The sequence below is a fragment of the Enhydra lutris genome, unplaced genomic scaffold (genome assembly GCF_002288905.1).
Source record: "Enhydra lutris kenyoni isolate GAN:26980312 unplaced genomic scaffold, ASM228890v2 scaffoldscaffold50, whole genome shotgun sequence".
NCBI classification, from domain to species: Eukaryota; Metazoa; Chordata; class Mammalia; order Carnivora; family Mustelidae; genus Enhydra; species Enhydra lutris.
Window position 1 is genome coordinate 7,827,508 of NW_019154134.1, and position 72,089 is coordinate 7,899,596.

At 38.6% G+C, this 72,089-nt stretch overlaps 2 protein-coding genes across 3 annotated transcripts in view; one reads left to right on the forward strand and one right to left on the reverse strand.

The window, feature by feature from the left end:
- Positions 1 to 3,035, forward strand: part of LOC111156945 (SET domain containing 9) — a 7,056-nt gene extending 4,021 nt beyond the window's left edge. Inside the window, exons 5-6 of the mRNA XM_022518113.1 lie at positions 873 to 978; positions 2,697 to 3,035. Of these exons, the coding sequence (XP_022373821.1) occupies positions 873 to 978; positions 2,697 to 2,784 (194 nt within the window). The 3' untranslated portion in view covers positions 2,785 to 3,035. The remainder of the gene's footprint in view (positions 1 to 872; positions 979 to 2,696) is intronic.
- A 3,898-nt stretch (positions 3,036 to 6,933) lies between these two features.
- LOC111156964 (MIER family member 3) lies at positions 6,934 to 34,861 on the reverse strand. Of its 2 annotated transcripts, none has more exons than XM_022518146.1 (11): positions 34,716 to 34,861; positions 26,206 to 26,340; positions 24,427 to 24,547; positions 23,384 to 23,469; positions 23,115 to 23,187; positions 20,772 to 20,923; positions 18,372 to 18,453; positions 16,861 to 16,952; positions 11,259 to 11,386; positions 11,033 to 11,175; positions 6,934 to 10,928 (listed from the first exon to the last, which is right to left on the reverse strand). In XM_022518146.1, the coding sequence occupies exons 1-11, from the start codon at positions 34,812 to 34,814 to the stop codon at positions 10,471 to 10,473; spliced, it is 1,569 nt and encodes a 522-aa protein (XP_022373854.1). In that variant the 5' UTR covers positions 34,815 to 34,861; the 3' UTR covers positions 6,934 to 10,470. The 2 variants fall into 2 exon arrangements, with proteins under 2 accessions (XP_022373854.1, XP_022373853.1); XM_022518145.1 differs by having other exon boundaries at positions 16,861 to 16,955.
- Between the last annotated feature and the right edge of the window lie 37,228 nt (positions 34,862 to 72,089).

Here is a 72,089-nt window from a genome sequence, read left to right on the forward strand (position 1 = left end):
CCTATGACTGAGTGCCAGAGGCAGTTATATTTAACATCTCAGCTATTCAAAGCCCATCAGTAAACTATAACATTCTGGGGGCAGATATCAAAGAATCTGGGAAGTAATGATATACATTAATTGAATAATTTATTGTTTTTCTTCTGGTTTTGCAATAAATATAGGCAATTGGTAACAATTGCCTACTCTTTTGATCATCATTATTGTAGCATTTTTTTTAATAGTTCACTTAGAGATCATTCTTTCAGTGCCTCAGTAGAGCCTAGTAGGTTGAACTAGACTGGTATCCCTTTCTGTTGCTATGTACATGAGTCATTTACCTTCCCATAGGGCTTGACTTCCCCTAAAGTTTAAGTTTGATCTGGCTGTATTTAGCATAGGTTTTGGTGTTATGGAGATGTGAACCTGAAACCTGACTCTTCTACTTAAACTTTAACCTTTCTGAGCCTCTGTAAGTAATAGGGGTGCCTGGGTGGCTCAGTCCCTTGAATGTGTGACTCCTGATTTCAGCTCAGATCATGATCTCAGGGTTGTGATGCCAAGCCCCAAGTCAAGCCCCCAGTTGGTCTCTGAGCTAGGCAGGCAGTCTGCTTGAGATTCTCTCCCTCTCTCCCTCCCCCCATTCACACATGTGCACTCTCTCTCTAAAATAAAATAAATTCTTCAAAAAGTAAATAATAAATATGTATATATATGTACATGTATATATATGTATGTATATATAATCTAGTAATACCTGGAACATAATAGTGATTACTTATTTGAGCATGTTCTTATAATTTGGAAAACCACACATCAAGTGTCATAATTCAGTACTGTTTTTCACAACCTTATAAAATGGCTGTTGATAAAAATTATATACTTATTCCTAGACAGAGCAGCTAATGTCTGCTATCAAGAATTTGATGTGCCTGCAGTCTTCCCTATAGAGCTGAAGCAGTATCTTCCAAACATTGCCTATAGCTGTGACAAACAAAGGTTAGTTTTTTTTTTTTCCTCTCTCCTGTCTTATGCTATACTTAAAAAACATATGTTTTCTATGGCGCCTGGGTGGCTCAGTTGGTTACTGACTCTTGGTTTGGACTCAGGTCATGATCTCATCAGGGTCCTGGGATAAAGCCCTGCATGGGGCTCCACACTCGGCTGCTCAGTGAGGAGGCTCCTTGTCTTTCTCCCTCCCCCTCTGCTCTTCCCCCAGCTCACATGTAACCCCCCACCAAATAAATGAATAAATAAACCTCAAAAAAAATTTTTTTTTCTAAGAAAAAGCTATATAGAATTAGGGGAAAATTTTTTAGTGAAAAATTATGACTTAAATTTTGATTTTTCATCATACCTGAATGTGTTAATGTACACTTATTTGAAATTTAAAATTTTCCATTTACCTAGCTCATTCTGCTTCATATTATACCCATTTTTATTCTGTATGGTACTTTAAAAGTATCAACCTTAAAATTTTTTTCAAGTGATTCTGTTATTTTTCTTCTTACAAATTCTTCAAATACATTTTTTACTTTAATCATTTTAAGGATCATGTTCTTCATCTCACTTGAGAGTACCCAGTTAAAGAAAAAAGCCAAATTACACTATTCTTTTGCCCATTTCACTATTAGGTTTGGAAACTTAACAATGAAAAAAAGATAAATATTCAGAAGATACATATTTGTAATATAAGGTTTATTTTCTATTCATGAAGTGGAAAGTCTGCTGAAAGAATTCAAGTAACAATTTCTACATATAAGTAATTCTGTAGAGTTTTTTATCAGCGATGCTATAGGAAGATATAATCATTATATTATGACAGTGAGCTGCAGGCTACTAGCAAACTCTTGTATGGACCCCATTAAATTGTCCTTTTAAGATGAATGAGATTTAAACCTTAGACTATTTTCTTTACTTAAAACTCAATAACTTCTCTGTCTCTATTAATGTGTGTTTGTATAGCTAACAGTTTGAGTGTTTTAGCCATATACGGTGGAATACAATGTCATTACTGTTCAACAAGTACAGGAAACGTTAACTGAGTAGGAACATTGAAGGTTACGTATGTCTTGTGGTATCCATAAAAGCATTTTTTTTTTAAATTTTAATTTTTTTTTTTTTTTTTTTTTTTTTTTTTGAGAGGGAGAAAGATTGAGGAGGGAGAGAGGGAGAGAGAGAATCCTAAGCAAACTCCATGCTCAGCACAGAGCCCAACACAGGGCTCCAACTGACAATCCTGAGATTAACACCTGAGCAGAAATCAAGAGTCAGACATTTAACCACCTGAGCCACCCAGGTGCCTCAAAATTCGAATTAATTTTAAGTAATGTTTCCAGCTTTGCAGAATACAAAGATAAAAATTAATTTTAAAATGTTAAACTATAATAAATGTCATTTTAAAATGCTTTTTGTGATAACCAGTTTGGGGAGCCTGAACATAAAAACAACATATTTGTGGTCTTTTTAATGCTAAGGAATAGACATAGGTTCTTAAACTCCATCAGGGAAAATAAGTAAATAAATAAGTTTTTAAATAAGTAAATAAGATAATAATGCCATCCGGGATAAGAGCTATTTCCTCATGGAAGTCAAGTAACTAAGACAATAGTAAGAAATTTGAGTAAAATTATAAGATCTATAATGGTTATATTAAAAATATGAGCTTGGATCTGTTAATACTTACGACTTTTGTGTATTTTTCTTTTTGTTTTCAGCCCACTTCGATGTGTCATTCTTGTAGCACTAAGGGACATCAAACAAGGAGAAGAGCTTTTTTCAAACTACTATACAATTGTCAGCTAACTATGAGCTAGAAATTAGGTTTTCTACCCAGCTATTGAGTTCACTCTAAATGTTTTTTGTTCATCATATCTCTGACTTAACCTATAGAACAAATATTTTGAGGCCTAATTGGAGGGGGTATTTTTGTTTTTATGATAAAAGCTATGTGCTTCACTGCAATTTCAAATTTGGAATACAATTCCAATTTTAATTGGCTTTCCCTTAAATATACAGTAGCTTATTAAGTTAAAACCTACTGTCTGAACTTAAAATTCAAATTTTCTTTTATTTTGTATATCTCTGTGGTGCTTTATAAAATTCAAATTCCAGCCAAGCTGGAATTTTCATTTCTTACACTGTTGATGTGTACAAACTTGTGTAAAAAGTTATTTTTATGTAATAAACATAAAAATATAAAATAAATAAAAATAATAAATAATACAATAAATTTACATAAAATATTTATGTAAATATTTTGTGTAATAAACACAAAAAATGTATGTTGTGTTGTCATGAGTTTTGTGTGTGTGTGTATGTGTGTGTGTGATTTAAGGATTGTTTTAGCTAGGTAAGGGGGAATTGGAACTGGAATTTACTCTTATTTGCATGTTCACACACATATACAAAGTTTAAAAGAGTGAGAGAGATGGTTTTAGCATAGAAATACAGTTAAAAGAGAGTGGTGGTGGGAGGGACACCTATTCGCATTCTCTTATTTCAGTGGGGAGTGCTGACATTAGTGATGCTCCCGGCCTCTCTCTCCGTTGTAGGAAGAGTGATTTTATGAGATTCTCTTTGGAGAACTAGGCACCCACAGCCCAGACCCTCTAGTTCCTTCTCTTTGGGCTCTCTGCCCAGCCAGTGAGTCTCTCCAGAGGTAGAGTATTAGTGAGCTGACCTGCCCACAGCTCTGAAGCCACCTTCTCCAGTGAGTTTCACTCGTGATACTTACTTTGATCTGCATTGACCTGACTCCATCTAACTCTCAGTTCCAAACTTGGATGAAGAGGATATTTTTTATTGGACTCCTTGATTTCTAACATGGAACCTGTATAACCATATTCTAACCACCTAAACTGCTACATCAACAGCTTTTCTCACTTCATTTATTGTAATTTCAATAGTCTCCTAATTGCCTTCCCTGTTTCCACTCCTGCTGCCTTTACAGAATGGATCACCAAGAAACGTTCTTGTAAATATAACTCCCACCTTGACCAGCCTCTGCTCAGAACTCTTTGATTACTCCTCATATAGTGAAGAAATGCCCAAGTGCTTCACATATATGACATAGCCACTCAATACCTCTTACCTCATCTCCTGCTCATTCTACCCTAGGCGCATCTGTCTCCTCACCACTCCTGAAACCTGCTGGGCACACTTACACTTCAGACTTCTAGTTTTCTGTGCCTGCAAAGGTCTTCCCTCAGAGTCACCTTGCCCAACCAGCCTACTGAAATTTACAGTCCCCAGCTGCCAGCCCTGAAAATTCCCATTACGCTTTCCTTCTTTTTCTCTATTAGATTTATCTTGTGTAGATAGTAAATGTGTATTTGTGACAGCATCCAATTCCTTTTCTCAGCCTCATTTGTCCTTTATTTGTGTCACCAAGATGCTGGGAAAACAGGGAGACTAATTTTACTTAAAAAAAAAAAAAAAGCCAATCTACTTGACCACTTGACCAAAGAAGATCCTGTTACACAGACCTTTAAGTAAAATACAGAAATACTAACTCCTGGGGCTCCTGGGTGGCTCAGTCAGTTGAGAAGCTGCCTTTGGCTCAGGTCATGACCCCAGGGTCCTGGGATCAAACCCCACATTGGGCTCCCTGCTCCATGGGGAGCTTGCTTTGCCCTCTCCTTCTGCCTGCCACACTGTCTACTTGTACTCTCTGTCAAATAAATAAATAAAATCTTAAAAAAAGAAAAAGAAAGAAATACTAACTCCTGTGGAGGTATCTCGTGGGCTAAAGTATTTAGGAGCGAACTCTTGCAATGTAAATTTAAAACTACTTCAGGAGGAAAAGAAAGGTATGTTATATAGAAAAAGATCAAATATGATAAAATGTCAATTGCTCAATCTGGGTTTTTCTTTATTCTGTTCTTTTAGCTTTTGTCTTAAGTTTTTTTCTTTTAAAGCTAGGGTCAAAGTCACCATTAGCTGAAGGGTAGACGATGTCATCAAGCTTTTAGGAAATGTCTACTACATGAAGGGCTCTGGGGTAGTCAAAGAATAAAATATGGTTTCCGCTCATAAAGTGCTCATGGTAGAGTATAAAGCTTGCCTCATATAATAATTTGGTATGCACTGGAGTAAAGAAAAAAAATTTTTTAATGTAACATAGGCATTTTAAAACAAACATCTATTTTTCTTACTGAAGTAATTGTTTAGACTTATAAATGGCTGGTTTCATTTCTGACATAATTCTGAAATGCTTTTATGAGTTCTAACATTTCATGAGTTCCATGAAACAATTTCATGGAAATAGAGGCTTTACCTCTGTATAACTGCCTCATCAAAACCGAGTTACCCAACAGCTGTGTCTCTCTCTAAAGTGCATGTCAACTAGTGTATTAAACCTAGGAACACATGAGCACTCCTGGTCTACAATCACAAATTCAGTGCCCCTGTGCCCAGCTTTGTCAGAGAATCACCATAGACACAGAAAGAGAGAAAAAGGGTTAGAAAACACTTACTGGATGGGAAATGGTAAATAGTCCTGTCCTAGGGATGAAGACAAAGTGTATATAATGAAATATCCAACTTACAGATTCTTTGAAAAGGCAGAGAAGCAGCAAGCTCAGAGCCTATCATTGATGGAAATCATGGCCAACAAGGATAAGGTCTACAAGTCACGAGAAATTCTGCTCCAAGACTCTCCTCCCTCCCCTAAAAGCCTGAAGTACTCTGTAGCTCTCACATGGTATGCAGCTGCTCTGGGCAGGATTTGGAACACTGCTGTTCGGCCCCACCTGAAGGCACTTCTGTGTATGTGTTCCCCCCAGAGGCCTGCACATTTAAGTTTCTGTGGTGTCTGTGCTTGGAGGAATGCGGTTTTAGACAAGTAATCAAAGCAAAAAGAGTCAGAGTATGTGCTTTCATTTTATCCTCTTCGTGTCCTTGTACAAAATTTGAACCTTGTGTGCAATCTGATCACTGCATATTAAGAATGGACTAGATTCTCTCTCCCTTTTCTTCTGACCCCCCTCAACTCTCTAATAAATCTTTTTTTTTTTTTAGATTTATTTATTTATTTATTTATTTGACAGAGAGAGAGAGAGAGAGAGAGAGAGAGAGAGATCACAAGTAGGCAGAGAGGCAGGCAGAGAGAGAGGAAGGGAAGCAGGCTTCCTGCTGAGCAGATAGCCTGACGCGGGGCTCGATCCCAGGACTCCGGGACCATGACCCGAGCCGAAGGCAGAGGCCTTAACCCACTGAGCCACCCAGGCGCCCCTCTAATAAATCTTAAAAAAAAAGAATGGACTACATAAAGCTCCAGTCAGAGCAAATGAAATATGGGGACAAACTTGTGAAATTAGACTAAGACGAGATCATCGGCTTGAAAAGATGAAGGTTTAAAATATTTCTAGGGGCGCCTGGGTGGCTCAGTGGGTTAAGGCCTCTGCCTTCGGCTCGGGTCAGGATCCCGAGATCCTGGGATCGAGTCCCACATTGGGCTCTCTGCTCGACAGGGAGCCTGCTTTCCCCTCTCTCTCTGCCTGCCTCTCTGAATACTTGTGATCTCTGTCAAATAAATTTAAAAAAATCTTTAAAAAAAAAATTTCTAGAGTCTACTAAACTATAAGACGAGTTTACCATAAATATATTGTCAAGTAATAACATCCGATCAAATTTCAGATACCATGTCTTCCTAAAAGACAAAGTTACCTAGAAGAGTGTTTGAAACACAACAGACATTCAGTAAATATCTCCTGAATTAAACTAAAAGTGTAATAAGCCTCACTTTGGGACGGCTGGTTTAGTATAAATGAAAATCTGTTATAGAGGATTTAAAGAAAACTTATTTTATCTACTTTGTCACATACTTATTTACAACAGCAAAATCCCAGCTGAAAAGTGGTTAAGTTTCCACCCATGTGTTATAGCTTAAGATTTATTAAATAAGTATCTAATTGCAGCAAATACTCACACGAACCAAGAAAAAAAAAAGATTTCCAGATTTTTATTTCTGGAACTGTACACCAGGTATTAAAGTACAACAAATACAAAATAATGCTCAAAAAAATCAGTGTTTATGTACAAATATTAAAATCAATGCAACAATAGCAACTTCCTCTTGAACATCTGTTACTAAAACTTGTTGTGATTGTCACTAATTAATCTCATACTCACAGGGTACTTATTTCAAACTGGGACAATTGGAATCACTGGTCATCTAAGAGGAATTTTAATATCTACCTAACAATAAAACTAATAGTTTCCTCCTTTTAGTGAAAAAAATTAAGAACTTTTTAAAAAACATAGTAATGTCAATATTTTTATAAATTATTTCAATTTCCATTTGTAGACAATGTGCTTTGAAACTCTGGGCAAACAATCTCCTTGGTGGTCAGGTTTATTCATTAGTTTACATTCAAAGTTGAAATATTCACTAGAGACTTTGGTTAAATTAAATAGTATCACTATGCTCTATTAGATCTGAAGTTCTCAAATATTTATGACCCTCAATTTTAAAAATTAAAAAGGAAACAATTGCACAATTCTTTGACCTAATTGTACACACTTTAGTATTGTTTAAACAGTATTCTACATCCTTCAAGTAAATTCAGCAGTTGACCATGACAAGAGGAAAACTAAACATTTAAAAAGCTAGCATGGAAAAGATGAAGTACGACTAACAAAAGTAAAGTATTGCTATAATCACAGCACCAGTTACACTTCTAAATGAATCCAGGTCCTCTTCAAATTCCCTGTACATAAAAGATACATCAGCCAACAATGCAACAGCTCACCATGGATTTTTGGTTTGTTCATAAGAAAATAATGTGGCAAAAGGAAAAAAAGAATTTATCACAGTTTGTTATAAGAATTGTGCTTAACACTTGATAATAAAGGCATTATTGTTTCTTCATAAAATCGCAAATCAGTAATTTTCATGCTCTCAAACGCAATTCTTCTAATAAACAGTAACAAATTCTCTGTTAAAATGCTTAACTGGAGGGGGAAAAAAACCAGTAAACCCAGCGTTCAAAAGAAAATTCAATAAATAGCTATTTTACATGGATAAAGTCATAGTGGTACAATTTATGAATGTCACATCAAGCATGCACAAAAATGGTATTATACATGGCGGAAGCAGTCAGAAAATATTGAATTAGATCTAAAAAGATATGAAGAATTTACATATATATATACAAAAATCTTGCAAATTATTGCCTCATTTTAACAAGGAATTAAAAGTAAACGTTACCAGCTAGTTAGCGCTCTCTAAGAGGCTAAAATCAGATTGACATTTAAAAATCTATTAAACTAGCTGGAATTTATTTTTCTCTCATATCATTTACTGGATTTTGGTCAAAAATCTTTATTTAAATAACTAAAGTGTCCATTCAACTTGCTGATAATCAAAACTTTAGATAAGAAACACTGTTTCCATCTTATATCAAGATCCCAGCAATGCATAGATAAACTGAATATGTTACTGCATCAGCTACTGAGAATGGGCATGTTCATTTAAGTGCAACTGGTATTAGCATTCAGTCATCTTTGTGTAAATTACTTTATACAAACCAGCCACTGTAAACCCAGAGTAAAAATCAAAGTTAAAACAATGGAAGATTATGGCCAGTATCTTACTAAATTATAAAAGGTATACTGATTTTCAACAGAAGAAATAAGGTTCAAAGTTTAGCACAACACCACAGCAATAAGAAGCTGATAACTTGGATAAAAATATCTGAAAGCAACACAGAGCCCAGGCTACCCATTATTTACTGTGTGCATACAGGAATGCTAGACTTTAGATGTATAAATTAGAGACTGATTTTAAGTTATTAATTTAACTACTTTTGTCCACTGTGCTAAACTAAATTTTATAGTAAATATGCTACTGCGTAAACACTTCAAAGCAATCTTCATTAAAATGCTGCAAAGAAAAATAAGAATACACATCATCCAAAACTAAGGATGTCATTGCAGTTCACAGTTTGTATAATAAATACCCTCCCTTTACATCACTACTAAGGTCACTACAACCTATCTACTCCTCAGCACAACCTTGAAGCGACTTACTCTTACAAATATGAGCAATGCAGCCAAACATTTCAGGTTTTTGCAAAGCAAGACAACTAGTAGAATTTGGAAATTAAGACGGTGCGCAAAAAAAAAAAAAAAAAGCAAAATTCTGTCTTAAACTGAACTATAAAAGCAAAGCTTATTACACCCTAATACTGTATTACATACACATTGTTTGAATTCACCTTGTAACTTAGAGATGCATATCTATAGAGCAAAAATGGCCAAAGTTTAGGACAATGGCTTCTCATTCACAATGTCTGCAATAAAAATAAAACAGTCTGAGATGCATCTGAACATCTATCACTTTTGAAACTTAAAGTGGTAAAGTACCATGCTATTGCAGATAGAAACTCACATTTTTCTCACCAACTGTTCAAGCTAAACAAAAAAGTTTAAATATACTTCAAGGTTCTACTGCATTAAGTGTAAAATCTAGAAGTCCCTCCAAAATATTAACACTTTGAACTGCAGTGCTACAAACAACTTAAGAAGTGTCCCAAAACGTAAACCATTGAGTGGCAACATCCTAGACTTTGTAGACTATGTCCTGCAATTCAGTTGCCTCAGGATAAACTAATTATCAATGACCAGTAAGATTTTTACAATTATAATCTTGACAATGGTGGACAAAACCCCATCTGAATACCACATCTTTAAATGCCAAATTTTTAGCCAATAAATGAAGGTACACAGAACTCTTCCCACAGTAAAATGACTGATTCTGTGTAAGGTAGCCCTGGTCTAGAATTTTGAAACAGGATCCAAGCAAGCGTCTTCATAATTTGCACGCAGTTCCTCGTGCTGGCTTCCATAAAGATGGACTTGCTGTTTTGTAAACTGAAGTGCTCTAGTTGAATAACATGAGAGAAGTTTCCATTTTAAAAAAATCCTTGCATGTTTGTGCAGTTTAAAGAAACCTACCCCTGCTTTTATTTAATTAAGAAAATAAAACCAAAAAATGCTACATTGAGCAGGGATTGGGATCGGTACCTGTAAACATTGTTATTCCACTGCATCCATTATGGCAAAAGGAATTTACACGAAAAGAAGCCACTCCATTCAGTTCAGAACATCTGTGCTGGTTTTGAGCTGGTGGCCTCTGTCTACAGGTTTTAAAACTGGGAGTGAGGGCAGTGGGGAACTGAAAAGAATAGAAAAAGAAGGGAGTGGAGAAGAGGTACTGGGGGATGAGGAAGAGATAAGCAGAGCTTAAAGCTGCACCACAGAGTTCAATCTTAGTTCCCAACTCTGCTGATCATAGTTCATTTCCACATTTATGGATTGAAAAATGAAAATACTCTTGATAAATCAAGATATAGTTCTATACATACTGACATCACTGATGTCATACTGAAAAAGGTTCAAACTTCCAGTGAAAGACTAAGCAAACCTGATCCTTTCCTCAAGTTTACTGGTACTGCACACCCACTGTTTCTGGGCCCTTCACTCCTGTCACTCAGAGTGAAGGGCGGCATGCTGATGCAGAGCATGGGCACTGATGAAACCATTGGTCTCACTGGCAGACAGACTGCCAAAGTCAGCCACGGAGACGGCCATTTTGGCACTGGTGATGTGATGTGTGTGATTTTCAAAGTCCACACCCAAATTATTTACAGAAACCTCATTCATAAAGGATTCAGGAACAGCAATGCCCATTTTCAATCTCTTTGCTGGTCTTTCTGACTCTTCACTGCACATGTTCATGGGGTTTAGCTCCGAGTGATAAAATCCAGTCTCAAATAAATTAAAACAATCACTTTCCCCATTGCTCGGCAGGGTGAGTAACTCCTCCGTTACGACAGGCACATGATTGACTTGTCCACGGGGTGTGTTGCCCAGTGGAGGAAAGCTATCATCCAAACAATTCACATCCGTGGGGTTGCAGACCGTTGCCACACTGTTGGTCAGGGCTAAAAAAAAATGGAAAATGGTTTAAGTAAGTGGTCCCATGTCCTGAAACGAGGATGACCCAATTTTGCGCTAAGCTAACGAACACAAAAAGATGCCATTTTACCTGTCAAGTCACTGGCAGTGAAAGAGTTGAGAATGTTCAGTTGTTGATCAGGAGGAGGCTCAGGTCGATTAGAAGTTAAGGCTGAAGAATTTACTGTTGAACCTAGAGCTTCTGTTTCATCTACCAAACGATCCATATAGTCCCTGAAAAACATAACCCAGTAACTTCAAGACTGCCTATCACAGTTAAAAACAGAAGTCTCTAAAATCAACCGCATAGTACTTACGTAACTCCAGGGTGATGGTTATATCGCTTCTTTCCAAATCTTGTCTGTTGAGCGAAGTAATCATAACGTTCAGATTTCTTCCACATATAGTAGAATGCTACACATTCAGCAACTGTTCTAGTTCTCACCTAACAAAAAAAAAGTTAAAATTTTTAAATAGAAACCAATAGACCCAACCCATTTTTCAGTAACATCTTTTTTAAAGAGTTTATTTATTTATTTGACAGACAGAGCACGCAGCTGCACAAGCAGGGGGAGAACAGAGGTAGCCGGAGAAGAAGAGAGCAGAGAGCCATTGAGCAGAGAGCCCAACTTGGGCTTGATTCCAGGACCCTGGGATCATGACCCGAGTCACCCAGATGCCACACCATGCTGTGGATTTTTTTGTGGTTTTTTTTTTTTTTTTTTTTTTACAACACTATAACTTCAATCTATGGGTCTTATTTTCTATCCTCCCTATTATAAATTCTGAACATTTTACTAGTAAAATGTTGTTACATTTAAACTATTTAATAATAAGGATACCTTCAAAAGCTCAAAGTTTGTTATTTAAATCAGAATGTATTCATTTATAAAATAAATGTGTATCCAGGAATGATCTTACACGTTTCCTTAAAATCTTAAAACAATGGCAACCTTTACTTTTTCCGCACTGAACTCTCACTATGATTCTGACTGAAGCCAACAGTCCTTCCTAACCCTAAGGGGCCATGAATGATATTCACTGGCATCCATTAAATTCCAAAATAATATGCAGCTGTACTTTTCTAGGGAGAAGAGCTGCAGCATCATCAGATTATCAAAGGGTTCCATAATGCAAAAGAGACACAGAACCCTTAGGAAAGGGAGTAGCACTCAACTGCATCTGCAATTTAAGATGATCTGCTAGCTAACGGCAGGGTGTTTTCCTTCAACATGGGTTTGGTTCATAGCTCCAACAGAGTTTGGTAAAAACAACAACAACAACAATAAAAAAAAAAAAATGAGCCTTGCCAACTTGGCCCCACATCCAGACTGGGGCTGGTCAAACTATATACAGCTACAGGTATGAGTTCAGGCATACAGACAAAATTCTATATCCTTATCTAATAAGCACTTTCTCTATTACCTAATCAGCATCAAATGAAGAAGTTTCAGAGTCTCTATCCTGATTAGTGAGCATGATATAATAAGTTTATAACATAAGGAACAAGCTTTTTAAGCGAAGAAATAAAGTACATATTTCAATAAACATCATTCACTTTAAGTTTCTGTAGTGAACATAGGCTTTCTGGGGACAGAGACCTTTCCTGTCTTACTCACTGATGTATCTCTAGCAATTAAAATGCCTGGTAAATGGCAGAACTTAATTATTTATGGAATGAATGGACAGATTTCACTAGTCATTGAAAAACTTGTGTTTTATTTTGACTTAAACAACCAAGACTTCTTGAAAAAAAATTTTAAGATTTTATTTATTTATTTGACAGACAGAGATCACAAGTAGGCAGAGAGGCAGGCAGAGAGAGAGGAGGAAGCAGGCTCCCTGCTGAGCAGAGAGGCCGATGCAGGGCTCAATGCCAGGACCCTGGGATCATGACCTGAGCCGAAGGCAGCGGCTTAACCCACTGAGCCACCTAGGCGCCCCCTTGAAAAACGTTTTATCTACTCAGTAAATTAAGTACTTCATCTCATCTTAAAGAAAACATTAGGTTTTCATACATACAAAAAGGCTCTCAACTATTCAACATCTTACTAGAAGGTCTAGCAAATGCAGTAAGACAAGAAAAAAATAGAAGGTATATGAGCTGAGAAGGAAGAAATAAAACTATCTCTGTTCACAGATGACATAACTGTTCCCATAGAAAATTCCAAAGAATCAGCAAAACACTCATGGAACTAATAAATGATTGTAGCTAGGATGCAGAATACAAGGTTAAGATCCAAAAATCAACTGCTTGCCAATATACCAACAATAAACAACCAATATGTGAAATTTAAAAATACAATAGCATTTACATTAGCACCCCAAAAATGAAATAGCTTAGGTATACATCTAACAAACTGCATGCAAGATATTATGTGAGGAAAACTATAAAACCATGATTAAAGAAATCAGAGATCTAATTAAATGGAAAGATATTCCACATCCATGGGTAGGAAGACTCATGATTGTTAAGATGTCAGTTCTTCCCAACTTGACCTATAGATTCTGGACAATCCCAACCAAACCCCAGGAAGTTATGGAGTAAATACTGACAAACTAACTCTAAAGTTTATGTGGAAAGGCAAAAAAAAAAAAACAAAACAACAACAACAACAAAAAACAAACCAGAGTGGCCAACACAATATTGAAAGAGAAAAACAAAGTTGGGGAATGACAACTTCAAGACTTACTACTATAAAGTTACAGTAATCAAGACAGCGTGTTACCGGGGGGGGGAGGAGGGGGGGGAATACAAATTAACACAAGAGAATGGAGAGCCCAGAAATAGACCCAAAGAAATACAGTCAACTAACTTTAACAAAGAGTAAGGCAATGCAATGAAGGATAGTCTTCTAAGCAAACGGTGTTAGAACAACTGGACATCCACATGTCAAAACAAAACAAAACAACATGAAAGAAAGAAAGAAAGAAAAGATAAGAAAGAAACTAGACACAGATCTTAACAATTTTCACAAAAATAAACTAAAAATGGAATACAGACATAAATGTGAAACACTAAACTATAAAGCTCCTAGAAGATAACATAAAAGCTAGATGACCTTCGGGATAACAATGAGTTTTTAGATGTAATACTAAAAGCATGATCTGTAAAAGAAAATCTGATTAGTTGAAATTCACTAAAATTAAAACCTTCTATTTGCAAAAGACACTGTTAGAGGAGAATGAAAAAGACAGCCATATACAGGGAAAAAATAATTGCAAAACACATATGTGATAAAGGACTATTATCCAGGGGCACCTGGGTGGCTCAGTGGGTTAAAGCCTCTGCCGTCAGCTCAGGTCATGATCTCAGGGTCCTGGGATCGAGCCCCACATTGGGCTCTCTGCTTGGCAGAAGCCTGCTTCCCCCTCTCTCTGCCTGCCTCTCTGCCTACTTGTGATCCTCTCTCTGTGTGTCAAATAAATAAAGAAAATCTTAAAAAAAAAAAGGACTATTATCCAAAATATCCAAAAAGAGCACTTAAAACTTTACAATAAGGAAACAAACCACTCAATTAAAAAATGGGCTAAAGGCCTTAATAGACACTTCACAAAGAAGAGACACAGATGGCAAATAAGCAAATGAGAAGATACTCCACATCTTATGTCATCAAAGAAATGCAAATGAAAACAAGACACATTACACACCTATTATAATGGCCAATATCTAAAACCCTGACAACATCAAATGCTGGAAGGATGTGGAGCAAGAGGAACGCTCAGTGCTGGTGGGAATACAAAATGGTAAAGCCACTTTAGCAGACATTTTAAAGATTTTCTATGTTTCTAACCAAACATAATCTTACCATGGAATCCAGCAATCCCACTCACTAGCATTTAGCTAAAGCAGTTGAAAACTTAAGTAACATGCAAAAACCTTCACACCAGATGTTTATAGCAGCATATAACTATCAAAACTTGAATGGGACCATGATGCGCCTCAAGGTGAATGGATAAACTGGTATATCCATACAATGGAATAAAAAGAAATGTGATAAGAAGAAATGCACTATCAAGTCATGACAAGACATGAAGAAACCCTTAAATGCATATTACTAAGTCAAAGAAGCCAATCTGAAAAGGCTACATACTATATGATTCCAACCATATGACACTCTGAAATGGTATAGTATAGAGAGAGTAAAAAGCCAGATGCTGGGGTAGGAGTGGAGGAAGGAAGAGAGGAATAGATTGGAATTGGTTGTAGTACAAGGGATTTTAGGACAGTGAAACCATTCTGTATGATACATAATGGTGGATATCAATATATATGTAATGGCACAAGTCATTACATACCTATCAGAACCATATAACACAAAAAGTGAACCAGTATGTAAACCATGGACTTCAGTTAATAATAATACACCAATATTGGTTCATTAATTGTAACAAATGTATCACACTAATGTAAGATATTAATAATAGTGGAAGCTGTGTTTGTGGGGATAAAGGGACATATGGGAATCCTGTGTACTTTCTGATCAATTTTTCTATAAACCAAAAACTGCTCTAAAAAATAAAGTCTATTATAATGAAAAGAAAAAGGAATAAAATATTGACCTACCCACCCACTTCAAATCTTATGTTCCTTTAGGATGTAGAGTGATAATAACAAATAAACCATACTTTAATGAAACTTAATTATTCCAGACTACTGGGATATATACATGCACACACACTTTTTAAAAAAATGACTTTATTTTTTAGAGCAGTTTTAGGTTCACAGCTGACATGAGCAGAAAGTACAGAGTTACCATAACCATCTTCTACTCCCAAACACACAGAGCTTCCTCCACTATCAATTTCCCACCACAGTGGTACATGTTACAATTAATGACTCTACACCAGCACATCTTTATTACCCGAAGTCCATCATTTACATTAGGGTTCACTCAGGTACTAAACATTATATAGTTACTGACAAATATATGGTGACATATATCCACCATTAGAGTATCATACAAAATAGTTCCACTACCCTAAAAATCCTCTGTACTGTGTCTATTCATCACTCCCTCTATGATAAATCTTGTAACCACTGATTTACTGTCTCCCCAGTTTTGCCTTTTCCAGAATGTCATATAGTTGAAATCATACTGTAATATAGCCTTTACAGATTGGCTTCTTTGACTTAATAATATGCATTTAAAGGTTCCCCCAAGGTTTTTTTGGTGTCTTGATAGCTCATTTCTTTTAGAATTGAATAATATGCCATTGTCTGGATGTGTCACAATGTATTTATCCATCCACCTCAAAGGACATCTTACTTGTCTCCAAGTTCTAACCATTATGATTAAATGTGCTATTAACATTTTGTGTGGATATAAGTTTTCAACTCTTCTGTGTAAATGCTAATGAGTGTAACTGCTGGATCATATGGTAAGAGTATGGTTAGCTTTGTAAGAAACCGCCAAACTGTCTTTTTGAAAGGGGCCATACTATTTTGCATTCCCATCAGCAATGAATGAGAATTCCTGTTGCTCCACATCCTTGCCAGCATTTGACGTTATTAAAATATTTATAGTTGGTTTTAGTTAACCAATGTTTCTTCTTTCAGCAACTACAGTTCTGGCTGCTAAAGAGAAACATTTTTGAGGCCACAAACTTCTGAAGAGCTTAGAAAGAAATCAAAGTCAAGGCAAACAGAAGAAGAGTAAGACTATGTAGAAAATATAGTCAATCCATTCTCCTTGAGTAGAGTGTAACAACTACGTATGTCAAAAGATAGGTGAGTCCTCTATCAGCCACCCTGCGTGAAAGCCAATCCCAGTCATGTGTAGAGCAACATAAGAAATGCTAACGGCAGGAAAGCATTAACAAACTCTTCCTTTTTTTTTCCTACCCAAGTGACTTAAAACTTACATGCTTTTATTCATTGTCTATACTAACCGATCTATACTAATTTGCCTAACTTACCTTATTCTTCTGTATAAGATGAAAATCTTTTCCAAAAAGCATGAGTGCATGTTCAAAGCTCCGGCATTCTTCTTCTGTCCATGCGGTCATTCCTTCTAAAGGGATTTAGAGAGAAACTTTATTGGCTTCAGAGCTCTTTTACATGAATTGCTAGTTTACACTTTCAGTATGTTTCCCCTATAAAAGGCCATTAACTAACTATCCCTCTCTCTCTCTCACATGTACACATACACACAGTTCTGTATGCAGACGATAACAGTTAGGATTACCAAAAGTATGCACAATACAAATCTTATTTAAAAATCAACAATGCCAAAATATAAACAATGGGTTCTTTTTCTCTACATGGGAAGATAAGAATATAATGTTTTTCTATCATTTATGCTGTTTTTTTTTATTTTTTTAAACAATGAGCATGTATTTTTTCAAATTAAAAAAAGTTATCTCCTTTATGGGGAAAAAAAAGCGCCTTATTTTGGCTATTATATCAAAACGATAGTGCTTTTAATTAAAGGCCATAAGTAACCAATACATATTTATTTAAAGTCAGTTTGCAGAGTGCTACACTCTGGAAACCCAATGGGAATATGAAACAGCCCATACTCTCAAAAGACTAAATCCCATACAACTGCTCAGAAGATGCTAATATGAGTGACCTCAAATCTGTTTGGGGCAGAGGAAACTTGAAGTTCTTCACTTGAAGACACTGGGGACCAGGTCCTCCCTAAGAGTAGTCCACCATAAAGATAAAACATAGTTTGAACTAAAGAAAAAAACCAGTATTTAGTTTTTGAGATTAGGAAAGCTTAAAAATAATTTTCTCAAAAAAGCAACTTCTACAAGAAAACATTTCTACAGACTATCTCAACCTACAAGTTTAAATGTACTGTTTTCAGCTTTTCTATTCTTCCTAATCATTTATATAATATTACTGATTATTATTTCACTCTATATCTACTTAATGAAAGCTACGGTGCATGCAATTATTTATACAGTGACAAAACTACTGAAATTAAAGGTAACCATTTTCCCTGACACACACAAAACAAAGCCTAAGTACTGTAAAAATTTTATTACATGATTACTAAAAATACCTTCTTTGTAATAAATTCTATGGAATATATTATAATACATTTTTTTATCTTTAATCTCCTTTTCATTTCCTGTTTGGTTTTAAAAAAAGAAAAAACAACTTTTCTTTTCAATGAAATCATAAAATCATTCTTTTTAATTACTTTGGATATACTGTCATCTCTGGGGTCTGCTTTGTTCTGTAACTATTTCTTCAAGAAAGTGGAGGTGACAGGGGGGTAACTAATTTGTATTTGAACAATCTCTCGTACGTCTAAAAATAGAGGGCAAGAAAAGGAAAAAATTATTGGCTATGAAGATGAACAGAGATCTTACAAAAGTGTTATAGACTGCTCCATCCTTTACAATACTTTGCTTATTCTAATCCCCAAATGAGCATCCCCTATCACTTCCTTCTCTTGATCCCAAGCGTTCCTTACCTTGAGATGCCTTTCCATTGCAGCAGTACCTTTCAATTGCTTCCTTTATATTATGGTTACACTTGAGAAGTTCATATAATGCCTACAAGAGAAAGAAAAAAAAAACCTATCCAATAAAAACTATCAGAAATTCACACTTAAGAGCATTAAAACAAATAGACACAAAAAAAGGGGTCAGGGGGAGACTAGTAAGAGTCCTAACAAATACTGCCTGAAATGCTATCTAAATGCAAGACATTTAGGGGTATGTTTGCCCAAACAATTAGTCTACTTAACTATCCTGGTAATGGACTCTTGTATCCCAGGAGTTCGTTCATTTTCACTCTACCCCTCAGAAGTCACCTGCCAGTATCATTTATTATTTATTTTTTTTAATTGCCAGGCCATCTGAGCTGGGCAATTTCCCTATGTTAGATGATTCTTTTCTAGTTCGGAAAAATTAGAATTATGGTCTTATTTCTTGACACCACCTACTCCCTGCCTTTTAGAGCATTAATAAGAGGGAAGAGCAGCAGACCTAGAAGAGAAGAGAAGGATGGGTACTTGAGTGACTGGGGTTTATAATGGTCTCATGGTCTACTATGAAGGGTGTCATTTTTCTTAAAATTAGAATTTCTTCTCATTAAATCTGTTTGGAATTACAAATACACGAAATAGCAGCAGACAGAACTTAAATGAAAGTTGAATAATAATCCACCTTCCCAAATAATTTCCAAGAAAGGCAAAGAGGGCTCAATATTAGTAAATCTATTAATACATCAAAAGGTTAATAATCAGAACATAATCATTAAAAAACAATCCAGCTGCTAAAAAAAGCATCTGATAAATTAGTATCCATTTCTAATTTTATAAAAGACAAAAACCATTATAAGTAGATGGTTACTACCTTAGTATAATAAAGACAGCCTCTATCAAACCAAGCACTGGTTATTATTCTTAATGTAAAAACCTTAGATATATGAATTTCCATCAAAAGAAGGCCTCAAATCACTATCACTACCAAAAGTCTCTAAGAGGAGCATTATGGCTAATGCCGTTAGCAGTTATGGCTAAGACAATTAACAGGAAAAAGAGATATAATAAATGGTTAAGGAAGGAACCAATATATAATTCAATAATGACTTTAAGACTAGAAAGCCTGATAAAAACTGAAAATTAGTTTTACTTGAGAAAAAATACATTCTGAAAAAACTGATTATTTCTCTATATTTACAATATATAATTATAATAGCGTTCCTATTAACAAAAGTATTAAATGGACATAAATATTTAAGATATTGTCAAATTAAGTTAATTAGATCTATAGGATACCCAAACACAAACATTTGAGTGATTAAAAAAAGGTAAAATTAATGGAGAGTCAGACCATGTTCTTGAACTGGAAGGTTTAGTGTTTTAAAGGTATTAATTCTTCCAAAATTAAATTATAGTTTAATAGACTATCAATACAAAAACCCAGGGGGGTTTCTTTTTGACAGCTGCAAAGCTACTCTGAAATTTAGCTACAACAACTTCTGTATGTTACTTGGAAATTCAAGTCTGAGTCCAACTATCTCTGGATATTCATTTCAGTTAGGACTATTGAGGCTAAAGATACAGAGTGAAATGTATACAAGAGGGGCAAAATGATGTCAGACGGCAATACCAGGGGCATTCCAAAAAAAAAAAAAGACCCTTACTAGGCAATAGTCCCAGTCCCATCCCACATACAATCAAGAGTATCCTGCAACTATAGGTACACAGGACCTAACAAATGCTCCTAAAGCATATTTATACAATCTTAATAGGTAATACTTTTCAACATTTCCTGAACAGAATTCAAGAATAATCCAAAAAATACCTTTATTATAAAATCTAAGGTCCAACCATAGAGAATGTTTAAATAAGTTATATTATAGCTACAGGATGGAAGAATATACAGTCATCAGGAAGAGATAATAAAGAATTCTCAATGGCAAGGAAAGTAAGTGATTCAAATTAAGATATGCACATACACACAGAAGAAAGGACCAGAAGAGAAAATGTGAAACAGTATGGAGCGGTTATCACTAGGTCGTGGGACTTTTTCTTAACCAGCGTTTTCCAAGTTTTAAAAATCTATAGCGAAAAGAGATATCCAGTTCACATGTAAGAAATACTTGAATCATATATAAGAAAGTCAAGAAGGTGGTGTAGTCGGTCAAGCATCTGACTCCTGATTTCAGCTCAGGTCATGATCTTAGGCTTGTAAGATTGAGCCCCACATCCGCTCCAGGCTGGGAGAGAAGCCTGCTTAAAATTCTCTGACCTCCACCCCTGTCCCCCTTCTTTAAAAAAAAAAAAAAGAAAGAAAGAAAGAAAAAGAAAAGAAAACCAAGAAGAGATTAATTAGCTGCTGTTTCAACAGAAGTGGAAGTATACCTGTTCATTGTCCCTTGTGTGCGTTCCTGCAGATATCCTATCCATTATTTTTTCATTTCCAGTTCTTAATGAGGTCTCAACAAGGTACTCCTTAACTTTGCTCTCCAAAACCACACCAGGACGCCAAAGTAACTGGTCTTCATTTTCATACACTAACAAAGAACATTCCATTAACACATTAAAAATAGTGAACATACTCCTAGATGTATATTAATTGTCCTTCCTCTTCTTTGATAGGTTACACACTACACACAACTAACTTTGAGGACAGCAGCAATTTGTCTCACAAGGTGACTCTTTAATTGGTAAAGGTATAAAAAAAATTTTTTTAACTTTATTGAGGGCTGAGTGTTTCAATGCCTAGAGCAAGTAGCTTTCTCGCTGATAGGATTCACTATCCAATCAGAAGGCATTCTATGCCTAGTGAAATCTAATGTAAAACTCAGAAGGGTGTTTTATATTCTCCTAATGAGGGGGGAAAAATAACCTGTATAAATTCTGTAATAGCCTCACTAGAGTTTTTCTTCAACTCTATGCCTCTATGATGTGAATACAGGTTAAAAACTGCAAACAAATAAAACAAACAAAAATAAATAAAAACCAAAATATCTGCCAAAAATGAAATACCTAAGAAAGGTAGCTTTTTACTTTACTAATTTCCTCCCAAAGAGTGAATTTTACTTAAAGGAGAATACACATCAATCAAAAATGGAAAAGAATGATTACAACTAAGAGAACTAAACTTTCCAAAATCTCTTAAAGAGATTGATCTATTAATAACCAGAATGTCACTAAAACAAGGTGTATATTCTATTAATGCACATATTGCCACCATACTTAAAGCTTCTACTTCACACAATAAAGTAACACAGATGGCACAAATATTTATCCCATTGCTTCAAGTGCAATGCACTTTTCAAGTGTATGGTAAGTACTAAATATAGCTAATAAAATGATTTACTGAGAGCTCACTATGTACCATGGACCAGGATAAGTGCTTTATATTCAGAACCATGCGAGGCAGGCATTATCGCTCCCGGTGAGCAGGAAAGTTAAAAACAAAATATGCCTATGAACCAGTAAGACTGACTTTTGATGTACATTCCTTTCCTCTTTGTTGAAACTGAAATAGGTAAAGCAGTTTGGGTTTATTCCCTCCAAGGATAGAGAAGGTATACCTTCCCTTCTGAATGTGTACAACTGAGAGATGACTACTTCCGTTACATTTAATCTAAGAACTGACAGTGGCTGAGCATGTTCTTGACTTCAAGGGTGTGTGTCATTTGGGTGGGGGAATGGAGAGGCTGGGCCATCTCAAGATCAACTACTGTTTTTGCTTCCCTGAGACAACAGCATTTTGAGAGCAATTTAGAAAAACGTTGTTGCTGAAGCTGCCAATGCTAACAAACTTAGGGGAGCCCGTCTTCCCTTCCTTTAAATGGAGGATGACCTAACAGAGCAAAAGGAAAAAGAAAAACTCAGGAAGAGTTATGTCGCTGTGCTGCTCTGGCCCCATGATGTCACAGGGACAAACTGACTCCTTAAGGAAAGTCAGATGTGCACGGTCAAATCTCCAGGCTTCCCAAGTTCAGCTAGGGAAATGTACCTGTATTTTTATTTTCCACCATATTTTCAGAACCAACTATAACTGGGATCTACCAAAAATGTGAAGAAAAACCAATTACACTTAAGTAGGGGTGTACAAAAAAAGAAACAGAATTGTGTTCTATCACCTTCTCTTTCAGGGCTCATACAGGAGAATTTCTTCTAGAGTCTTTATCCATCAAGAGTTTTCTTTGCAAGACCATTTTATCTCTAATGTGCTCATTATCTCAGGTTATAAGATTCTACCCACTTCTACTAGAGTGGGATGTAAATCAAACAGATGCACCTGCAGAGGCATTCCATGACTTTACGGTGCCTTAGCATACCCGTAGGGCTAAGAAGCACTGTATAGAGACAGAAGTGGTTCTCTTAGTCTGTTAATTTTGATATATTATTCCTGAGTCAGGCCTAAACTTTCACTGATTCCAAATCTATCTTTACACTGCCAAGGCTGAAGGCACCTCGGTTGCTCAGTTGGTTAAGCATCTGCCTTTGGCTCCAGTCATGATCCTGGGATTGAGCCCCACAATGGCCTCCTGTCTCGGTGGGGAGTCTGCTTCTCCCTCTCCCTCTGCAGTTCCCCCTGCTTGCACATTCTCTCTTTCTCTAATAAATAAATAAAATCTTCCCAAAAAATTGATGTATACTCCCTAGGTTGATATATAATCAAATAAACAAACATATTTAGGGATAGCTTGGCCTACCAAATAGTATCAAAATCAAAACCAAAAATCTTACCTTTCTCATCACCATCATACTCTCCAAGATAAGGGGGAATCTCTGCCTGATACTGTAAACCAATCATTATTTCCTATAAGAAAATTCAGAAGTAAAAACAACTTATAAAAATACACTGAAAAACCAGTTCCAACTCATTGAGTTACTACAAGTTGAAAGAACTTTCATCTCGCAATAGCAAAATTATCTTAAGTTACTTCAGAAATGTTTTTAAAAGCTACTTTAGTCCAAACTATCCACTAAGTTATTATGATGGTAACTCAACTTACTTTCCTCAAATCTTCAGGTGAGTTACCACTGTCTGTTTCAACATCTTCAACTTCTGATTCCTTATCTCCATCACATGTAGTATTTGCTAAAAAGAAAAAAAAAAAAATTAAATTTTAAAAAGGTTTTTATTGCCTGTTTTTGCAGCACATGTCCCTGGCACATGGTATTTTATAAAAAATCTGTTGAATGAATGAGATCAGCACAAATATACCCAACTTATTGTACTATTTACATTTTAACACTAGTCAAAACAAGACACTGAAAATACTAAGAAAGTGTATAGTATCCTTAAGATTTTTTTGGTCTACTGTCAAAAGTTTCCGAAGGCAAAGAAAAACCACTATGTTCACCTTTAAAAAAAACAGAAAGCACTAGAGTTCTTTTATGCTAACCCAGAATGGGACACAAAGAGGTGCATATTAAGTCCATCAAAACTGTTTTTGCACACATACACCTGTACATGTATTTGCATTTATTTGTTAAGTGAATAGTTCTTCTAGGATCAAAATACCTAAAAAAATAAGCAAGACTGTAGGTAAGAAATTTTTTCACTTCAAAGATGTTTTAAATATTACTGATATACATTAAGGGGTAAGACCAAGAACTAAAAAGAAGAAAAAAGAATTAAATAAATCACTAAAAAGATAAAAAATACTTATTGAGCATCTGATGATTTTCAAAACCAGGAGAGTAAAGGGCCTTTTAAAACAAGTCCAAAAAATGTCCATAAAATTTCATGGTTGAAGAACTAAGATCGGTTACCATAGCAACAGATGAATCTTGGGAAAGAAAATAGACAGCTTTGCAAAACTAACCAAATGTTTTAGGTTTTAAAACAACATGTTAGCTCAACTCTACCCCAATAAAAAGTTACAATCGTATTTGGATTGTAATAGAATTATATTTCCATTAAGTAAAACACTTAGAATATTTTGACGAACTCTTTTGTTGTTTTATGTCTGACCAACTAGTGAATGCCATAAAACATACTTGAGCCAGAGCATCGGTGTTACTATTAATCAGTAACAACTGAGTTTCTTACATCGTAAAGGCCTAGGGAAGAAATCGGAAGTTTCATGGGAAGTCACAGATGGTGTCAGGTCATCTGCAGAAGACTGAGTTTCCTCATCATCACCTGACAATAGGTCTTTTGCTATTTCCTCCTATAAGAATAAGAATGCAGTGCTGGAGTTAGAAATTACTACATCTCATAAAAAATTTTTTTTCATTTAAAAAAAGAAATTATACTTCATCAACTTCATATTATTTATAAATATATTATGTATTATGATACAATTAAAAACTTGTTGAAAGCCCCTTAGTTTTGAGAAAAGTAAATCTGAAATGCTCCTATAATTTACTTCATGTATATAAATACTTAATAACACTTGGTATTTAACTACATATAATATTTATTAACTATATTATTATAGACTTAAACAATCTGCCTAACTCACGGAGGAGCAGAAAGCTTATCCGAACCTGCAGGCTAATTTTTAGTGAATTTACAACAAAAATAATCTTTTTTTTCTTAAGATGTTATTTATTTATTTGATAGAGACACAACGAGAGAGGGAACACAAGTAGGGGGAGTGGGGAGGGAGAAGCAGGCTTCCTGCAAAGCAGGAAGCCTGGTGCAGGGCTCGATCCCAGGACCCCGGGATCATGACCTGAGCCAAAGGCAGACACTTAATGACTGAGCCACCCAGGCACCCCAAAAATCATCTTATTTCTATGTGAGTAAAAATTAAACTCACTTTCTACCAATATAAATAAATAAAACCAAAAAATTCTCCAAACTCTTATTCTCTAATAATTAAAAAAAAAAAAATCTAACCAATGAAAAACTCTGACTAGTGATATAATTTTAAAAGAAACAGGTTTGAATTAACTTTTATCTAAGGATATAGTCATCTGTGTTCTGGTACATAGTAGGCACTCAATATTTCCTGGGTGACTACAGTCATTAAGGTGTGGTACATTAATACCACATTTGACTGAAAAAGGGGAACAACAAAACTCACAGGAAGAGGTTCCAAGATGTGGATTCCTCTCCCTGTCTGAGATCTGAAAGGCAAGGAAAGCTTTCCAGAGACCATAGAAAGTTAGCAGAGACCGTGGCTGTATGAACTTTCCTCAGGAGGGACTATGCCTTCCCTGCAACCAACAATGTTACAGATATATCAACAAGACCTTGGCTGCTGTGGCTGCTGCCACTCACAGAGCCCAAGAAAACAGAACTTCTCTCCAACCATGCCACATCTAAGCCAGCTTGGTTTGAAGGCTTCTGGGAGATTTATTAATCAATGGATTCAAGAGTTCAGAAGATCAAAAACAGGGCAAAATCTAAGTTTAGATATAATACGTCAACATAGGAAAGGTAAACTTTATGGGAGAACACTCAAACATACAAAGTATTAAGATGCCATTAACACTTTTAAAGCAGTGTAATCAAAGCCAAACAATATTTAAATTAGTCACCATAATGATAAAGAGCAATGGGTCAATAAGAAATTTACATTTCAGAAATATAAAATGCTTTCAATTAAAAGGAAACTAATAAAAACACCCAATGGTAATGGATCTGGAATTTTTCTTCTTTTTTTTAAATTTTCTTTTTTTTTTTCAGTGTTCCAAAAATTCATTGTTTATGCACCACACCCAGTGCTCTATGCAATACATGCCCTCCATAATACCCACCACCAGGCTCACCCACCCCCTACCATCCCTAAGACCCTCAGTTTGTTTCTGAGAGTCCACAGTCTCTCATAGTTTGTCTCCCCCTCCAATTTCCCCCAACTCACTAAATGCCTGTACTCACTTTGTCTAGTGTCATGTCTGGTAGTTCATCAGCAAGTTCACTTGGAGAGCTATTTGCACTGGAATTTGCCACTGCTGGAATTGTAGGTTCGTAGCCATAGAATGCCAGTAAATCTTCTAGAGGCATGTTTCCTTCCTATTCAAGCCAGGACACAAACATAAGCTCAGTAGATGTCACAATACAGAAGCACAGATAAACTGTGATGCCATTAATGTTCATAAAACACATTTTCAAAAAAACAGCAGTATCATATCAAAGCCAAATTTTAGTTGTTCTTTTTGTACTATTGCTAGAAAACAGGCTCAAACACTTAGAGTATTATTAATATATTAACAAAAAACCCATTGATTAATATCTTCATTTTTATTTCCAGCAGCACTTGACTCTTTAAAAAATTCCTCAAATATTTGCTTTAGTGATCTTTTTTTTAAAGCATTCACATTAGTATAAAGATTTACCTTGAAAGAAGTCACAATCAATCAATCAATAACTTCATATAATATTCAGCTTGTTTCCTTGGACTTAACAATTGACCACTTGGTTTATTCTTCATGTTAATTAGATGATAGCTGAAGGGCAACTACTGCTAAGCAATCACTAATACTAATAATACTTATATATTACTATTCAAAATTATCCTTTTATATTACTAACACTTTATCTGTACTCTGTACAACTGTTTCAAGTTTCTCTCTTATAAACACCTAATGAAGTTAGTATCATTACCACCATGTTAGAGGTGACAAAACGGAGGCTTAGTTCTGGGTTCAAATCCCAGTGCCAGTTCACTTACTTGCAGCAATGCTTTGATAAAAGTACATACTTTGGCTGCAATGCTTCCTGTGTTATGAATACCTATGCTATGCCACATTTTGGTACACTTTTCCCCCCAAGTAATCCATCTGAAAATAAGTGGTGTATCACCTTTTCAAAAATATCTTAATTCAAATACTAAAGTGTATACAACTATTTACAATTATTCAAATACATAAATACAAAAAAATATATCTATAGATTAATCTGCTCAACATTTTAAGAGATGTTTATGCTCATCTATTAAGAAATTCATTAAGCTTGCCTATAGGTTTAGTTTTCCCTTTAAGGCAAAATGCCAAAGTCATGAAGCAAAAGCATGAAAATGCTAAAGCTGGGTATGTAAAACATGTCCTCAGCTGATCACAAAGTGAGTTGAAATGAGCCACTTGTGATTTCTAGAAACATACTGCCTGCCAGGCTCGGGGAGGTGCCCAAGAATCTGACTTTCACCTTTACAGGTCTAGAACTTGTATTTTTCACTGTGCCTGATTCAAACAGATTCATGCTAAATGAACCTAGAATAAGGTTTATAACAGAATTTGACTTTGTAAATTTGCAGTAGGAGACCTATGCCTTTCCAGTGACATACCAATCATGTCACTCGTGAAATCCTTTCAGCTTGGGATTGAAAAGGCTGTTTTAGTAGCATGGAGTCAGCAGAAATGGAGTTGGAAGGTCATCCATGCCATGGGGAAACCTCATCAATTATTCTTCTCTCAAATCAAAGAACAGAACCCCTCAAATGTGCCCAGAACCAGATTCAGTCTCTCTAACCCTGCTCCTTGCAGATTCTATGCAGCCCATTCCCTTTGGTTCATATCAGTTCTAAGAGGAGACTGCGTTCCAGCTTTTGTAAACCACCTGTCTGTAGTACTTCTTCAAAACCTCATAGTTTCTATGTCAATTTTCATGCATCATACACTAATAGTCCACCTTTCCATCAATACAGCATTTACTGGGTTCTAGGTACTATGCAGAGGTTGCTAGCTGTAGATATAGAAATTTATAGAAAATCCCTGCTCTCAATGAGTTCAGTCTTGATGGAAGAAACCGGTAAGTTAACAATTACAATACAATGTGGTGACTGCAATAATCAATTCCAGAAATGGTAGTATACATTGATAGATAAGAGAAGGGAAGAACTAAACTCTAGGAATAATGGCATGCATGGGATTAGGGAGGTGCAACATAGGGTGCAAAGACCGAGCTAAGCAACATTCGACAGATGAGAGCTATGTACTAGGGCCTTCTGGTGTGTCATAAGAAACACTGACTGAGCAGTTACTGGGTGCCAGTAAGCCACTGTGCCAAGTGCTGGTATGAAAAAGAGGTCTTGCCCTTCTACAATGCACAGTCTGGGGGACCAGGGTGGTAGGGGAAGAGGGTGGAGGGGGATAATGACAATACCCAAATACAAAACTGTCAATTATGATGAATCCAAAGGAAATAAACAGGGTCCTGAAATACAGAATAATGTAGACTGTACTTTTACAGGGTCAAAGGGAAGATAGAGAGTGCCCTTTATTCCCAGGGCAATGGGAAGTGAATGAAAACTAAAAAAAAAAAAAAAAGGGGGGGGTGAAGGGGGAGTGCCATGACTTTATTTTTTCTTAAATGTTGGGCAGTTACATAAAGAAAAGGTTGAGGAGATGGAAAGATAAGAGAAAAGCAAGGAGACCACCTAAGGGTTCCATGCTGGATTAAGGTAGTGACATAAACATGGAGAAAAGTAAATAGATGATATATATTCTAAGGTGGAATTAAATGAGTTCCTGGATGTGGGAGTGAAAACAATGTCTCTCCAGATTTCTATTTAAGCAACTCTATTTGAGTAAAAGTGGTAACTTTTATTGAGATAAAAAGGACTGAAGAAGGGGTGCCTGGGTGGCCCAGTAGGTTAAACTGAGCCTTCAGCTCAGATCATGATCCCAGAGTCCTGGGATTGAGTCCCGCATTGGGCTTCCTGCTCAGAGGGGAGCCCTTCTCCTTCTCCCTCTGCCTGCTGCTCCCCCTGCTTGTGCTCTCTCTCTCTGTCAAATAATAGAACCTTTAAAAACAAAAACAAAAACAAAACAAAACAAAACAAAGGACTGAAGGAAGGGTTTCTGAAGGAGGTAAGAGTTCTGCAGAAGACAAAAGTTAAGTTGGAGAGGACTATGAAACATCTAAGTAGAAGAGTCAAGTTGGCCAGCAGCCTAGTGTTCACAGGATCAGGCTGGGCTAGAGATATAAATCTGGCATTTGTTAGCATCTAGATGATACCTAAAGCCAAAGGTGAGAGGACAGACAGAAAAGAGAAGGGAATATTAGAAGAACTTCCAGATATATCACCCTACAAGATGATGGGCTATGTCTGGAAAATTTTAAGTACAATATACATTTTGAAAATAACATTCTAGGGGGGAGTAGAAGAATGAGAGCTTCAACTAAGGAAGGGAATTATCTGAGTGAAATTAAGAGAAAAGAATTTATTTCTTGACCTACTTGATAAAATGAATCAAAGTGACAGAGGAGTCTAAATGGATTGCCGGTTTCTGACCTGCGAAGGCTAAATACCTATAGCATTGTTATGAGACAGAAACATCAGACAAACTTGAAGGTGGACAGTGGGGTGGTAAATGATAATTCAAGGCAAAGGTGAAGCAATGGCTTGAATGAGGCCACCCAGAAAAGGCATAGAGTGAGAAGACAAAAGCTAGAACTCTGGGAAATGCCATCAATTAAAATGCGGGCAAAGAAAGAATGGCCCATAAATACAAGAGGGAGATACCAGAGAGGAGAACTAAGAGAAAGCAGAATTATATAAGCTAAGGAAGAAGCAAGTATGGAGAGACCAGAGACAGTCACTTAGGCCAAATATCAAAGAAAAATCAAGTGAAATAAAGAGAGACAGGAATTCTCTGTACCCGTCAAGCAGGAATTATTGGTGACCCTACAGCCTGTTGGGAGAAACAAAGCTGAATTGATGGAGGGGAGTAGGTACTCTGAACGGACTGAATGGAGGGAAGAAAGCATACACACTATAAAACAAGAATCACTAAAGGCAACACAGGGTTAAAAAAAAATTTCTCCCAAATTTAGGAAACATATGAGTAGGATTTTCTATACTGAAATAAAAGAATAAGTGGGAAGAACAGGCTCAGGGCGGGAGGGATGGAATTACGAGTTAGCCTAGGATGTGGCATATACTCTTGGGACAGTAGGGGGAGAATAAAGAATGAGTTTAAAAGTTAAATTTGTATGTGTGGGGTACACAGGAGATTCCAGGTAGTTACTCATGAAAACCCTACTTTCTCTATAAAGAAAAAAGTATGATCATCCATTGAGGAAGAGGGTGACTATCTTAGTGGAACTTCACCAACACATTCAAGGAATGACACTAGTTACCTAAAGGGAGCGGATGCTAAAATATAGAAATTACTTGTACTAAAACTTGTGTAGCAAAACTAGGGAAGGTGAATCCAATCTCTGAAACACTTCACAAATGAGATTTCTATTAGACCTATTAATAAAGGACTTAACCCTCTGAAGCACAAAAGTTTTTTTTTTAAATGGAATGAGTAAATCTCCATCTCTGAGATCTGTGTGGCTACATCTAACAGCTTAGAAGTTTGATCCAGCACCTCATCCCAGGTAGAAGATTTTTCTCCTTTTTCTCAGGCATTTCATTGACCCTAAACTTTAAGGGACATATTTGAGTCTCGTCATTCTTAGAAATGAACTATTTTCTAACTCAAAGGTTTTGTATCAGGAAGAACATAAAATCTAGAGGCAGAGGACTAACTGCTAACCGTTACTGTAGGCAACTCACCTAACTCCTCTCATCTACATTTCTTCATCTGTAAACAAAAAAGTATCATAATTTCCTTGATCCTATGATGCATAACCTCACATACCAGAAATCAGGATGCATCCTACTACCAATGTACACATCTCCCATAGTATTGTTCCTCCCTGCCCCCATCTATATTATTTCTACATCTGTGGTAGATTTCACAATCAACAAGGACTCTTAACCAAGGAAATAATGCTAATACTTACCTGATACACCTGATGGTGTTCCTGGATTGATCAAAAGAAATTGTCTAAGTGAAGTGTAGAATAATTTTCATATAACACCAGTCTAATATCTTAAAATGTGCATTGCAAAAACAGTATACCTATAGTTTTAAAAACTTAATTAAAAAAAAAACCACAAAACAGGAAGGATCTATACCAAAGTGTAAGTGGAAGAAAAGGTGATTTTTACTTTCTCGTTTCACAATGAATATCAAGTGAGAAATCTATAAATTATTGTAAAGAAATTCTCTAAAAGTTATAGGTGGAGACTATTAAATTAAAACCTCACAAAACAGTAACATGAATAAACTATAGTAAGACACAATGTAAACCTTATTTTATATGTTTCATAACATATATCTAGTCACAAAATGTATTCTCTATACCAAAGTTCTACTATACAAAAACTGTTTTTATCTCTTATTTTTAATACATACTGTACCAAAAATCTGTAAGCACTAAAATACAGCCATATTTATAGTCTATAAACTATCAAGTTTACAACGAATATAAAAACTTTTTGTAATTTCTAAAAACAAACATTAACATCAAGCCCCTAAGACTGTGAACAGGTAAGAATACCTAAATCAGTATTCCAATAATAAAAGATTAACAAGAGTACTTTAAATGATATAGAAATAATTTTAAATTTCTTCTATAAATGATCTTTACTCTTTATATTTGTGATTCTATCTGCTGTTTATTCAATTTCTCATTTCATTAAACATCAACAAAGAATAGAGACCACATCTACATAGTTATGCTTTACCACAGATAAGAGTTATCGTTCAGAGGAAGTGGGCAGTCACTCTTAGCAACAGCTCCTTTTGTCCATTGTTCCATGAGAGAATGATTAGGCTTCTAAGTGGAGACACAGTTCTTAGGTCTTCACTAGAATCTGTTTAAAGATCACCTGTAGTGGGGCACCTGGGTGGCTCAGTGGGTTAAGCCTCTGCCTTTGGCTCAGGTCATGATCCCAAGGTCCTGGGATCGAGCCCCACATCGGGCTCTCTGCTCAGCGGGGAGCCTTCTTCCCCCTCTCTCTGCCTGCCTCTCTGCCTAGTTGTGATCTCTCTCTCTGTCAAATAAATAAATAAAATCTTAAAAAAAAAAAAAAAAAGATAACCTATAGTTTTCTGCAATTTCCAAGAATGTCATAAAATGCCAAGAAGCAAAACTGTCCAAGTACAGAAAAGTTGAAATAAAGACCTAATTTTTCTGAATTATCAAATTCAGTGATAGACACCACTACAAAGCAAAAAATTAATTACCAGTGTTTATTTCTTTAAGATTTTTATTTATTTGACAGAGAGATAATGTTTTGGTTTTTTTTTTTAAGATTTTATTTATTTATTTGACAGAGAGAGAGAGAGATCACAAGCAGGGAGAGAGGGGGGGGGGGGGGGGGGGGGGGGGGGGGGGGGGAAGCAGGCTCCCTGCTGAGCAGAGAGCCCGATGGAGGGCTCGATCCCAGGACCCTGGGACCATGACCTGAGCCGAAGGCAGAGGCTTTAACCCACTGAGCCACCCAGGCGCCCCAACAGAGAGATAATGTTAGCTGAATTATAATTCTCAGTTATTCTAGGCTACCCATCATTAGATCTGGGAAGGAACTGCCTGAATAAAGCCAAGGCAGAGCTCAAGACTCTTGGACATCTTTTCTTATCAAAAGACAACATTTTTATCATCACCCCTGAAAGGAGCAGCAATACCCTAAGCTTTTCTTAATTATTTCCCAACCATTTTTATCTCTATATTCTCAAATCTTTTTAGCTGTAAATTTTTTTTTTTTTAATGATTAAATCTAAGAGCAATTTTCTTGGGTTAATTTGTCAAGTTGAATGAACACGTTTAGAAATTTTCAGGTCTACCAGAGCAAGCCTGGGATGTAGATCCTCAAGACTGCCTCTATTTCCCTGTATATGAACATGAAGGAAAATATGCAATAAGAATTCATCTCTGCCTTACAAAGACAGCAGAAGAGATTATATAAGAATGTGTCTTGTCCCTGTACCCCTGGGGCTAATAATACATTATATGTTTATAAAAAAATTAAAAATTTTTTTTAAAAAATTTAAAAAAAAATTGGTGATATTAAACCACCTCTTTTGATATTGATAGAATAAATAAGATATAAAAAACAGGAAAAAAAAAAAGAATGTATCTTGTCTTCTTGAAGAAAAAGAGGTATAAAAAATCAAAGGATTGGGCGCCTAGGTGGCTCAGTGGCTTAAGCCTCTGCTTGCGGCTCAGGTCATGATCTCAGGGTCCTGGGATCCGGTCCCGAATAAGGCTCTCTGCTCGGCAGGGAGCCTCCTTCCCCCCCCTTTCTCTGCCTACCTCTCTGCCTACTTGTGATCTGTCAAACAAATAAATAAAATCTTAAAAAAAAAAAACCCAAAGGATTATTATTATTTAATATCATTCCTGAAAGCTTTTGTTATTCTGAGCTGATCAGAAATGTGCAAATAAGATTAATTTATAGATAACTATAATCCTACATTTTTTCAAATGACCCCTATGGAGACCTCTCTCTATAGTCCTGGTATAAATATGTGTTTAAAATCCAGTTCGGGGGCACGTGGGTGGCTCAGTGGGTTAAAGCCTCTGCCTTCGGCTCAGGTCATGATCCCAGAGTCCTGGAATCGAGCCCCACATCGGGCTCTCTGCTCCTGAGGAGCCTGCTTCCTCCTCTCTCTCTCTCTCTGCCTGCCTCTCTGCCTACTTCTGATCTCTGTCAAATTAATAAATAAAATCTTAAAAAAAAATAAAATAAATAAAATCCAGTTCATTTCCATCTCTATTGATTTTAGGTTTAAGAAGTTACAAACTACATTTATTATTGCCAACTTTTTAAAAGATGACTGAGGGGTGGAAAATAGAACATTATTATTTTACAGTTAAAAACAGAGTAGGGGCACCTGAGTGGCTCAGGCACCCCTACTCTATTTTTTAATCAGTCATTAAGCATCAGCCCTCAGCTCAGGTCATGATCCCACAGGGTCCTGTGACCAAGCCTCACATCAGGCACTCCTCTCAATGGGAAGCCTGCCTCTCCCTCCCATTCCCCCTGCTTGTGTTCCCTCTCTCGCGGTCTCTCTCTCAAAAAATAGTAAAAAAAAAAAAAAAAAAAAAAAAATAGAGTAAAACTTTTTCTCTTTCAACATTCTTTTAGTATTCTACCAGATTACAAGTTATTTAAAGGAAGAGACTTCTCCCTGGATCTACTGCGGTGTTTAATTAAACTCAAGTGTTACCCTCAGCAGAATAATGTGGTTTAATGCACTGGGCTGGACTACAATTCAGCACCAAGTCTAGGGCCCACAGTTCTCTGTATCTCATTATGTAAGATTCTCATCTGTAAGATGACCACACGTACCTACTTCACTGTGCCTCAAATACTTAAAAATTAGATTAAGAGCTATAAAATAATTTTGAAAGATTAAGTGAAAATTTACTTATTAGGCTTTCCTTCAAAATAATGAGAAAATCAGTGACAGTCCATAAAAGATAGGTCAAAAACAAAGATGCTGATCCTGTTTTTATTTCAGGTAGATGGTAAAATAATATATAATACAATATCAAAATCTCTACTGTTAAGTTTGTCATTAAAATATGAAAGTAAAATCCTTTACCTTTTCCAAGTCTTCAATTTCAGAACTGAAGTTTTTACCCTCATCCATCATTTCCTCTTCTTCAAGAGTTCTTTCATCATCATAGTCATGGACCAACATCTCAGCAGTAGGGTCAAAATCATGATCCTCAGAAGACAAAGACCCAACTGGAATGAAACAAACTGAATCACTTTACATATTCACAACGCTACTTACAAGAAAAAATAATTTGTGTTCTTCTGCCAGTTCCTTTTAATGTTTATATGTGAGCTTTATTAAATGCATTTACTATATACTTAACAGGTTATAAAGACCATATAGTTCTGAAAAGGTATCTAAATCAGCAAAGAACAAGGCAGAGTAATTTAAAAACACTTTAATAAGAAGTCCAGTCCATGAGAACAGAACCTATATTGGCAGCAAAGTGATTTAAACAGAGGAGTCCTAAAAAAAATGTTCTAAAAGTCAAACTTGTCAGTTTAATGCATTTGTCTAAAAGCAACAGAAAAATGACAGAAGATTTGTTAATGGACGATTTCACAAGAAACTGTTACACACCAAAGCTCAACACTTCAGGCAAAGAGAATATATATGTTACCCTACTTACAACTCTCAAAGGTACAAAACACAATAGAAATCGGGTTCATAGGAAAAAATTCAAGTTTTTGTGAAGCAACTATACAGCTAATCAGTCTCTAAAAGTAGTATGTCACTTTTCATGTCCAGAACTGTATTTCAAACTCTCCACATAGGCATTAAATTATAAGAGCATACTTTTCTTTGGACGACTAATAACGTAATTAGTTTTAAGATTATGTGAAGGAAGTATAGAAAAATCATATCTATAGGTTTTTGAAAGATGCAATTTGTTCTGGCCAATTCATACTGGTTTATGAAATTGCAATGCTTTTCTAAGGCAAATGTGAAGTCTACAGGATACTCTGAAAATGAAGTTGAGAAATGAGTAAAATTCACAATCCCAAGAGAATGAAACTGAATCTATGAAAAATGGAGTTTTCTCTAGTATCTAATTCAATTAGACCAGTTAACATAGGAGCAGGGAAGCAAACAAGTACCAGAATCTTGGGGTAGAGGAAGGGGAAAGTGGAAGGAAATACATCTAACATAAAAAGTTTGGTCTGTTTTTAATAAAGCTATTTAATATTTTGAATTTCAAACATTTAAGGACAGTATGAGATCATACCAAAATACTGACCTACTGCAAAGATTTTTCACTGTGAGAAAAAATACAGACGTAATTCCATGATTTTGTTTCTAAGTTTGGAGAACTCTAATCATTAGTCCTAAAAATAACACAATTTCTGTGGAACTCAATTATTTAGGAAGCTTACATTATGATGTTATTTTTTTTAAATTTTTTTTTTAATTTATTTGACAGAAATCACAAGTAGGCAGAGAGTCAGGCAGAGAGAGAGGGGGAAGGCAGGCTCCCTGCTGAGCAGAGAGCCCGATGCGGGGCTCGATCCCAGGACCCTGAGATCATGACCTGAGCCGAAAGCAGAGGCTTTAACCCACTGAGCCACCCAGGTGCCCCTATGATGTTATTTTTTTTAATGTTGAAAGATATTATCAGTTCATTTTCAAACCTGTTGAAATACAGATGGTTTAACTTAATTTTAAGGAGAAAAATGAATAGTTACTGAAGAGCTCAAAAGCAGATCATCCACCACTATTAATTTCCTATTTTGAGGAATTTCTGGAAACCCCCTGTGGTACACAAAGTGTCAGGGATGAAACAGATGGTATCTCTTCTACCTCTTTAAGGCAGAGCCCTGTCCTCTTTTGTAATCCCCGTATCACTGGTCACTGTGCTCTTCCCTCTTAAAGTGGAAGGTATTCAGTTAAGGGCCAGAAATCAAAGGGCCTAAGGATCTACTCCTGGCTTTGTCCCTGGCCTGCTGAGACCTGAGGCAAGTCATTTAAACTTTCTGGGCCCAAGTCCAGTTTTTCATTTGTGAAATGCATAGCGTTGGCTTAGATGACTTCAAGAGCCTCTTCTAAGTTCTAAAATTTTCTTGAAAATTGGCTAAGTGATTAAAAACAGGTTATAAAAGTTTGTTTAAACACCAAAGCCACAATGTCTTCTTGCTCTTTATTTGGATTGCAACTTCTTAAAAGCAGACAGTGATGCAAAATGGAAAAATTCCATTATCATCCAGATGTTTGGCATCATGTATATAAATATTCTGTTCCTGAAATCAGTTATGACAAAGAAATATTTGTCTAAAAATTAGAAAAACTTTTTAAAACAATCTTTTAAATGTAAAGATGTAGAAAGCTATTTAAAAAATAACCACAAATTTCTTCTACTCTGTGACTAATTATTTTCTAATACCTTAAAGGATAATCAAGTGAGACCTTAAAAGTCAACTAAATACACAAAGTAATACGCAAGGAAATGGGCTGTTCACTAAGGCAACATGCTGCAAGGGAAGATTTGGGAGCTTTTCCAGGCCCTATTAACTAGGTGACTGTCAGTAGTTATTTAAAAGTCTTCTCAAGTGTAAAGTAAGGGACTTGGAGTAGTTCAGAGGTACTTTTCCTGGAGACTATTAGAGGGAAGAGACAGCCAAAAAAGGGCTGCAAAGGGGGTGAGAAACTGAAACAAAACTGTCCTCTCCATTATGGTATTCAAGGGAGCCAGAAACCCCAAACTGTATGCAATAATGCTACATGGAGAGCTCAGGAGACAGTCCCTTGCTTTCATGAGAACCGGACAATGTTTCCCATTTCTAAAAGGTTAAACACTACTAGATCATCTAAGGTTGTCTCACCTCAAAAATTCTGTATTACCACTTTCACGTGACAAACTTGTAATTCTATGTTTCTTTTAAGGTGGGTAGCTTTATCTAACTCTCAAGTTCCAATTTCAATAAATCTATAGTCATCTCTCAATTATGAAAAATTTAGGAGACAAAATAAGGCGAGATGGGGAGTCATGGTTAGTTAATAAGCGATGTAAGCAATCCCAAAGTTTCAACAAATTAAAGAGCCGATTTCTGGAAAAAAATTAAAACCTAAACTAATCTGGAAAAGTTAGTGCAAAGTTAATTCGGGATTAACTGTTTCAGGCTTGGAGAAAAAAACCGGTGATAACTAAAGATATATTACTAAAAAGAACACTTGTCTGTTAGCAGCTTTGTAACAAGTTATTTTTTTAAACATGCAAGAAAAAAAGAGAAAAGTGTAACTGCTCTGTCCTCAAACAACTTAATTACCAAAATGTACGCTGAAACTCTAAAAAACAAATGAAAAAAGTCGCAGGACAATTTTTTGTGCAAAAACCTTTAGTAATATATCTCTGAGCCACCCCCTCCCCCCCATTACCCTTTGGGACCCATCAAGAGGTAAGAAAATAGGACAAACCTGGGCTCGAACTTCCAAAAGAAGCCTAGGAGAGAGAAGAAAACGTGCGGTTAGATCGCGCAGCGGAGGGGGGAAGAGGCAGCGCCGGCAACAGGGCGCGGAGGAGGCGGAGCCCAGAGCTCCTCCGCAGCTGCCAAAAGTACAAGACGTAGCTTCGCTCCAATCGCTCCCAGCCCCTTTCGGGCCCCTCTTGGCTGCCTCGCCTTCCTCCCCGAGTCCCCAGTGTGCAAACTCGCAGACCCGGGACGAAGCCCAGAGTCTAAGAGGCAACTCCAAGCCGCTCCTTGGAGCTCAGCAAGTTACAAAACGGAGAAGCAAAACCCAGAGCAGTCGACTCACGGCATCGGTCCCCACTCCCCGGCATCTCGGAGTCCCCCAGATCCCACTCGGCTCTCCACGGACCCAAACACCACCTTCCAAAGCAAGACCCTTTCCTGGAAGGGAATCGTCCTCCGATCACCTAGTCTACCCCTGAGGCCCGAGAGCCCCAATTCCGAGGCTGTCCTCGGACCTGTGCGTAGGCCAGCTCGAAACTGGACACCCGCCCCCAAACCAAAGCGCAAACCCCCCCATTCTCTCTCCCGAAACTGGAGACGCGGCCCCTTAGTCCCAGAGATGCTAGTTCCTTCCAGGGTGTTCAGTCTCTCCTTAGGCCCGCCAGCGAGCCCCTCGCCCCAGCAAGCTCCAGCCGAAGGGGCTCCTGCTGCGCCACCCCCTCCCCCCAGATCACCAGTCCCGGGGGACACGGCCGGAGCAGCTTTGCTAGCCCTGCCTCCCTCCTTCAGGCCAGAAGAAAGTGGGGATAGCGAGAGCCCCTAGATAAAACGTTGAGAATCTTGGATTGCCCCCTTTACATCCAGGGGTTCCCGCACCTCCAGGGCTGCGGGGCGAGGAGTCCCGCTCGCCTACCACGAAGCCTGGCGACCGTACATCCCGCTTGCCTCGGTGCCCGGAGCAAAGTGGAGCGAGAGGCTCCTTGGTGCGGCAGCCCGGACCCAGTGGGCCGGGGGCACAGAGCACTCCTCCCGCAGGACAGTGGCGCAGCCCGCTCCCCGCTTTGCAATCCGGCCGCGGAGTGGGGGGGAGCTCGGCCGGTTTCCACCCACCCTGGCCCTAGAAAGCGGCGCGGAGGCTCCCGCGGCCCGCGTCACCTACCCCGGAGCACCGCACGGCACCGTCCCCAGGCCGGGGCTCGCTGCCGCCGGTCGCCACCTCCGGTCCGGCCCCGTCGCGCAGCCGGCTCGGGGCCGGAGCCGCCGCGGCCTAGTCCCGGAGGCAGACCGCTCCCGCGCCCGCTCCCGCCCCCCGGCCGGCCCCGCCACGGCCCGTTGCCGCCCCGCAGACCCCGTCCCGCCGCGCCGCCCCCCCCGTGGAGCCGCGGGAAGGGCCCCGGGTCTCCCAAGCCGGCTCCGGAGGCGCGGGGGACCGCTGGGCGCCCGCTGTAGCCCGGCCGCTCCTGCCCGGTTTCTCTGCTCACCTCCGCCATATTGGTACCTTTAGGGCGAACGAGCAGCGCCGAGCCCAGTCCCCGGATGGGGCGCCTGAGCCAATCGCAGCCGCCGCCGCCGCCGCCGCCGCCGCGGTCCGCCCGGCACCCGCCCGGCGGCGGAGGCGGCTCGGCCCCTTATAGGGCAGGGCGGCCCGCGACGCCCCCGGCCCGCTCGCACGCCCACCCCGCCCGGAGCCCCACGCCGCACCCCGCGCCCCCTGCGGACAGTCTGATGCGCACCGGCGCTCACCCGCCCTTCGCCTTTCGGCTGGAGTAAAGTTCCTGCCGAATTGGAGGCAAGTGGGGGACGAATGGAAACTCGGGCATGGGACGGACCCACGTCCAGGCAGTCGAGGCCGAAGAGCCGGCCGGGGCAGCGGAGAATCGATGGACGGACACTCTAATCCGGTAGGACGTGGAGGAGGCGGGCAGGAGACGTGGAGGGACAACTCGACGGACGTCCCCAAGTGAAAAAGAAAGGAGATGATCGATGCAGTAGACTGACGGACAAGAGAAATCCCCGGAATATGGGAGAAGTGACTGATGGACGGCAGGGTCAGTCCAGAATGAGAGGACAGGGACCACGCACTTTGCGGTTTCCCTGAAGAGACCTGAGGAATGGAAGGTGCAGACCGGCATATCCTGGCTCTTGGAGTGGCCGGTGGAAGTGGTCATTTGCCATACAGGCTTTCAGAGATAGTGACATACAGAAGAATGGACAAAAGATCATCAAGGCAAAGAATTTGAAGAGACTTGCACAATTCAAAGGAGACATTCATAAAATATAAACCGTGCATGTACCCCCAAAATTAGAACAATCCTAAGAGTTGTTAATTACGAAATAGTCCAGGGGATGACCCAGGGGTACACACTTGATAGACCTGTGGAAGAGCAAAATAGTATATCAGAGGCCCTGAACCGAGTCTCAGAAACTCTACTTCCACCCCAAAAGGCCAAACTTTTGCTTATGGTCAAAAAGAAAACTAGTCCTGTAGACAAGTGGATGGGTGGAGAAGGGAGGACAAGGCTTAACAGATATACCTACTCTTAACATGTGCCTTCTGGCCATTCACTCTTCATGGGGAGAAGTAAGTCTAACTCCTGACAGATCCATATCCACACTGAACTACTTTAAGCAAGTACACAGAAATATTCACTAACAAGTCATGGGTAGCCCACAGAAGTAAATCCTGCAAGTTCAAGTCATTATGGCAAGTCCACGTGGTACAGGATTGTCTTGAGGCAGGAAGCCAGAAATAACAACATATATGGAAAATAAAGTTTAAAAAATGTGGAAGAGGGGCGCCTGGATGGCTCAGAGGGTTAAGCCTCTGCCTTTGGCCCAGGTCATGATCTCAGGGTCCTGGGATTGAGCCCCACATCGGGCTCTCTGCTCAGCAGGGAGCCTGCTTGTGATATCTCTCTCTCTCTTTCTCTCTCTCTCTCTCTGTCAAATAAATAAAATCTTCTTTAAAAAACGTGGAAGAGAAAAGTCTCTTGTAAGCTCCATGGATAAGGCAGATCCAAATACTCAGAAAAGTATGGCAGGACCCTACAGAGACTTGCTGAGGACAGTGATCTCAGACATCAGAGTTCTTCCAATTGTTGCTAAAACATGGCATGTTAAATGACAGAGTTGAGGGTTTTGCTCACAAGTTGAGAATCTCCCATACTTTTAGTCCACACATGACAGGTCTGCTTTTATGCTGGGGTCACCTTTGATTCTCCCGTCCAAGAGCACATATGGAGGCTGAGGCTGAAGACTGGATTATGAATAGCAGGGGAAAGAATTACTTTCAACATTTCGGCCAAGGCATCTTAAAAATTAAAGTTACTCCACTGGTAAACTTTATTTATTTATGGAAATTTTAGGGAAAATCACTTCAACCATTTCAAAACATAGTAAAGACATGGAAAATTACACTTTCCCTGCTGTGAAAGATATCTTTCGACCTTTTGTCCAGCCAAAGCTGAACTTTGAAACCAGAGCTTGGCACATGTTATATGTACTGTCCTCAATGAGGCGTTTAGAGTTTTCAAAGTTAAAAAAAAAAAAAAGGCTTGAAATTAAGTGCAAGTGATTAACTTTAGAAATGCAGTGAGCATGTCCAGTGGACAGAGCCATTAAACAGTTCCCTGATCTGGTTGACCACAGCATGAGCCACCACAGACCAAGTCAGGGATCTGAATCATGAAGAAAGTGTCTCCAACAGCCTGCCTTGTACTTAATACTAGGAAAAATATTTTCTTCGTAGCAAAACTTGGCTAATCCAAACTATAAATGTAGTCTTAGATTCCATTTTGCCATGTCCAAGAAGTAGAGAGACTCATGCATTTGCATGAACTTAGTAGAGTTTCTGCAGATTTTTTTTTTTAAATAAACTGTGAAGATTCCATGTAGGCATTTGTAATTTTGACTGCTTATATTCTCATAGTTTATGTAATCTGTGTCCAGGGTACTAAATAAGAATTCAAAGAAAAATAGTGAAGCTAAATAAATTTTCAGTTTAAGGAATCAGAGCTATTTTCTCACCTTCTAATCAGTAGAGGAAAAGTTTACTGCCCAGTCTTACATACACATTCCTTTTATGATAGAGTGTGTAAAGTCTACCTATGTAAATGGATCTCTTATTCTTTTTGATGACAAGACTTCCAGGAGTTGGTGCAGACAAAAAGTCTCCTCATTCCAGGGAGTGGAATAAAAAATTGCTTTTTACCATTGTTTTTGTTATTCTGTCACTACACAACATATGGCATTATGTAGAGAACAAGTCCTATGCTGGACACTGAGCACTATAGGGTCACCATAAGATTCCTAGTCTCTCAAAGGCTTATAACGTAACTAACTGTATTCTTGTATGTGGTGGATGGAAACAAGAGAAAGGAAAACTCAAAACTGAAACCATGGTAACCCTTCAAGGAGAACCAAAATATAATAGATTCTCCAGCCATCTTTAGAAATGAAATAAACGAACCCGGGTGGCTCAGTGGGTTGAGCATCCAGCCTTGGTTTCAACTCGGGTGATGATCTCAGGGTTTTGAGATCGCACCTCTACTTCCCCCCAACCCCACCTGTTGTGGGGCTCCTTGCTTGCTCAGCGAGGAGTCTGCCTGAGCTTCTCCTCTCCCTCTGCTTCTCCCCCAATGTGTGCACACGAACTCTCAAAAAAAAAAAAAAAATTAAAAAGAAATGAAATAATCAAGAAAAGTTTGTAAATGTGTACTTTGAGACATTTTACAAAAAATAGGTAAAATAGGGCGCCTAGGTGACTCAGTTATTAAGCGTCTGCCTTCGGCTCAGGTCATGATCCCAGAGTCTTAGGATCGAGCCCTGCATCAGGCTCTCTGCTCGGTAGGAAGCCTGCTTTTCCCTCTCCCACTCTTCCTGCTTGTGTTCCCTCTCTCACTGTGTCTCTCTCTGTCTAATAAATAAAATAAAATCTTTTAAAAAATAGGTAAAATAAAATAAGAAAATGTAAATATGAGAAATGAGGACCAGGAGGTTAACACCAAAGAAAACGTTACAACAAGACTATTCAGGTAATGAGATGTAATACATTACGAGAGTTAAATCATAAATATGGCTTGCAGCTTTCTGAAGAAAAAGCAAATAAATAAATAAATAAATAAATAAATAAATGCAATTAGTTGTTTGATTCTCATCTTATTTGAAAAGAAATATACAAATTCTTCAAGGGCAACAAAGCTTTTCAGCACACTTTAAAAGAAATATCTTGCCTAAGCTACATAGTAACGTAGAGGGACATACCCTCTACCAGATCCTCAAAAGCATTAGCACGTTTTACAACACTGTTTCTTTTAGCGACCATCCGTTGAAGATGAGAGTACTATATGGCCATAGGACCTACTGAAAGCAGTTTTATTAGGGCCATGGTAATGCAACTCAAATATTTAGCTTTCCACAGATTCCATCTAACCCAAGGGAAAATAATAGACTATCGAATGTTAATGTCTATGGTAGTTAGGCAGGCATAATGAATGGGTGAAATAGGCTAATATGAAGGCAAAAATGGGGGCAATAGCAAACCAACAGATAATAATCCTGCCTAAATGGGGCAGCCATAAACTTAATCTCAGACTGGCTCTTGCATTGTAAGGATGTGGGCCCACTGCTTCCAAACATTTCAATTTTCCAAAAACAACTAGAAAGTTGCATCTTTATGAAGTCTCTTTAAAAACTTGTCAATTAATTAAATTTTTAAACACAGTCTAGGCCAAGTAAGTCACATTAAGTAAATCATGCTGTGAGCTTCCAGTTTGCAGACCCTAACCTAGAGTATCCAATTAATATTACCTCTCAAAATGATTTCAGATAAGACTGTAATGCTAACATTTCAGCTCTATTGGATCAAACTACTTGCATTTTTTCTAAATATATCCACTTCTGTGAGATAGTCAAATTTTTTTTTTCTGTTAGAATGAATGACTAGTCTCTGAGCAGCCTAATTCATTATAATACTTTTTTAATGAAGATTTTATTTATTTACTTGACAGAGAGAGACACAGTGAGAGAGGGGGAGTAAGAGAGACAGAAGCAGGCTCCCACTAAGTAGGGAGCCCAATTCGGGGCTCAATCCCAGGATCCCAGGATCATGACCTGAGCTGAAGGCAGATGCCTAATGACTGAGCCAGTCGGGGGCACCTATAATATGTTTTGACTAAGCCAAAATTGTTAATGAAAGGGAGATTCTCTTCAGAAAAAAAAAAGAAAGAAAGAAAGAAAAAGAAAAGAGTACTCACAGAGATCAAAAGAGAGTGAATCCTTAGTTCATTACAAAGAAGAAGAGAACCTGGTCCACAGACATGAGAATCTATCTGACACATGAGTCAAGGCTGTCCTTAAAATATGATCGATGCATCAGGCTAGCACACCTTTGTAAGGTGATCCGAATTAGATCTTCAACTCAGTGACTTTAAATTTAAGGGATATTCTCAAAAGCATTGTAAATATTTATAACCCTTTGCACATATCCAACTTGCCGCCTAATTTTTCCATTATAAGTTTAAAGAGTTGCAAAGGATATACTTCCCAATGTATTGTAATGTTGGTCATTTAAAAATAAAGCCTTTATTTAACACTTTAAAATGTATGCAGTGGTGGATGGCACCTGGGAGGTGTAGTCGATTGAGCATCTGACTCCTGGTTTCAGCTCAGTTCATCTCAGGGTCATGGAATCAAGCCTGGAGTGGAGTCTGCTTGGGATTTTCTCTCCTTCTCCCTCTGCCACCACCCCCCATAAATAAATAAATCTTTTTAAAAATAAAGCAAAATGCATGCAATGGAATCTAAATACCATAGCAATTTGATATGTCCATCATTCTCTTCTATAATAGAGAATATAGGGGCACCTGGGTGGCTCAGTGGGTTAAAGCCTCTGCCTTCAGCTCAGGTCATGATCCCAGCGTCCTGGGATTGCATCCTGGGATCTCGTCCTGGGATCAAGCCCCATATTGGGCTCTCTGCTTGGCGGGGAGCCTGCTTCCTCCTCTCTCTCTCTCTGCCTGCCTCTCTGCCTACTTGTGATCTGTCTGTCAAATAAATAAATAAAAAAGCTTAAAAAAATAGAGAATATATTTCTTCTTTAACAGTTGGAAAATTTTTAATTCCTTTTTCTCTCTGATCTCATATTCCCATACTATTTCATCTGAAGAATTTTATCCCAGTGTAATATGCTTAAGCCTAAAAGTCTTTTGGTGATGCCCCACTATCTTTTTCTGCAACAAAAATATCTCTATAAATTGACACTCAAAGTTAATAATTTCCCTCTAGATTAAGTTATCAGTCCAATTATTCTTAGTACTATTATTAATTCACAATTGATCAAAATATACATGTATCACAAATTTTGATTAAAGCTTATTGATCAGAAATCAAAATTGCACTGAAATCAATCTCTTATTAAGGTGAATGGGATCTTAAAAAAATTAGATCATGTACTGTGGACAAATTTTACAGAATACTAGAATGAGAATGAGTTTAACATCGGTTCCATTCTTATTCTTTATGTGTATAGAAGTAAACTCTGAGAAACTATATTCATACAATAAGGGTTTTGTTGTTAAGCCATCACTGAACTCTGAACCATTAGTAATATATCATATGTGATCTCCATCAAACATTATTGCTAATCTTACACTGTTATTTTGATTGTCTTCAATTTTGTTGAAAGCAAAGGCTTAAAAGCTACCTGATTGCAAAAGGATTGGTTACCCCGTCCTTATGGTCCTTCACTATAATTCACTTCAATCTTGATGAATACCAAAACAGACTTTGCCAAGACTTATCAACTGATTGATTGTACTGGTTACTTTTTTTTTTTTTTTCTCTTAGAGGCACGTGTTTAAGCCAACATACTCAGAAAAGGGAGGGAAAATGCAAATATTCTTAATTTTCATACTTTCTTGTCAGTACAGTATTTTTAAGATTTTTTTTTTCTTTTTTTGGTCAGAGAGAGAGAGGGAGAGAGAGCACAGACAGGCAGAGTGGCCGCAGAGGCAGAGGGAGAAGCAGGCTCCCTGCCGAGCAAGGAGCCCGATGCAGGACTCCATCCCAGGACGCTGGGATCATGACCTGAGCTGAAGGCAGCTGCTTAACCGACTGAGCCACCCAGGCGTCCCAGTACAGTATTTTTAAATAAAATCCTTTTTATCTTGTCACGCGTTTTAAATATATTTTTGTCAAAACCATGAGCCTGTATATTCAGCCCATTCAGTTTGTGGAAAATATTTGCCAGACAACCCAACTAGCAAAGACTCTCCCTTTTGTCAAACCAAACTGCCAGGTCAGATTTGCTTTCAGAAAAAGTCTGACTTCATTTTCCAGTTCTAATGAGTGTGTTAAATCTTATTTTGAGGCATATTAAAAACCACTGGGAAATAAATCACAAAACATGTTACTATAAAATAGGCTACTAAAAGCAGGCAATTCAAGATTAAAATGATGTAACATCTAATAGAATTTATTCATTGTATCATAAGTTATAAAAACAAGAGTAATCAATATGCAGTTCCTCATTACTTCATTTGTTTTCATTCAATGTAATGTGTAGCTAAAATTGATAAGTTATTTATATTGCAAAGGATGTGGCAAAAGGCATAGTAATCCTTTGGCAAATGTGTACATATATGTATTGAACTTTGGTATTTGCTTTGGAAATAAAAGAACTATGAGTAAAAAATCAGAAATATTCCACTAATTTCATTTGTATTCAAACATAATATTTGATGATAGAGAAAGATATGTGCTGCTAAAAATAACCAGTCTAGAAGTTAGCTTTTCTTTTATTTTATAATAGGAAGTGGGAAAATATCATAAGATGAAGTAACATAAGGATTTTTATCTGTGAGTTTTATCTAGTTCATAGAAATGTAGAAATCTGAAAAAAATTCAGTTTCCTCTTGGAGATATGGCCTACAATATGTATTGAAACTAGTTGAAAATACTTGTTTAAATAGTGATTACTATTGTCTATCAATGCTGGCTTCTTTATTTTGTTCTTCCCAGAACCCTCCTTCAAGAGCAATGCATTTTTTGACAATGGTCAGGAGAGAAAAGAAAGAAAGTCATTAAATGAAAATTATTCTGCCTCTCACTATCTACACTCCACAACATACTGTCTGATACCAAAAAATCCCAACAAGGACCAAAATACTCCATTCTTCATACCATGCTTAACCTAAAGAATATATGAGACAGGAAGATTAAACACACATTCAGTAAGTTCTATTAGCTTATTATATATCCTTCATTTTAATGTGTATTTCTAAAAGTACACTGTGAAGATTTCTTCTTATATCTTAGTAACTCTAACTGCAATGGAATGCACAGGGCATGGATAAACAGGGTCTTCCCTAGATAGAGGATCATTATCATCTCCCAGGGTATTAGCAGAACTAGACTTATAAATTATCTTAAGGAAAAATGCACAATGACTTTGTGACTTTGCTCTTCATCCCCTCAATGACTATATTCTGGGGTTAGCTTGAGATGGAAGATTTGCATCTTCTATACTCTTGCTTGGCTTCTCACAATGTGAGCATCTTGCTGTACTGAGTGCAATTCTGGTTTTTAAAGGTACAATCTTGGGGGCAGGGCTTCAGCATGGCTCAAAAATACAAGCCAACTCCTTCACTTGCTGTTCATCTAAAGAGATATCTAGTACTGAAAGAAAATTGACTCCATTGGACTTTTTGAAAGGCTTTATGCCTACTTTCAATGTGGTAGTTTTATTTTTCTTTTTTTTCTTCTTAGATTTTCTTTTTTTTAATTTTATTCATTTGATAGTGAGCGAGAGATCACAAGCAGGCAGGCAGAGAGAGAAGGGTAAGCAGGCAGAGAGCCCAATACAGGGCTCGATCCCAGGACCCTGAGATCATGACCCGAGCTGAAGGCAGAGGCCCAATCCACTGAGCCACCCAGGTGCCCCTCAATGTGGTAGTTTTCTAACCCTTCTTTTCTCAGTTCATTTTTTTTTTTTTTTTAATTATTATAGGGGCAGCTGGGTGGTTTGGTCAGTTAAGCATCCAACTCTTGGTTTCAGCTCAGATCATGATCACAGGGCTGTAAGAACAATCCCCAAGTTGTCAGGCTCCAAGCTCAGCAGGGAGTCTGCTTAAGATTCTCTCCCTCTTCCTCTGCCCCTCTCCCTGTGCTCACTCTCTCTTAAGAAAAAAAAAAAAGTAAATAAATTAAAAAAAAAAAAGTAAAGTCATTATTAACTGGATGCCTAGCTGGCTCAGTCAGTGGAGCACACAACTCTTTTTTTTTTTTTTTTTTTAATTTGACAGACAGAGATCACAAGTAGTCAGAGAGGCAGGCAGGGAGAGAGAGGAGGAAGCAGATTCCCTGCTAAGCAGAGAACCTATTGCGGGGCTCGATCCCAGAAATCTGGGATCATGACCTGAGCCAAAGGCAGAGGCTTTAACCCACTAAGCCACTCAGGTGCCCCGAGCACACAACTCTTGATCTTGGGTTGTGAGTCTGAGCTCCATGTTGGGTGTAGAGATTAATTCAGAATAAAGAAAATCTTTAAATAAATAAATATGAAGTGTTTCAGAAGTATCAAAAAGTATGCCATTTAAATAGCTTTTTATCTTCCTTTTTCTTCATTTAGTTTCCACATCTGAATGTAAATGCAGTATGATTCCACATTATAAGCATTTATTGAGTACCTTAAGTACATATTATTTCATATAATCCTCTCAACCATCTTGGAGGTGGGTATTTTCTCTATATCATAGATATAGAAACTAACAGAAATTAAAACTTACCCAGTTTGCAAATGATAGAGTTAAATTTGGGCACAAATCTGCCTGAGCTCTTTTCCTCATAACAAGATGTTATTGAGGAAACCAAGAACAACTTAAAAAAAAAAAAAGCATTTGGTTGAAATCTTGGTAATTATGAATGAGACTAAGCAAACTCTTTTTGGAGCGAAAAACATGCTAATCTAAGGGACCCCTTTGGGATTAACCCTTGAAACTGGATAAAAGAAAAAATGTGTATCATATCAACTTATTGTAATGATCATTCAGTTAGGTAAAATAATCTGAGTTATATGGTGTTTAAGAGATAGTAAGCCAAGAGAGCACAGACCGTGTCCAGCTGAGTCCCTCTTTGCATACACTTGGCCTAGCACACTGCTTGGCACATAGTGCACACAGACACGGTAAATATGTGCTGAATGAACGAATCAGGATCTAGTTCCGCTATAGCCACTTCCAAATGACCTAAGGTATACAATATGATGATAATAGGCAATGTGTCCTAATGCATCATTTGGAAGGGTGTTTTAGGGGCAGCAGTCATTCACTTGTTAATCCATTTACAAATCACATCTGTGCCTGGCCTTTGACTGGATTGGACCCACCCATGTCATGCCCGTAATGCACGTACCAGGAAGTCCCGCCGGGGACTCGGGCCCTCTGACTTCACTGTGCGTTCAGGCAGCCCTATTGCTCACCTGTTCTGACTTGTTGTGGTCTATCTCCCTCCCCCACCTCAGACACCTAACTCCCCTTGATGTCGCAGCACAGTCACATTCCTCAAGGTCCCCTTACTTGATGACTCACTGGAACATGCTTCTTTGGCTTCCACCCTCTGTGTTCCCTCTGCAAACTCCACTCACCCATAACTGCAAGTTTTTCCTCATTCACACAAGCCACCTCGGTTCTACCTGGCCTTCCATCTGGGCCATACTGAGCTCACTGTGCTGGAATCTGTAAGGGGACTCACTATAAAACTACAATGCAAAACAGCTCTCCTCACTCACCAACTTGTATTTCAGCTTTTGAAATACTTATACCCTAACCCTTTTCTTTACACACAAATGAATCCTCCCCACCACTGAGTGGATTTCAAGCCAAAATGACCATATCAGAGTTGTGCAAGGACAAGTCTATTCTTTAATTTTTTTTTAAGATTGATTGATTGATTGATTGATTTTAAAGAAAGAGAGTGCAGAAGCCTGGGGGGGAGGGGGGCAGAGGGAGAGAGAGATTGTCAAGCAACTCCTCGTTGAGCACACAGCCTCTTATGGGGCTCGATATCATGACCCTGAGATCACGACCTGAGATCAAGACTCGGACCCTTAATTAACTAAGCCACCCAGGTGCCCCTGGTCTGTGGTGCCCCTGAACAAGCTCATTCTTTGGCAGAACTTTTAGGTGTAGAAAGAAGGACTTTCTGGAACTGTTTGTATCAGAAGCATTATGTGCTGTATTAGTCTTCTAGGGCTGCCGTAACAAAGACTGGGTGACTTCAACAGCAGAAATTTATTTTCTCACAGTTCTGAAGAGTGGAAGTTCAAGACCAAGATGTTGGCAGGTCTAGTTTCTCCTGAAGCCTTTTCCCTTAGCTTCTGGATGGCTACTTTCTTGTCCTGTCCTCACATGACCTTCCCTCTGTGTGCACTATCCTTGATGTCTCTTTGTATATCTCAAAGTCCTTTTATAAGGACATCAATCAGATGGGATTAGGGCCTACCCTAATGGCCTCATTTTAACTTAATCACATCTTTTTTAAAAGTCCTGATCTCCAAATACAGTCACATGAGAGAAACTGCAGAATTAGAAATTCAACATATGAGTTTGGGGGGTCGACACAATTCAAGCCATAACATGTGCCCCGCTCTGATTCTTTCCACCCAATCTGCCTCTCAGACTCACAGCTTCTGCCATGGATGACCAACTCTGTGTAGGGAACTGCATGCTGGTATCTGGCTTCTCCTGCCCCTTCTGTACTCAGACAATACACCAGCTGCAGAGCATGAAATCTAGCTTCTTGAGTAAACTACTGGAGGGGCTGGATGGTGTAAGGCAGAAACATGAAAGTTTTGATGCTATATGAAGCAAATTTTGATGAATGCAGATACAGGAGACTGAAGAGTGTCAGGCAGTTAGATTTCCTCTCTTCCTTCCTTTGAATGCATGACTCTGGGGTACTAGTTCTCCTAGAATCCTGTCCTGAGATGTCCAGCGTAGCTGAGTAGATGCACCTGCTCAGCCAACCTGCTGGGCCTCCCGTTACTTTGTCATGAAACAATGACCAACATAATTATGCACCACCTTGCATTGCTTCCTGTCCTTCCCTATCTGACTTCCCTTTTTCCTCACTCTTGTTGCCATGGCTTTGCATTGCCCAATTACTCCCAAATACATCATCACTTAATCCTTGCCTTAGGCTCTGTTTTCTAGGGAACCTGGGCTAGAACACTGGCACACTTGACAAATGGAAAATGAGACCCCCCCAAAAAAAGAAAAAATCGTGGTAATTAGAGACAAACATTGACAAGGAATCTTGGGCCTGATCCTGAATGCAGTATCAGCTAATCAATAACATGGTCCTGCATTATATACGTTGAGTTCAGAAGTCTTACCATCACTCTTAATGAAATATAAGATTAGTATATACATCAGTTCCAAATAGTAAAACAGAAATCATTCTAAGGTTTGAAGAGAGGAAATCCAAATAAATAAATAAAAATAAAATAGAGGAAATTAAACCATGAATTGGTTATGGAGGTCCTGAAAGAGCTGAGATTCCAAACAGAGGGCTGTCAAGTTATCTGGAGATTTGCAAAAGCAGAAAGTGCAACCATTCCTAAGCTAGAAAGACAAAGAATAATCAATGTCACCACAGACCAGGGGCCAGTAAGTGGGGGAAGCTGGAACTATGGTGTGCTTGCCTAACTCTAGCTGTGCTGGAGATGCAACCTGAGACAGAAAGAGGGATGAGTATCCTGGTATCTCTCTTCTTCTCTGTGATTTTCTGCTAGTGCCTCCCATTACCTGAAGCCAAGAAGAAGCCAGCTGACCTAAGAGCCTGGGAAATGGAGCTTATAGGAATTGCTGCCCCTGCCATATGGAGGAGTTCAAGGGAATTAATGGCACAGGTTCAGGACTGGCCCAGAAAACAAAGTAGGTTAACTTGGAGAAATTGTCAGAGGCCAATAACTTTATGGAGCAGGGAAGTGTACCTTGGGAGAAAAAGTACAACACAGATATAGCATAATGGACATCAGAATAAAACAGACCTGAGTCTAAAAGTCACTGGCATGTGACCTTGAGTAAGTCATTTAATTTATCTGAACCTCAGTTTCCTCTTTTCAGTCTGTGTTGTAACCCTCTTAGAAAGAGTGTATAATACTTTAGAATTGTCCCACTGAGGGATGAGGAAGCTGGAATTATATCCATCAACTCCCATCCCCATTTGAAGCTAATTCCTGGCATTACGTCCCTGACCTTCGCAAGGGCCCAGCCCCTTGTCTCAACAAGATAACATTCTTAGGCAGAGAAACGCAGGAACCAGGTGTGTAAGGTGCTGTCCGAAAGTGACTTCAGGACAGACTGAGGACTATAGATCAAGCATAGGCAGTATCTACTGCTGATGGGTTGCTGAAAAAGCTCTGAAGATCGTATTAGACCACAATCCAGCCTTGAATCAGCATAGTTGCACTTTCATATTTTCCTAGACCAGTACTTTTTTCAACTTTACTGACCAATCCCCACACTTAGAAATATATTATTTGACATTGTGACTCGGTACACATGTGTACATTTATATATACAAGTATACAACCGAAACAAAAGATTCATAAAATTATACTTATTCTAAATAGCATATACACTGATATTTTTCCATTTCATTAGATTTTTTTTAAACAAAGTTTGCAAGTCTTGAATTGATTTCATGACCCTCTAAAGACCCTTGGTTCATAACCTAGCTATGCAAAGTGTGGACTGCTGCCACGACAAGTTAAAGAACTGGAGCCAGAATGTAAATAAACGATGTCACTATACACTACAGTCATCAAGCACTAAATTCAGTTGACATTTTTTCATAGGAAGATACTCTCAGTGAAGGAGGCACTATGTTGATTGATAGGTTGTAAAAGTAAAAAAGACGTTTTCTAACATTTGCCTTTTCTGTTGTTAAAAGATCCCTAGCCCTCCAAAGTCTTGTTCAATTATTTCTTGGGGTCCCTGAGGAGCATCTCTGATGCTGTCATCAAACTGCATTTACAGAAGGTGCCCCACTCTCTCCTCAGCGCTGATGGCTAGAAGCAAGGGCAAAAACCACTGCCCACTCCCTCCCCTCATCCCTATAAGAAGGACCACTTGGCCCATACTCCTGGGCTTCCTCCTTCTGCTGCCATCTAGCCTAGTGGAAACAAGATTGAAGTTCCCCTTCTGCAAACTAAAAAGAGAAGGAAAACTGGGTCCCCACTACGACTCTGGTGTCCAGGTTACAGATGAGTTGTGTGAAGCTACCATCTTCCAGGATAGCAGTCCTCAGATGGGAGAACCTTAAGGCAGTGGTTCTCAACCACAGGTATTTTGTTCCCCAGGGGTATGTGTGCCAACATCTGAAGACCTTTTTGGTTGTCACAGAGCATGGGAGGGGTATGCTACTAGGATTTGGTAAATATCGTACAATGCACAGGACAGCCTGCCATAACAGAGTGAAATGACCCAACATGTCAAGAGTGGTTCTAGGGAGAAACTGCGCCCAAACAGTGTGTATGGTCTTCCCTGCGGTGAGTGGGCAAGGACTGTTGGCAGGGGACTAGTGGACTGGTTACTGGTTAATTTCCATCTGTACTCTTTCCTAACTTTGGTCTGCAACAGCCAGCTAGGTCTCCTTTCCAGCCTCCTGTTCTTGGTGATCCTTCTCCCTAAATCCCAAATATGCATCACCACCAGGTCTAAAAACTTAGGAGGTACCTAAGAAAAGGATAGTTGGAAAATGTGTGGCTCTCTCCTGTGTGGAGAAGCAGTGAGGCAGTCCCTGGAGGCAAAAAGAGCTTCATAAGAATATGAAAGCATCAGTGTTTTGTTTCATGCAGGTAACAACCGTCTGGCACGTCTCTGAATTTTATGCCTCCATCTATATAGAAATAGAATCCAAAAGTAAGATAAATCCATCACAGGGAGACATAGGAATACGTTTATATGAATTGATGAATGAAGTCCAACTTCTGACTGCAAATTCAATCTGGCTAATTGGTTTGACAATGAAGACTGGCTTTGCCATTTAGATTGTACAGCAGACATTTCCATAAGTGAAACTGGTTAAGTCTGCGGGCCAAGGTACGCTACTATAAAAAATGCCAAAAATGACATCCTTTGCAATTCTTTAGATTTATAATAGACAAATTTTCAAATTAACTTAAAAATGTGAGAGAATGGTGATATAAGTCAGAATAGTGGCTACCTACAAGAGGGAGAGGGCAGGTTATCTCTAAGAAGGGAGCAGGAGGGAGCCTGCTAGGTACTGGAAATGTTCTACATCTCCATCTTTGTGGTGATAATGAGAGTGTGTATAAATATGGAAAAGTTCACTGAGCCAGTACACTTAAAAAATTTGTGCATCTTAGAAAAGTTACATTTTAGGGGCACCTGGGTGGCTCAGGTGTTAAGCGTCTGCCTTCAGCTCAGGTTGTGATCCCAGGGTGCTGGGATCAAGCCCCGAATTGGGCTCCCTCTTCAGCAGGAAGCTTGCTTCTCCCTCTCCCCCTGCTTTTGTTCCCTCTCTCACTGTGTCTCTCTCTGTCAAATAAATAAATAAAATCTTTAAAAAGGTTATATTTTAATAAAAACAACAACAAAAGTAAAGGGTGTTTTCAAAATTCTTTTGGAAGACTATTCAAGCAAAAAATTTGAAGACCACAGCTGTAGGAAACTGAGAGGACTAAATTTGCCTAAAGCCATGTTCCAAAACATCTCTCTTGTCCTCTATCCTCAGGACCTCTCCTTCCTAACATGTCTCACTTTCCTCCCAAAATCCTTTTTAAATAATTAATTAATTAATTAATTAATTTTTATTACCCATTAGTTGCCTATAACACCCAGAGCTTATCCCATACATCCCCTGCTTAGTCCTCCCAAAATCTTGCAGCAAGCCCCCGGAAGTCTTACTCTGTAACCTCACACCCCTTACATCCTGAACCAGTTCCCTGGGCATTTTCCTGGTCCCCCTGCCTTCACTGAGATCTGCTCCCCTACTTGATTCTCCCTGCCCTGCCCACCCAGGACACCACCCTTCAGACTGCACAAACCTAGGATCAGGAAGTGAGGTCCATGTCCTTGATGCTCTGATAGAAAGCCAGGATGCTCCAAACTCTGAGAATCCTAATATTCATTATACTGACTTCATTCCTGGTCACTGTCATTTACTGACTACCTGGTCACTGTTCTTCACCAACAGAGGATCCAGTGTACATACACACCGCCTTCTCTACCCTGCTATTCTCCTGGTTGCATTTATACTTGAAGAACAGAAGATTTTAATTTTGATGAAGTCCAATGTATCCACTTTTTTCTCTTATGATTGGTATTTATTGTAGCCTTGTAATTTTTTGTCTTCTCCAAGTTTTCCAAGATTTTCTCTGGATCTTTTTTTTTTTTTTTTTCAAAATATGTTATAGCGTCAGCTTTAACATTTAGATCTATGACCCATTTTGAGTTAATTTTTATATATGGTGTGATCTAAGGGTCAAGGTTCCTTTTTTTTAATAGAGATACCAGTTGTCCCAACACTATTTGTTGAAAAGCTTTCCCCCAATGAAATGATTTGGCACATTTGTAAAAAAAAAAAATCACCTGAATATAGACAGAGATATAGATAGATTTTTGATGGTTCATATACATATATGTCACAAAATCTATTTTCTATTCATATATATATGAAAAATTATGTATATAATGCCTATTACTATGTTCCATGCTTTGTTTCATTATTCTATATGTGTGTCATAAGATAGTTCTCGATGACTTATAATATTTATAATAAATCTTGAAATCAGACAATTTAAACTCCTCATCTTTGTCCTTTTTCAAAATTATTTTGCCTATTCAATATTCCTTATTTCCCTAAGAATTTCAGAATCAGTTCATCCATTTCTACAAAATGCCTGCTAATATTTTGCTTGAGATTGTTTTGAATCTATAGATCAATTTGGAGAGAAATGACATCTGAGCAACAGTGAGTCTTCCCATCCAATGAACATGACATATCACTCTATTTACTTAGGTCTTATTTACTTTCTCCTAGCAATGTCTTATAGATTTCAATGTACATGTCTTACATACCTTTTACTAAACTTATGCTTAAATATTTTATGTATTTTTGATACTATTTTAAATGACACTTCAAATTTTCATTTTACCATTGATTATTGCTAGTATATAAAAATTTAATTAAATTTTGTATATTGACCTTGTTATCATAAAGCTTTGCAAAATTTATTTATATTTTAGTAGCTTTTGTGTAGATTCCTTTGAATTTTCTATGTTCACAAATATGTCACCTGCAAATAAAGACAGTTTTACTTCTGCCTTTCTGATCCATATGCCTTGTTCTTTTACTTGCAGTATTGCGATGACTAGGACCTCCAGGACAGTGCTGAATAAAAATGTTGAGAGTATTTATTCTTTCTTGTTCCTGATATCCCTGGAGCAAAGCATTTCATCTTTTACCTTTGTGGTGGTTTTGAAATATAGTCACAATTTCTCTTACACTTCTCTCCTCAGAGAGTGCAGTCTTTTCCTCTCTCCCTGAATGCAAGCAGTAGTTAGTGACTTGCTTCTAATGGAGATGCTGGTGGAAAGGACTGTGACTTTCAGAAGATCAGATCATAATTAATGGCATTGTGGCTTCCTTCTTGCTTTCTATTTTTCTTGGATCATTTACTCTGGGGGAAGCCATTTGCCAAACCATGGGAAAACACAAGAAGAATTCCATATGGTGAGGACTAAGGCTTCCATCAAATAAAGAGTAAGGACGTGAAGCTTTGTCCCAATAGCTTTGTATATGAGCTATATTGGAAGAAAATCTTTTGGCCCTAATCAAAGCTTTAATTGACTTCAAATGACGAGCTGATATCTTGAACAGAACCTCATGAAAGAATCTCAGTCAGAACCCATTCTACTAACCTCTCCACTCCCTAGCCCTCAGAAATAGTAAGATGATAAGTGTTTATTGCTTAAGCTGCTAAGTTTGGAGGTAATTTTTTACACAACAATAGGTAACTAATACAGCTGTTAAGTATCTAGTATCCTGTTTATGTCCTTTATCAAGTTAGGATATTTTCCTTCCATAATGAGTCTGAGGGGAGTATTCGTTGTAAACCGGTATCGAATTTTGTCAAATACTTTTTCTGCATATATTGAGACAATCATATTCTTTTTCAACTTTATTCCAGTAATATGGTGATTTCCAATGTCTTTTCAACCTTTCATTTCTAGGATAAACTTTAATTTATCATTTCGGTGCATCCACACACTGAGAAATATCAAGCAGCAAAAAGCCATGAGCAACTGATACACGCAGCAGCATGAATGAATCTCAAAAACACTCTGGTTCTATTTACGTAAAATTCACAAAATGGCAGAACTAATCTAGTGACAGAAAGTATGTTAGTGTTTCCCTGGGGCCAGAGAGTGGGTAGGAATCTACAGCAAAGGACAGGAGGAAAGGCTGATGGAGATGCTCTATATCTTGAGCATAGTAGTGGTTACCAAAATGTGTAACTCATTGATCAGTACTGTTAAAATGGGTGAACTTAGATGTAAATACATTATATCTCAAGAGAGTTGATGTTTAAAAGTTTATCCTTGAGAGGCGCCTGAGTGATTCAGGCTGTTAAGAATCTGACTCTTGGGGGGCGCCTGGGTGGCTCAGTGGGTTAAAGCCTCTGCCTTCAGCTTGGGTCATGATCCCAGGGTCCTGGGATCAAGCCCCACATTGGGGTCTCTGCTCAAGCAGGGAGCCTGCTTCCCGCCCCCTCTCTCTGCCTGCCTCTCTGCCTACTTGTGATCTCTGTCAAATAAATAAATAAAATCTTGAAAAAAAAAAAAGAATCTGACTCTTGATGTCAGCTTAGGCCATGATCTCTGAGTCATGAGATCCAGCCCCACAATGGGCTCTGCACTCAGTGTGGAGCCTGCTTGAGATTCTCTCTCTCCCTCTGCCTCTGCCCTTCCCCATAGTACATTCTCTCTCTCCCTTAAACAAATGAAATAGAAGTTTATACTTGAGTTCTATAAAACTATATAGGTTGAGAATTGATTACCTAATCATGACCATTAAAATAAAAATGCCGAGACGCCTGGGTGGCTCAGTGGGTTAAAGCCTCTGCCTTCAGCTCAGGTCATGATCCCAGGGTCCTGGGATCGAGCCCTGCATCGGGCTCTCTGCTCCGTGGAGAGCCTGCTTCCTCCTCTCTCTCTGCCTGCCTCTCTGCCTACTTGGGATCTCTCTCTGTCAAATAAATAAATAAAATGTTTTAAAAAATAAAATAAAATAAAATAAAATAAAAATGCCAAGAGTAGGTCTGGGTTATCTTTAAACATGGTTATCTGTGTTACAACTAACCTAGCAATTTGGTTAATAACCACAGTGATGGAGAAAACACTGGCCCAGTTAATGGATTTAATCTATTCGTGAATCTAAATGGTTGTTAAGTAAAGGCTTCTGCTGGGTATAGAATTGTTGATGAAATTAAGTGCATTCACTGAGCCTGGTTTCCTAGGGTAAAATTCAAGTACGCTTGAGAAATCCAAACCCAAGTCAATTTTCCAAGTCAGAAAACACTACTTAAGCTATCCGGCCTAAGTAAAGGGGGTTAAACAGAAACACAATCCATGACTTTTCTAATGGATTTCATCTTTGTGCTGACAGCATCTTCTCCTTTAACTGTGATAATGCTGAAATCCGTCTTACCCTGAACTAGGACTCTTCAGCCTGGAACACATAGAAATGGTACAAATGGCAACAGTTGTTTCCAAATAAACCAGTCATAAAAGAGAAGTCACTGATAAGAGAAATGATTAACATTATCAATTGTAAGTTACTGTCAATAAAACAGTTTTCTGGGGGGAGGGGGGTTGGGGGGGGGGGATTATGGACATTGGGGAGGGTATGTGCTATGGTGAGTGCTGTGAAGTGTGTAAACCTGGTGATTCACAGACCTGTACCTCTGGGGATAAAAAGATATTATATGTTTATAAAAAATAAAATTAAAAAAAAAAAATCCAAAAAAATAAAAAAATAAAAAAAAAATAAAACAGTTTTCTATTATTACCATATGTAGTGCAGAGACTCCTCTCCCTTATCTTTCCCTTTGCAGAAAATAAAAAGAACAAAGGAAATGAGAGATTACCTCTAAACTGATAATTGCACTGGCCATACCATCATCCTTGGCACACTCAGGTTGGAATTCCAAAATGACTGATGTCCCCAGGTCAGACCCTCCTCAGCCCCTTAGCTGGTCAGTCCAACAACTGGAGTATGAAAGAAAGAAAAGCATTACTGTCAGTCACATTCAACCTTCCTCTTTCTATATTTTTTTATTTGGGGGGTAGCATTTGAGAACCCCAATATCTGCAAGCCTTTTTCCTTAGTGGGGGAAGTCAAGGGCTAATTCTGCCAGTGTATTGGAGAACACCTTTTACAAGAAACCAAAAAAATCCCTGAGATCAAGGAAATGCAGGACACCTCAGGTCAGTGAGCCAAACAGGAGCCAGGAACCAAAAGTGAGAATGAGGGGACCCTAATTAAAAAGACAGAGATGAGAGCGCTTCGGTGGCTCAGTTGGTTAAGTGTCTGCCTTCTGCTAAGGTCATGATCCCAGGGTCCTGGGATAGAGCCCCAAGTCAGGCTCCCTGCTTGTCAGGCTCCCTGCTCAGTGGTGAGCCTGCTTCTCCCTCTCCTGCCTGCTTGGGCTCTCTCCCGCTATCTCTGACACTATCTCTGTCTCTCTCTCTCTGTCTCATCAATAAATAAGTAAATAACTTTTAAGAAAAGACAGAGATGATAGTGTTGACAGAGATGTGGAAAACTGGGGTCCTCATACACTGCTGGTGAGAATGGAAAATGTTGGAGCTGCTTTGAAAATCAGTCTGGCAGTTGCTGGCAGGCTGACTAGAGAGTTACCATATGATCCAGCAATTCCACTCCTAGATGGACACCCAAGAGAAATGAACACGTATGTCCACACAATAACTTATACACAAATGTCATAGCAGCATTACATATAAGTGCCCAAAACTGGAAACAACCCAAGTGTTCATCAACTGAAGGAAAAAACAAATCAAATGTGGTATATTCATATGACAGGATATAATTCTGCAATAAAAAGAAACACCGAAACATGCTACAATGTGGATGAATCTTGAAAACATTATGCTATGTGAAAGAAGCCAGTCACAGAAGAGCACATATTGTATAATTCCATTTGTATGAAATCTCCAGAACGGGCAAATCTATCCATTCAGAAAGTTGAATAGTGGTTGCCTAGAGCAGGGAAGAGGTGGCCCTGGGACTTGCTGTGTTTCTTTTAGGGGTGATAAAAATATTCTAAAATTGACCACAGTGATGGCTGCCCAATTCTGTGAATATACTAAAAGCCATTGAATTGTACATTTTGAATGGGTGAATTGTATGACAGGTAAATTACATTTCAATAAAGTTATTTAAGGGGAAAAAAAAGAACCATGGGACCAGGGCAGGAATGGAAAGCCCAGGAGCTAGCCAGAGGGAGGGTTGAAAGAGAGAGTAGGCAGGCCAGGGAGCCTAAGTCAGCTCTCCTAGGCTGGTGCTGGGAATTGTTGCTGGTGGTGGTCTGTATTTGCCACAACACAAGGGTAATGATAGGTTGAGCTGAATTTAAAGGACCAGGGGTGGGCTGGGCATCTACTGTTTTTAAAACAGAAGACTGCTTCTACACTTGCTATTCAAGAACTCTGAAGAGGCTGCTTCTGTGTTCAGGGATTTTTTTAGGAGGCAGGTGGTAGACACTACGTTAATCTGTTTACTTAGGTCTTCAGAGTCTGGAATCTGAGTTACACATACCCAGTTTGAGACACTTATCTTCACTGATTCCATATAAGGCCTTTTTTCCTATGTTCCTCTATGTTTACTCCTTTTTACCCCCATAACCTACCCAAGCAACCTTTCTGATGGGCATGATGAACACCTTTTGGTTTGTATGTATACGCTTGCATATGGAGTTTTACTGTTTTCTATGCATACGTTCTCACATTTAGTAAATATTGTTGTGATAGATGTTTGAGTAGGGTCTGCTGACAAGTTTCCACTGCTGTCTACTTTTGGCTAGTTGTGCTGTACACTGAACACAGTACCTAGTAAGAGCTCAGTAATTGTTAATCATTAATAATACTAGACCAGTGGTTCTTAGCCCCAGATAATCTGCACCCCCTCCTCCCCTTTCCCCTAAAAAAACATTTGGCAATGGCTGGAGGCCTTTTTGGATGTCTCGGCTGGAGAGGTGGTACTAGGATTTACTGGGGAAAAGCCAGATATGCTGATAAACATGCTACAGTGTTCAGGACAGTCTGAAAACAAAATGTTAAAAATGCCCAGGTGAAAAACCCTTCACAAGAACAGGAACCATACAGGTGTTCATTCACTATTGTATCTCTAGCACCTAACACATCTCATGGTCTAGAGTAAATATTCAGTAAATATGTGTTGTAATATTCATGCAAACAGGCTACATGGGTGAAAGCCTTTTGAGATGAGTGTGGGCACACCCTCATAGTCGGGCTCCAAGACTTCCAGAAAATTAATCCAGACCACTTATGCAACTTAAGTGTCCACCAACAGATGAATAAATAAAGAAGATGTGGTATATATATATATATATACCATAAACACCATATATATATCTAGCCATTAAAAAAAATGAAATCCTGCCATTTGCAACAACATGGGTAGACCTAGAGGGTTTTATGCTAAGGGAAATAAGTCAGTCAGAGAAAGACAAATACCATATGATTTCACTCATATGTGGAATCTAAAAACAAAACAAATGAAGAAACAAAACAAAACAGAAACAGACTCATAGATACAGGAAAAAAACTGTTGGTTACCAGAGGGAGGAGGGGTTGAGTGGGTGAAATAGGTAAAGGGGATGAAGAGGTACAAACTTCCAGCTGTGAAATAATTAAGTCATGGGGATGTTATGTACAGCATAGGGAATATGGTCAATAATACTGTCATAACTTGTATCGTGACAGTAACTAGACTTGTGGGGATCATTTCATAATGTGTAAAAACATAGAATCACCATGCTGTATATCTGAAACTAATAGGATATTGTCTTTCAATTACACTTCAATAAAAACAAAATGGAACAAAACACAAATAGCTAGTATGTTCCAGAGAGGCTGGACCAGAGTACAGGTCAGTACTGTTTCCACTAGGACACCCTGCTACTGAGCAGGTTCTTTGAAGACACATGAAAATGATTTTGATAAAGTCACACAAAACAATCACACTATAAAGAGGGTTGGCATGAAAGGGAGCTGCACAGCACACATCCTAAAGACATTTTTATGCTCACATTCCAGAATATAAAACTGGGAAATCATCAAAGTACACACCAAGTTGTCTTTTCTTTGCTTGGAGACATGTCACAGAGAGAAGTTTTGTACGTGGTCCTAAAATTTCTCTGTTCATCAATTTTTGGCTCTTCTTTTTATGGCACCAATCTACACAACAGCAAATGCCATAAACTTGAGTTCACGCATGACTGTCGCCTGTGTCACTCCGTGGGATTCAACCAGGCTTGGCAATACTCAACGGGTGGGTGGAAGGGGAGAGGCAGCAGGCCTTGCATGCATCTCTGTTGGTCTCCCTGGGTCAAACACAAGGGAGGGAGAGGAAACAAAGCAGCTGCAACTGCAGTGAATTCCGGTTTACGTGAGGGCAGGCAAGCACAACTGCAGACAGCCTGAGCAGGCAGTGGAGAGGGAACAGGAGCCCAGCAGGTGTGTGAAGCACAGGAATGGAGCATTCAAAGAGGATCGCCCTTAAAAGTTCAGGACCGCAAGCCAGCAGTCTGTCAGCCTGGGGGATATCTTTGATTCTGATCCCTGGGAGCTGGACTGGCATGGCCAAGGAAGGCTCCTGTTCTAAGAGATGGGACATCAACCAGGTTATTGACAATGGGCCCAAATCCAGAAGCCCACATCCAAGAAATGGAGCCTTTGAAAGTGATGGAGAATTCAGAAACCAAGTAGGTGCTGCTGAAAGATCCCTAGGTAGGTCAGTCATAGCTCACCTGGAATAGAAAGACTACACAGTGGGGAGAGGGAAATGAAGAAACCAGGCTTCAGACTGGACAAAAGGAGACAGGGGATTACCAACTGTCAGGAGGCTGTGGGATCTCTGATGGTTTCTGTTGCCCCACTATGAGCACAGTAGCAAGTACACTGGAGTCTCTGTGTTCCAGAACCTTCCATTCCCACAGGCTGCCCTGCAACAGACTCACAGGTCATACCACAGAGCTATTATTAAAGAGAGAAAGGAAAACTTGGGAAATTCTCTCAGTTGAGATTTTAAAATATTTATAGTATTTTTTGCAGTTGATTATTATTCAATTTCTTCCATTCCCTTGTGCCACCTTGCACCTGCACCAATGCATGGAGCTCTTTCTACACACCCAGCTCTGACCTCCTAAATGTGTGAGCAATCTCCTTGAACAAAGCCCATCAGAGATGTCTAAATAGAGAGAGGGTGAGACGAACAGAAGGGGGAAGAGAAAAGGACCAGCTCTAAGTGAGGTTTGCGATGGAAGAACACTAAAAAGGAAGTAGTATAAAGAGAATTCAGGTGTGCTCCAAAGCATTTTGTGGTAGGATTGAGTCACCCTATGCATAAATCTTTTCAATGCTCGTCTAAAGAGAAACAAATAAATGAATGGGAAAATGAATAAATCAGTGAATGAATCAAAGAATCAATGAACTGATGACTGAATTAATGATGATGATAGGAAAATGGCAATGAGCAACCATCATTACACAGGTGTGTGTGTGTGTGTGTGTGTGTGTGTGTGTGTGTGTGTGTGTATGCAGAGGGAAAAGATCCAAGAGTTAATGGGTGTAATCAGTACACGAAGAGGCTACTCAGGCCCTGACAGGGGAATTGGTGACAAATTACAGGAGATTGACAAGCCCCAAAGTTCCTCGGAAACCCTTACCCCCTAGGATGGTGACAGACATGTGTGGCAGGTGCACTCTCATAGTTGGCAGCTGTCATGTTCAACTCTCCCCTTCCCCCATCCAACCATAGGGTGTGGAACAGAGGGGCCCAAGTCAAAGGACTCACCGCTCACCCAGTCCTTCCTCTGACAGTCCCTTATATTAACTCCCTGACAATATGAGAGAAACAGAATCACTCACACAGCATATAAACAATGCTTTCATGCAAAAGAAATCCTGTGCTTCTGAAAGACCAGCTACCTACCATTGGCTACACTGATATTCTACACATGTGCTACATGATGGATGGTGAAATTGAGGCTATACAGAGTGGGGTGACCTCCAGCTGGATTTTACCTAGCAAATCTATAGGGGAATAATGTGTCCTAATGACCTATTGTGGCTTTTTAGAGTGAATATGGAGTTCTAAACTGATAGAGGGGGTGAGTACCAGCATCATCTGGGGAGCTTTGTCAAACTGCACACACCCCAGGAGTCCTAGCCCTGACTCTGTTACTCCCTGCCTGAGACAACAGCTACTAGATAGAGGGCAAGGAACTAGATCTGAAGTTGTTTGTGTCCAATAGAATGCCTACCACTCAGTCTCAGCTCAATATGTAGTTCCTGAATAAATGGATAGATAAATCAATTTAGTTATTTTTATAACCACAGAATCTGGAGTTTGGAGAGACCTTAGAGTTCAGCCAGACATCTTATTTAATGACAGAAATAAGGTCCAGAGTGGTGAACTGACTTGCCCAATATCACACATTTAAATACTTAGCATGGCTGCAAAAATTACAAGAGTATTCCAAGTAGTTAGTATAAAAGACAAACATAACTGTTTTCTGCAAAAGGCAAAGCACTGGTTTGAGAGAGCTAGTCAGATGGTCTGATTGACAGGGAAAAAAAGCATACTAGGATCACACCTCAAATGTGGGTTGTAGGGGCCATGGAGCTGTCCTATCTTTAGGTTCTTCCCCTCCACAGTCTTAAAAGCCCTCTGCCAACCAAGCCTTATCCTACAACTCTAAGCCTATAAAGTATGGCAGATGGGCATGGTTTATCAGGGAAGTATCTCCTTTAGCAAGAGAAAAGGAACCAATGTCACGGGCCAATTCAGTGCTTCAAAGAAGAGTCTTAAAGAGATGTTCATTAATTGGGAGTGATTTAGATGAGATTCCATTTCAAGACATATGATCTCTATTATGAAAATCCTCAGCACCATTGAAATGTCTTTTCCTGAAGGAACAGCAAAGTGTTAAGAACATGGCTATCGATTTCAGAGGAAAAGCTACTTATGTCTACTGTGATGAGCCAAGAAATCACTCAACACTGAAACAACCACATTTTCTTTCATTGTGCAAAGGCCAAAATAAAAACCACAGCTTCTGCTTGCAAGTTAAATTCTTTTCAATACTTCACAGTCCAAGGATCTGTACATAAGTCTACTTGGCTTTAGGTTGTCAGAGAGCAGAATGTTATTTTAAACAAAAACACCACCAAGAGCGACACTTTCCATGGGTCCACTAAGACACCACCTAGAGAAGGTAATGATGAGGCACAATCATCTTCTTGGACTGTGCTTTGGTGATTGAGGAACCAGAAGGAAACAGTGATGTAAAGGGAGTAGAACTGTGTCAAACAAATGGCCCAGTCCTTTGATAGTAGGAGCACTTAATGAAACTGGACTCCAAAAACAAGTTCCATCATCTGTCTTTGGATTTTATTCATCCAGTCCAAATGGTTTAAGCCAAAATCAAGCATTGCCATACAAAATATTTTAAAATATTTTGTATTGATCCTGATTAAAAATGTTTAGGGCAGCATGCTCTTAACCTGTATATTTCCAAAAATATCTCTCACATATGCCAACAATGCTCCCACAACCTGTGTTATCTGTGCCTTCAACCACTTGCACTGTTCTTCATCTTTGAAGCCAGCTGTTAAAGGGCATTAAGAGCGAGGTCACTTAGCCTCCAAAGAGGATCATTTGACAATGCCACACAAAGTCATCTGCAGATACAAGATAATAGTCTTTGTAACCGTGTGTGGCCTTGCCCCATTGCACAGTATCATTGAGAGCAGAGAAGCTACCACGGATCCTTTCTGAAATTAAAAAATGCATTCTACTGCCTTGTTTTCCCTGAGAGAACTGATTTTGAAATCCACCAGTTTTTAAGATTTTAAAAACCTTCAGAAGGCAAGACTTGCAATATATACAAATTCTATGAATTTATCTTAAGATAAAATCATCCCTCATCCCTCATATTTTCATCTGATGCTGGTGTTAATAGTTAAAATAATCAAATTTTAATGAAGTTTTAAAAAAATCATTTAAGTACTTAAGCAAACTTGAAAATAAAAAGTTTCTTGACCAGAATGATTTCCACAGAATGTTAAATGCAACACTTAGGTTAACATGGGTCCCGAGAGATTGTAATTCTAAGTAATGAGACATTTTCTTTTATAGCCCATGATATAATAGTTAAAGCTGGCAAACCCTCCCTTGGCCACACAATCTATGACATTAAAATATGGCTGTGAGGGGCACCTGGGTGGCTCAGTGGGTTAAGCCTCTGCCTTCGGCTCAGGTCATGATCTCAGGGTCCTGGGATCGAGCCCCGCATCGGGCTCTCTGCTCAGCAGTGAGCCTGCTTCCTCCTCTCTCTGCCTGCCTCTCTGCTTACTTGTGATCTCTCTCTCTCTCTCTGTCAAAGAAATAAATAAAAAATAAAATCTTAAAAAAAAATAAAATAAAATATGGCTGTGGTTTGGTCAAGGCCAATGAAATCAGGCAACCTTGCACTAGCTGTAAGAAAGAAAATTTAAAATTAGCAATTCCACTTCAATGAATTTATGTTAAGAAAATAAAGATAAAAGCAAAGATTAATATACAAAGATATTCATGGCAGGATTTGTCTTATAAGGAAAAACTTGAGGCGAATTTTAATGCTCAAAATTAGGTCACTAACTAGACCATGATACTGCCTAAAAAATGATGATTGAGGAGCACCTGGGTGACTCAGTCAGTTACATGTCTACTTTCAGCTCAAGTCATGATCTTAGGGTCCTGAGATCCAGCCCCTTGTCCAGCTCTCTGCTCAGCGGAGAGTCTCCATCTCCCTCTCCCTCTGCGCCTCCCCTCCATGCTCGCTCGCTCTCTCTCTCTCTCTCTGTCTCAAATTTAAAAAAAAATCTGTAATAAAAAAGGATTGAAATGTAACAATGTTTACATTAAACATTGAATTATGGAAATAGTTGTAAAATACTAAGGACAGATGAACTTATTTTGAGAAAAAAAAGTTATATACAGAGAAAATAGTCCAGAAGAATATATGGTATAATTATGGGTTATGTTAACTTTCTTCCTTCTTTCTAAGTTTTCTAGAATATGCAAAGACTTACATAAATTTATTTTTAAAAACCCATTTTATAGAAAAGAATAACAATGTCAGAGGCCAAAAATGCTATTTGCCAGATGTTTGTTTTAGACACCCACAAGTCCTCCTTCCTACATGAAAAGTCAGGATGGCCTAGCAGGATGAAACAGATAGTCCCACAACTCAGTGACTAAATGCAAAGAGAGGTTAGTTTTTATAAATGTAATGGTCCAATACAGCTGTCCCTAGACAGCTCCTTTAAGCAATTCTTCTCTGAGCAGTGATCCAGGAACCGAGTCTCTTTCAATCTGTTGGCTTCACCAGATCCTTTACATTAAGTCAACAGGGGAGGGAAGAGAGAATTTGTAGGGTTGCACAGGAGGTTTTCCTAGCCAGTCCCAGATATAACACATAATTCCATTGCCCAGAACTCAGTCATATTACCATGTCTAACAGGGAGGAAGACTGAGAAAAATCTAGTTATGTAACTGGAAGAAAAAGGGAAATAATGTGATAATCAACCCTCCAGTTGCAGCCACACTACCATCACCAAGATGGGCACAACTTCTAAATGGTAACCCTACTCGGTATATGGAGATGAGAGTGAGGCATCCTTCCAAGAAGTAGAAAATGAAGAAATGAAAATTAACCTACGGACACCAACCCAAATTCATGAAATATATCAAATTCCCACCTATTTGAGCAAAGAGCAGAAGTGAATGAAATGGATGTTAAAAAGGAGGGCATTCCAGGGCACCTAGGTGGCTCAGTGGGTTAAAGGCTCTGCCTTCAGCTCAGGTCATGATCTCGGGGTCGGGAATCGAGCCCCCCATCAGGCTCTCTGCTCAGCAGGGAGCCTGCTTCCTCCCTCTCTCTCTGCCTGCCTCTCTGCCTACTTGTGATCTCTCTCTGTCAAATAAATAAATGATAGATAAATAGATAGATAGATAGGTGGGCATTCCCACCTATGCCCTTTATTCCAGGACTTATTTTTTTCAACTGCCAACTCATGATCACGATGCCAGAATGGAATGTTTTGTGTGATCCCTGACAGAGATCTAATTGATTGGCTAGATACAGGTGACTGACGATCTGATAACACCCAGAACGAGTGGGGTTGACTTTCGTCCACCCTTCAGAAACACGATTGAACTAACACACCTGAAATTGTGACACCATTAAACAGTAATATAGTCCAACATTTTAACCTAAAACCTAACAAGATGAAGCACTCTATCTGAAGAAAGAGTGTGTTCATACGAAATGATCTTCAGAGAATTCAGTAAAAGAGAGAGCTAGAAAACAGGAAGAGTTTGGCAGTTTCTGCATCACTATTCAGGAAGAGATGTTAGATCAGAGTCATTGAACCCCGTGGCTCTCATATTTCTAAATATTTCAGGCATATTGTATCATTTAATTCCATAACAACTCTATGAAATAGCTTCTGTTGTTGTAGCCTTCCGACATGAGGAAACCGATGGCCAGGGAGTGCAAATGACCTGCTTTAAGTTTTCAGTTTCTAAGCCTCAGAGTCAGAGGTGACCAATGGTTTCTGACACCAGAAGCTGAGAGTCCGTGAGCTCACTGCATCACAGGGGATGAGATCCAGCCCCTCGCTGCATCACATGGGACATGAAAACCATGGTTATTCGAGAGGTGCAAGGCAGGAATAATTCATCAAGTCCCACCTTGACCTGAATGAAGTATTTCCCCAATCACTTGTTCCTAAACATGGCTGGTATTATCTGTGAGCCTGTAAAACTCTAGTTCCCAAATACTATCCCAACCCTTACCAAAAGAATACCTCTAGGAGTAGGGTTTTAGGATCTATATTCTTACAAATCTCCTACGGTGCTTCTGATATGCAGTAACATTCCAAAATTCATATTCCAGAATTTCCCTCCCTTGGCACTGATTCATACACTTGAAATGTTCTATTTAAAAATTCAGCCATGTTGATGATGGGACAGGGTATTCTCAATGCTTTGCATAAAATTCCACTCACAGTAAAATTTCTACTCTTTTGTAAATTAAAAGGTTAGCTTTTAATTTTGTAAATTAAACTTGATCAACATGAGTAGATCCTTCCAAATCTGTCCATTTCACTTTGTGGTTTTTGTAGGGTGGCCAATAGTCCAAAAGCTTTCCTGGTATTAACACTGGAAGTCCCACTTCCCAGGAGGTTCCTCCAGTCAAACTGGTATAGTTGGTAGAGTGACCAGCTCATCTGGGTTTGCCTGAGAATGCACCCTGTTTTAAGACTGAAAGTCCCAGGGGCGCTTGGGTGGCTCAGTGGGTTAGGCCGCTGCCTTTGGCTCTGGTTGTGATCCCAGGGTCCTGGGATGGAGCCCCACATTGGGCTCTCTGCTCAGCAGGGAGCCTGCTTCCCCTTCCCCACCCCTCCCCCTGTCTTCCTCTCTGACTACTTATGATTTCTGTCAAATAAATAAATAAATAAAATCTTTAAAAAAAAAAAAAAAGATCGAAGGTCGCACCTCTTGGGAATCCCCTAAGTCCCAGGCAAACTGTTTCAGCTGGTTACCCTAATTGGTCACAAACCACTGCCTCCCTATGAGACTCTTCGTAGTTTGATAACCTCAGACAAATTCTCTATTTTATAATTTACTAAAATATATCTTCCCAAGATTCAGTGATATCCAGAGTTTGTAGGAAATGAGGATTTTGTTCCTAATGAGATTTCATAAATATTAAAACATATAACTTACGGGACACTGTGGAGACTTACTCAGAAAGAAGAAAATTGTCATTTAGGAATTTTCAGAGATGGAATGCTCTATAACTTTCTTGCTTCCTTTCATAAATAGGATTGAAAAAGTAAACCAAAGATGTGTTGCTACAGGGACGCCTGGGTGGCTCAGTTGGTTAAGCAGCTGCCTTTTGCTCGGGTCATGATCCCAGTGTCCTGGCATCGAGTCCTACATCGCGCTCCTTGCTCAGCAGGGAGCCTGCTTCTCCCTCTGCCTCTGCCTGCCTGTGCTCGCTTTCTCGCTCTCCCTCTCTCTGACAAATAAATAAATAAAATCTTAAAAAAAAAAAAAAAGAAAGAAAAACTAATCTTAAAAAAAAAAAAGATGTGTTGCTACATAGGTCCAAAAATGGATAGGAAGGGATCCAAGAGTCACACCAGAAATGTGATCACAGAAACCCCAAGGTCCCTGGAACATGCAAAACATTTAATGTCACCAAGTGTTCCCAATCAAGGAAGGCCCCAGCGCCTCCCTCCTTGACCCAATGCCTCTCTGACTTGGGGTTCAGGCTTCATTACCCATCTCTCCCACTGGCTGATTATGTTTCAAGGGAGTGACCCAAGACAGTGAGTTTGCCTAACAGATTTCTACTTTGTTTTTGAGACCTTATCGTTATGCAAGAATTGGTGAATGCTGGGTCAGTCGTTCATACATTAACACATTTGAATATTCATAAACAGTATCTGTTTTAGTGTTCCCAAACTCTGTTTCATGAATAATTCACATGTTTGACAGCAACCTATGTTATTCAATTTATTTAAAGACTACAATCAGTATAGCATGCTGCTCCAAAACATAGCAACCAGTCCTTTAACTGTAGCGTGCTTTAAAATTTCTTTCCAGTGATTTCTCCATCACACTGAACTACAAATATAGGGTAATTACTAATAATTCTATCTCCATTTTGCATGTCACCACAATCAACATATTGATTGCTTTTTGATTATAATAAACGGTTGGTTAAATTGAAGGTTTGCGATTAAGAATGTTAAGCTCTGATATTTATTTAATTCAGCTGCACCAATTTAGGCTCTACATGGTAATTTCATAAAAGCTATTGAGAATCAGAGTAGTTATTTGAATCAAGTTATAAAGAGAGCCCAGTTTCCCCAGGAGAATCTGGCATTTGAGTAAATTACACCAAGTAGGGGTTTGGTTTTGCCTCTTAGAGCATACAAGTCACTCTAGCATTATGCTCATTTTGATATGTAAATATCAAAGCAGAGAAAAACAGGAAATTTCTTAGGTTAATTTCTTACTTTAAGATTTAAAGAAGAAAGGTTCAGAGAAATACTAAATGAAACCTTATTTACAAAAACTTTGTCCTGGTCCCCAACTGGCTGGGCGAAGAGAAAAACAAGCATTAAAGAAGAAATGTGATGTAGAGCAGTCAACTTGGATAGAGAGTTTGAGAGACTACCAAGATTTTGGCTTAAGTTGGGATACCCATTTCAAAGGACTGAAAACCATCCATGTTTTAGAATCCCTTAGAAGGAGATACCAAATTTTTGTTTAAAAACAGTACTGTAATTACAAAGAGCAGCCCAAACTAGAATGTTCAGTGACAGGAGATTCTGGCTAATATGCAGACTTCACTTTCACCTCTTTTCCTCTTATTTTCTTTGAATGGCCATTTTTCAACAACTTCCTCATTTTTTAATATAAGAAGCAAAGTATGTTCTTTTGAAACCTGTGCCTCCTACCTCCACCAACCAGAAACGTGACAAAGTTAGAACCAGCTTTCATATTTTTTTAACTCTAAGGCATGCATGTTTTATACTATAACGTTTCCTGAAATCAGGATATGTGATTAACAGATTCTTTCCTTATACCCCCCCCCCCC

Bases quoted from the DNA above. Each gene is read 5' to 3' on its own strand.
- LOC111156964 (XM_022518145.1), bottom strand. From the start codon at position 34,814: ATGTTGGTCCATGACTATGATGATGAAAGAACTCTTGAAGAAGAGGAA. The intron at 26,341-34,715 runs GTAAAGGATTTT...TGGCTTGAATAG, and splicing joins AAATTGAAGACTTGGAAAAG to GAAGGAAACATGCCTCTAGA. The intron at 20,924-23,114 runs GTAAGATTTTTG...GTTCTTTGTTAG, and splicing joins GTATGATGGTGATGAGAAAG to TGTATGAAAATGAAGACCAG.